Genomic DNA, 72089 nt, shown 5'->3' on the forward strand with positions numbered 1-72089 from the left:
AGCCAAGTACAGTGTGTTTGAAGGGGTTGTGTGTCATTCTGCCTATAAAAAAAGCAAATCTTTATTTTCACCATGGCTGCTTCTCTATTCGTAGCCATGGGTGATGGATGTTGTTGGCATCTTGCTATTATCCCCCTGGTTAGGTTCTAGGCGTTCAATTTGATATATCTTTCTTCTTTACTATGTTAATCACTGCTGATGGTATTACAGAATTATGTTACGACACGTTTTACTCATAGCTTACAAAGCAAAGTTTATGCACTATACAAGTAATGGTGCATGAGTCCTATACCATTGATTTTAGATGCGAAATTATGGTATGCCTGTATGTAGGGGTGTCATTGATTAGGAATTAATGAGACGATTAAGCACTCCTTCCACTTCTAATTGTCCCCTTTGAATGTGTGTCTATCACGTGGGATCGTCAAATAGATTATCATTAACGTATTAGCTTACGTTCACTACTCTTGTTTGGAGGAGACCTACAGTTACATGGTTAAAGACGGACGACGTCTCTTTCGCAGGAGCCGTACGTTTTGGCACGTGAAATTTTAGAATAACCTTATAGGATGATAAGCAAGAATAGTTGAAGAGTTTGTTTGCAAAAACCGATAAGACCATATTTGCCAAATGGAGATATTTGCGATTAAAGGTAAAGAAAAATAAGGAGGATAATAAAGTTTTTACTTCTTCTGACCATTACTTCAAAAATGTACCTTTACTATGTAGTGACCAATATATCATTTAAAAGGTATTATTTTGTACTCTATGCCAGAGACCGTACTTCAAAGTCGTCAAAAATGGACTTATCGGTTTTTTTTTGGAACAAACTCTTCAGTTTTTCTTTTGCCCTTTTTTCTTCAATTGAGGTAATGCCATTTGATATTCGTCCATGTATAAATCACATTCTCATGTAAACAGACACACTTGCTCTATATGCCTTTGTTTTGTATGGGAGGCTTCATTGCGTTTACTGCTGGTAAATCTCACAGGCTTGTATATAGCTGTAAGAGCTCTCTGAACTGACCAATTATGGTAACAAGATTAGAGGGAATCATATTGGTTATGTGAATAAGTGTCAAAGGTGATGTTTTAAAAGGCCAATGTTAATACCAAGATGATTATTAAAACACTCGTCATGTTTAATTTGTTCGTGTCGAGGATCACTGGGTGAATACACTGTAGCCCTATGTACTCAAAAGCCTGTAAATCGACTTAGTCGCACACGCACAGAATTTCCACTTAGTTTGTGTGACAGAAAAAAAAATGATCTGAATAATGTAGGTCCAAAAAAAGTTCAACTAAATATCTCAATATAACTTCAAGGTGCTATATCACATTCTTTTCTTTGTCGATCACAGATGACCGACATCTGATGACCCCAGCGTATCACCTAACTCGTCCTCACGGTGACGAGTTTCATATCTCGTATTTTATTTGGACTCAATTATTCCTTTTGGTTTTGTTTTTGTTTTTTGTTTTTTGTTTTGTTTTTTTCCAAGAGGCCTAACTGGCTTTTACATATCGTGTGCTTTTCTCTTCAGGTCAATGGCATACCACAGCAGCTTGAGTTCCATTCCTGTCGACCGGCGATTGACACTCGCCTGGAGTGACATCACCGTGACCTTTGATCCCAAGCGAGGTCCCATTGACAAATTACGAGGGCGCCCTTCACCTCCGCCAACGCGTATTCTGAAAGAAGGTATAGGGCGTATGATAATGTAGACCAACACTTGTCCCAAATAGGGTAATATTTGTTATTCCGAAGGTTTATTAATCCGAAAATGAATTAAGGTTTCTTAATCAGAAAAAGGGGGGGGGGGGAGAGAGGATGTGCGTACTAACAAATCTTCGGAATAACGAACCTTATTTCATTCTCGGATTTACGAAACTTCGGAAAAACGAACCCTTCTTTTTTTTTTTCATTGTCGGATTAATTAACCTACGGAATAACAAACCTTCATATCCTGATTATTAAACCTTCAAAAAAAAAAAAATCTCTGGAGTAACGAACCTTACTTCATATTCTGCTTACTAATCCTTCGGAATAAAAGATCTCTGCAGTAACAAACCTTCGGAGTAACGAACCGCAACCATCCCAAATGATTGTGTCTGACTCTGTAATGATTAACGATTTCAAGTTCTCTGTTTATTTCACATTTCACTTCGACTTTAATCAAAGGCGTAATTTCAGATTGTAAGAAAGAGTTGATTACAGGAAGTGTATTGTATGCATTGTATTTGTTGTATTTTTTATTTGAAATGGAAATAAATAATCAAAACGAAAAAAAAAACGAAAAAGATATGAAAGATGTTACAACTAATTCGTGGACGTAGGGTCTAACAGGTTTTAGGACTGCTAGATACTCTAGCTTATTGTTTAACGCAATCCTGACTGTAGCTAATGCTCTGATTTCAACTTGGCGTTTACATCCTTGGGACACGAAAATTGATAACGTATTCTTCTTTCTTGATGTAAATGCAAACAAACTGGGTTACAGACAGTACTGAAGTGTTGATAACGGCAGGCTCCTCTGGCATAGCTCATTGTGTAGAAGCTATAGTATACTAATTTTCGTTATCGTTGTGCTTAGAAGTAGCAATGAGTTCTTATCACAGATGTCTGAATGTGTGGGTGTGTTAAAGGGGAGGGGGTTGTTCTTATAGTGACTGTATGCGGGTCCGATACCAGCAGAACTAATTAGCCGAGGTTACGAGATTTAGCATAATACATGTATTATCTGCTTCTTCTTGTATATGGCACCACATGTCTGGTTTTTATATACTGTTCGCTGACAACAGTCAGTAGTGTGGGACAAATCAAGAGAGTTCGGTGTTCCTCGACCGTTTTCCTGTATGTAAAGTGTAGAAGGCCATTTCAACGGGTTTGAACCCTGTCATCATTTGTGCATCTCCTTTACAGGTCCACTTTTTTTTTTGCCCTATCCAAGGAATAGATTGTTTTGCCCCTTACAAAAGACGGTAAAATCTACAACATTCAAAATCATTACATTCAAACTGACTTTCACATTAATGCATGTAGTTTATTTTATCTACTTGAGCTTTAAACACCAAATCTAATTTACAAAATTTGCATAAATATCTGATATCAAGTGTGATAGTGGCGTAATCATTAGAAGCACAAAATGATAATTATAGGCCTATTGAAAATGATCGCTTGACAAATATATGATATTGCAATACATAGTAACTTCTGATACATCAAAATGATTTTATAATCAGCCTGAGATCAACATAGCATTACACAAGAAACATGGAATTCGTAACGGAAGGCAAAGAAGAAAGAGAGAGGAAACCTTACATCAGGCTAATTAATATCAAAGTTAATCAAATATTAAAGTTAATTGGCTAGTAAACTGCATCGAAAAGGCTCAGCTACACTCACTGGATTGGGATCCTGCGTTCATTTGATTGCAAGGGAGGCAGGCTACCGACTGAGTCACTTTGCCGCGCCCATTTCTCACATTTTAGTCATTAGATTGATACAGTGCACTATCCACCGGTCATAAAACGAACACGGTTATAACAAAGTTCTGATTACAACGAAGCAAAAATTCAGGCCGCATTATTATTCGCTCTTGTTTTTTGTTTATTTGTTCGATTATAACGAATTAGGACTTCGTTATAAATGGGAGTCCACTGTATCTTTCGAGATTTACAGCGAGAAAAGGTGAGCGTGCGAGACAGAAGTGCCGTCTCCTGACGTCACGTGGTTAGGCCTGTACTAGTCTAGCTTCTGGACTCTTTTTACTCGTAGGGGTGATTCAGTGTACGCGACAAGCCGTATGAGGGCGTGACACCCAAGGATTGCGATACGCCGAGAACTGCGATACCCGAGACGCGCGCAGTCTCTCTTATCGCAATCAGAAAATTTGCGCCCTCTCTTGGTCGCACCAAGGAAAAGGGGACGGAGCCCAGACTAGGCCTGTACCCGCGTGTCTCACAGCTCTAGTCACAGTTTAGGGCCTAACGGTTCTCCTTTGTAACAACTAGGTAAGTATTGGCGATGGGGAATATAAACTTTAGCCTCGATGCCTGACGAACTAGGATAATGGTTGGGTAGTTTTCTTTTTCTTATCGTTTGCCTCCTCCAAACTATATGAGTTTATGTTTTGGCCAGGGTTGGTTTGTTAACTTCAAAAGTTATGACCGGTTTTGGACGAGATTTTCAGGAAAAGTTGATAATGTCGGTAAGGGCGGTGAGTTGGCTCAGTCGGTAGCATGTCTGCCTCACGATCACGCGGCCCGGGTTCGAACCCGAGTCTGCACTGTAAAAACATGGGTGTTAGATTTAACACCACGGGTGTTAAATCTAACACCGATCAAACTTCAATAAAGGACCACACCCACAGGTGTTAAAAATGCACTGTGATGGTGTTGAAAAGTGTTCACCTGACACTTCGTGGTGTTAATTTGACAGTGTACCTGGTGTTATTTTGACACTGTACTGGTGTTAATTAAAAAATGACACCACATGGTGTTGATTTGATACTTGTTGGTGTTAATATCAATGGTTTAACACCCGTCCAGCTTCAATAAGGGACCACACCAGCTGGTGTTACTTTGGTGTAAAATTATTTCCACATTTTTTCAAAAATCTAGTATTTTAATGTAAAATTCTTGATCGTCTTGTTTAAATTAAGAATCAACAAGAAGTGCAGTTACTAAGAAACTCTTCAAAAAACAGTTTAAAATTTGGAAATGACACCCGGGGGTGTTAATTTAACACCATAAATGAGCACCAAAAATTTAACACCAGCTCGGTGTTCACTATTTAACACCGGACTTTTTGCAGTGTGGACTGAGCAATGTTGTGTGTAAGCATACCGTCCCCTCTAGCAAGAGGCAAAACACTCTGTCCCTCGGATAGGACATAAAATGGAGGTCCCGTGTAAGAGAGAGTAACAACTCATGCACGTAAAAGATCCCGCTTCATTCATTCATCGCAAAGAGCAGGGTGTTTAACCCGGTGAAGTGGTCCCACCTCACACCCAACTGGACCCCATGGAAGACTAGCTTAACGTAGCTGAATATGGGCTATCCAGCCATCTTCTCAGATGGAAAATGAATCAAACAAATCAAACAAATCACTAAAAACAAATCACACCAATTTTGTAGTGATCCGCACCACTGTCTGGATCCAGATTTTTTTTTGTTAACTTTTTGAAGGATTTTGTGAAAAGCTAAATTAATATTGATCTAAGTTTGCTTCCAAAAGCAAAGGGTATATTCTGATGGTCAAAAAATTTAAAATGCAGAATGATAACAATGAATGTTGTTGTTGTTATTTTAAAGATCGAAAGAAGAGAGAGAGAGAGAAATGGGGCCCTATACAAATAATTTGCCCCAGACAGCACTTATAACATAAAACAAACATTATAGATCTTAAAGAGATATAAACAAGAATGTTAAATGCATAACAAGTCTCCTCGAGGGAGCTCATATCGTCTCCACGAGGGAGCTCATATCGTCTCCACGAGGGAGCTCATATTGTCTCCACAAAGGAGCTCATAAAGTCTCCACGAGGGAGCTCATATGATATTGATGAATACCTCATATTCTTCAGACAAACTCAAATAACTACACAATACACGCGCGCGTGTACCGCACACTAACTCATCCACGTGCACACACTCAACCACATACACACACCTTCAACCACGCACAGACACATCCATATCATGGTTCAACCCAAAATAATGTACAGTATTTAAATAGAGCACACACACAATGATATGTTTTTTACAAAATAGATAAAATTACTATAACTGTATCATTGTTCCGAAAGAAAGAAGAAGAAGAAAAAAATATATATACAGTGTTTATATCAAGGAGCTCTAAGGCGTTGATACAGAAAAATATTTGCAGCAAACAACGGAGAAATATGATACAGATATAATCCTGGAATCAAAGACGTATGAGTATACCTGCGGGCTTCAAGCCCCAAAAAATAAAAAGTACAATTTAGTGCCAGAAAGTGGGAGTCATAATAATCTTCAAAATAAATTCAAACCACAGATTTAAAGTGCTAATTAGGTGCAGGCGACTCATACGAAAGGGAATTTAATAAACATTTTAAGTTGTTCTCACCACAAAAATGATGAAAAGTGTATTATTTATAAAATCACACTATAGGTATATGAACGAAAGGATCCCCTGTTCTTGCTAGGGAAACGCACGCAAGGAACGTAAGACAATATACATGTATATATTTTATATAATAGAGGCCCATTGAGGGAGATGCCGGGATCTGCAGCAGCGAGTGACTCCCCAAACCCGCTTGCTGCAGATTCCGGCACCTATAGGCGAGGTGGACGGATGGAGGCCTCGACGTGACGGCTGACCAAGGTGGGCTTGTTGTCGGAGGGGACCGGAGAGCGATGTCCGCTGCGAATGTCGTGAAGGTCTATTACGCTGAGGATAGGAGAGATTGAAAATCCTTCCCCTGTGTACTGGGAAGGGGAAAACGAGACTAAATAAATCATAAGTGAGATATATCACAATCAAGCATGAAAAAACAAAACAAAAACAAAACAAAACAAACAAACAGAAAAACCCACATATCATTGATAAGCAGATATATGCCAACATGACGTGTGTATAGGCAACTCGCAATTATTTATGAAGATGTATGATACATGTACATACATCTTCAAATGCATTCCACAGCAACGTGGGAGACACTATTAATAAACAAGTAATTGATAATAACAATAATGCATAATAACATATAATACGACGACTCACAAAATATCTTGAAATCTACGTTTGCAAAATGATAAAGTACATGTACATTCTGCAAGACTTTGCAAAGTCCATGCTACAGCAAAGTTTGTTGGTTTCCTTGACATAGGCAATAACTGCGTCCAGAGCTTTGTGATTTGCGAGTAAATCAGTGATGTTTAGTGATTGCTTATGGATAGCACGCATGAGATTTGTACGTTGATTTGTGTGTTGTTTGCAGTGTAATAGATAATGTTCCACGGTTTCCAGTGCATTGCATATTGAGCAAAGACCAGTGGGATGCTTACGGATAATATGATAAAAAGTTGCTAATCTGGCTCTGCCCATGCGGAGTCGGTGAGTTATTATTTCATCACGTCTGTTCAGACTTTCAAAGGTGAAGGTGTTTGAGGCACAGGGTTGGATGTTGAAAAGATGGCGTCCTTTCTTAGACGAGCGCCATAACGCGTTCCAAGCGTCAAGACATGTATGTTTAATTACATGTCGTATATCATCAACACTTAGAGGAACACTGATTGTAATGTTCTTACGTAAACTTTGTTTGGCAAGATAATCGGCTTTTTCGTTGCCCGCTAGACCACAATGAGCTGGTACCCATGCTAAAGTGATGTCACACCCAATCATTACAAGATTTGAGCATTTAAGAAGGACTTCATTGGGAAGGTCAAGGATATTCGAGGTGTGGTTATTCAAAAGTGTCAAGGCACTGAGAGAATCTGAGAAAATAACAGCTCTGAGAGGGGGAGAGGATTCCAGCCATGATAGGGCAAGAAGAATTGCTACCAGTTCTGTACGACAAATTGAGATGGGTGAAACCCTTTCACTTATTTCATGACGATAGTGAGGTACGTAAATTCCAATGCCAGAACAGTTAGTGGAGGGATCATGGGAACCGTCAGTGTAAATTGTCAGGTGGTTTGAATATGTGGTCTTTATGGTTTGAAAAGCAGTTTGATGTTGCGCTGAAGGGAGGGCGGTCTTGGGACATGAGCTGTGAAGAGAGAAGTCAATATTGGGATGTTCAATGGACCAAGGGGGACTGGGATAAACATGCATTGGTTGCAGCTTTAGGAAAGTGTCCGTAAGCGGCTTTACTCGGAGAGCGAAAGGAAGTTTGTTTTGTGGCCATTTATTCGAAGAGTATTGCCAGCAGTTGACAATGGCTTTTCGGACGGGGTGAAGTGGGGACAGTGTGTATATGTAGGCGCAGTAATTGAAGGCGGCCCTTTCACGGCGTATATGGAGTGGTGGTTCGTTACATTCTACTTGAAGTGCATGCAGGGCGGTGGATGGTACCGCGCCGGTGCATATTCGAAGGGCATGGCCCTGTACTGTATCTAGTTTGCTTGAAAGGAGCGGGTATAAAGAACCATAGATTTCACAGGCGTAGTCGAGATGAGGGCGGACTAGAGACCGGCAGAGTAAGAGAAGGATTTGTGTATCGGCGCCCCAGTTTGAACCGGTTAGCGAACGGAGGAGATTTAACCGTTTGTTGCATTTCATTACGATGTCTTGAACATGAGGGGACCATGACAAGGAGTAATCAAGGGTAACCCCTAGGTATTTATGAGAAGGGACGACTTCAAGCGGAGCGTTCTGGAGACGAATGCAGAAACCTGTGGGAGAAACTGGGCGAGAGTGAAATATAACCACTTTAGACTTATTAGTAGACAGAGAGAGTCCATACTGTGTCATCCAATCAGAGATGCTATTCACATCGGACTGGAGTTTGTATTGATGTGACGAAGACTGGTAGAAGAATGCCATAAAGCGATGTCGTCAGCATACATAGACACGTTTGATGCACAATAATGTATAATTTCATCAATAAACAAATTGAATAATAGAGGACTAATGACGCTACCTTGCGGGAGGCCAGCTTGGCATGTACGAATGTCTGAAAGTGTGGAGTTTATTTGCACCTGAAAAGTTCGTGAGTCCAGAAAACTTTGTACCCAGCTTAGAAGTCGGCCTCGAAGTCCCACTGAGTAAAGTCTGGAAAGCAGTACCTGATGATTAATAGAGTCGAAGGCTTGACAAATGTCAAGAAAGATAGCGACCGTATATCCTTTACTGAATAGGGATTTCCTTACTTCGGATTCTAAGCAAAGGAGATTATTGAGAATTCTACGATGTCGGAGGAAAGCAGACTGATGGGAAGAAATTAAATCGTATTTATCAATAATGTACGAGAGTCTACGGACAATCATACGTTCCATGAGTTTACATACAATAGGTGTGAGAGAAATTGGGCGGTAGGAGCTGATGGAATGTTTGTCCTTGCCAGGCTTTAGTATGGGCTTGATAATGGAGTGTTTCCATTGGGGCGGGATCACAGACGTTTCCCAACTCATGTTAATAATCTCTAACAGAGAGCAAAACATATTGTCATTTAAATGACTTAACAACTGTTTGTTGATTCCATCGCCCCCAGGGGCTGAGTTCTTGGAAGCTTTGATCGCCATTTCGAGCTCTTTGGGAGTGAAAGGAGCGTTGAGAGGAGAATCATTGTCATGTATATAGGATGGGGGTTGGGAAGTAGGGAGAGGGAGAGTGGGAGTTAAAGAAGGCTTTTGAGAGAAAGCAACTGCCATAGCATTGGCGATACAGTGGGCGTCATGAGTATAAGTATTGTTTATAAGTATGGGTGGGAAGGTACTCCTGGTGTTATTGTTAGACAATAGTTTTACTTTGCACCATACATCTGAGAGTGGGGAAAAACGGTTCAAAGAGTTGCAAAAAGTAGTGAAATGAGAACGTTTGGCTGATATAATGGTGCGCCTGGCTGCAGCATTGAATTGTAGATAAGCGATTAAGTCATCGTAAAGATATGACTTATCAAGCTTGCGTTTGGCACGATGACGGTCGCGGACAGCTCTCGAACAGGCCGCCGACCACCAGGGAAGAGGTGGGCGACATGTCGGGGTCTGGAGGGGAATAGAAGCATTAGCAGCTTGGGTAATACATTGTAGAAAAAGATCATACAAATCGTAAATATTTGCTGGACGGGAGCTGTGTGAATGATGTAACAATTCTAGTTCACGCTGAAATAATTCCCAATTGGCTCTTCGAAAAGCCCAACGGGGCGGAAGATTGTCATGATTTTGAGAGGAAGCGCTAGGTATGGAAAGTCGCTTTAATCGCAAAGTAAAATGAACACTGCAATATATAAGGTAATGATCACTCCCGAGGGAAAACGGGGATACCGACCAGTTACAGTGGGGGGCTAATGACGGAGGAACAAGAGTGAGGTCAATTGATGTGGAAGATCCTCTAGCAATGTCAAAGCGTGTTGCTGAGGAATCGTTAAGTATAACAATATCGTGATCATTGCAAAATTCAAATATGACTTTTCCGTTGAGGTCCATAGTGGTTCCTCCCCATGCAGGATGGTGGGCGTTAAAATCTCCTCCAATGACATAGTATGGCAGGCAGTCGACTGTAAGTGAAAGTAAATCTTGTGTGGACAATCTTTTTATGGGATTGTAAAAATTTATCACAGTGACAGAAACATTTCTATACAGAATATTGACTTTTAAGCCCTCTAGGTGAGGGAAATAATGAACATTGCTGAAATTTACGTCTTGATGAATAAAAATTGCACAGCCACCTCCACGTGATGAGACGCGATTGCGCCACAGAGCAGTATACTTAGGAATGGAGAAATTTGTGTCATCGTGACACCAGGTCTCTTGCACGAGGATAACATGTGGGGGAGAAGGGGAAGAGTAGATGTGTTGAGTCAGCTCCGCGCCATTAGAGGGGAGCCCTCTGGCGTTCCACTGCCAAATAATGAGGTTCAGATCCATTATTGGTTCTGGTGTAGGAGTTCGAATATCTTTTCCTGGGAAACGACCACATCGAAGCAAGTGTTTGCAGATTGAGCAACTAACATGATTCTCTTGTGGTCAGAATCAGCCGCATGAAGATTGTTGATAACTGTGCTCACAAAGGAGACTAGTTTTTTCTACTAGGAGAATGGATGTTGTAGGAGGGAGTTGCCGTTTGTTAGTTTGAGTGGAGGCCGTATTTGTATCTGTGGGGACTGGGAGGCTTCTGTGAACCTGGGCCCTGTCAGTAGCCTGTTGGGGTTGAGTAAATGCATGGGTCACATTCACAGTGGTAGGATGGGAGCGAGAAGTAGTGATGGAGGAGGCGGTAGGGGTGGACTTGGAGTTATGAATGGGAGCAGGTATGGTGGATTGAGGAGGAGAATCGGGCACATGAGGACCTGGGAGATGTTGCGGGTCAGATTGATCTGGGTTAGAATAATCATAGCCTGGGTGTTGGATTGGGTAACCTGTAGTTTTTTGGCAGCTTCAGCGTAGGAAACATGATTCAAAGTGGAGTAATTTTGCACTTTACGTGCAAGTTTGAACTTTGGGCAACCTGCGTATGCCGCGCTATGGGGGCCCCCGCATCGCAGACATTTTGGATTGGATTTGGACGGGCAAGAAGAGAGATCATGGTTTTCTCCACACCTTACACAACGCTGTTTAGATCTACATGTATCTTTTGTGTGACCAAACCTCTGGCAGTGAAAACAGCGAGAAACAGGGGGAACATATACACTTACTGGGAAAGTTTCGTAGCCAATGCACACTGATTCTGGAAGTGAGGGGCAGTCGAAAGAGAGAACAAGTACATTGGTTGGGGTGGGACCATCGTTTGATCGCTTTGAGATGCGCTTAACTTCGGTCACATCCTGGCCCGCCAGCGCCTCCTTGATGTCTTGTTCCGTTAACTCGGGCGAGACGCGTTTGATGACACCTTTTAGAACAGGAGAGAATGACTTGTCGTTAGTGACACGAATTGGGGTTTTGCAGAAATCATTCAGTTCCATAAGAGTACGAACCTGTTTAGGATTGAAACATTTGATAGTGAAGGATTTTTGTTTGCGTTGGACTTGAGACACTTTTCCTACTAGCTTGTTTATTTCACGTGCGATCTGGATGGGGTTGATGAGAGTAATGTTTTTGACTGTGCCAATGATAGTTACATGCGGGTTGAAGGGAGGACGGGTGGGTGTGTGAAACAGATCAGATTCGTCATCGGAGTAGGGTTGGGAATTCGGTCGTTGTCTTTTTCGTGATACTTCAGTAAAGCCAGTGTCGCGGCTAGGAATCGGAGTGGGGTCAGGTTCTATCTCTAAGAGGTTGTTGGGGTTTTCTTCGGAGTCATTAGCGGGGACAATGAGGGGAGGGACGTCCTGAATTCCAGACATGGCCGCCATTGTGACGGCCATGTAGGAAGAGGATCGAGTGGGCCGGATAAACAATAAAGTGGGGCAGGGAGAGGCGAAATGAATAAAAGGGAAAAGGAGGACTAAAGGCGCACCGGACCGAATACGAAGAAAAGGAAAAAACCAGGCAATGACAAGAGAGACCAAACGATAAGGAACTCTAAAGAAAGTCTGAGGCCTCTCAGTTATAAAGTAAATAGGTCGGATAGTATAGAACAAAGGGAATTACAAAAGAGAACGCGTGTATAGAGGAGGTGAGAAACAAAATGGCAGCTACATGTAGCTACACACTATAGCTTTGGCAACGTGCAGCGACCGAACACTGCAGTTTACACAAGTATACACAGAATCAGATGTATTTTGACACCTGGGTGTAAATACACAGTGGATATATAATAACACAGTAACAGACAGATAATACTTTCCTTTCACAAATAAACTACAGGTGAAGTCAATCAAAGATAATGGATAATACTAATAGTGGATACTATAACTCAAAACAGAGGAAAATAGGCCTACACATCTAAGACAAAAAGAAAAATAATAATTAGACAATATACTGTTCGCTACAATGAATGATAAATGATCTTACGAAGTATATAACATCAACACAACAAAGTAGTAAAGTAAGTGATAACATGTATAAATCACGGTAACTCAAACTGCATAGGGCGGAAGCTTAAGAGCAGCGGACGTGCACGCACTGCGACAGACTGTGCAAAGCAGTGCTTGACTGCCGTGAGTCGAACAACTTACGATGATATGCGTTGTCCTTTGCTTTCAGATCCGCAGTCAAATTTCAAAACAAGTTCAGCAGAAATGTGTCACATAAGGATCAAATAAATGAAAAACAGGCTCACTCATATGATCAAGAAGAACAAACAATATTAATCAAAGCTGAAAGGCAGAAAATAGATGCAAAATTCGGTTAATAGTACAAGTAGAACCGCGAGAGCACCACGGCACGTCCGCACCCTTCGACCTGCAAGAATAGAAATACATTCATTGTACAATGAATGTATGACTACAATATAACGTGAAAATAACTAAGGTGGGTGGAAATGAGTTGCTATAGGCGGAGGTCTGCGCTCTACGAGTGTGTTTCTAGTTTTAGATACTACTCTAAAAGGAGATTAGGTGATTCCACCAAAGAACAACTCGGGAAGTCGCAGTGAGTAGTTATAGCAGTCTAAATGGCGACGCCCTATGGGAAATCGCGTGTTGTAGGCTAATCGGGGGTGTTCGTTTTCCATGGCCCCTGTGTTAAAGTTGGACTTAGAATTTCTCCATAGACGCTGTAGTTAAGAAATTGGCCGAAATTTTCGGTGACGGTCCTATGTTATAACGTGTGATGTGATGTTGATATTTTGTCTAAGTCCGAGATATGGTGGAACTAAGAATTTTTTTTTTTTTGTGATGTGTTATATGGGTGAAAATGTCTTGGTGACGGTTGTATGTTATAACGTGTGATGTGGTTGTGAAAATGTCTTGGTGACGGTTGTATGTTATAACGTGTGATGTGGTTTGGATTCGGATGGTGAGGACCGTGTGAAGATTGTACATGAATGTGTTAGTACCGGTTTTGGTGTTGCGTTGTGTGCGTTGTGTGCGTGTGTGCGTGGCGTAATGTGTGGTTGATGTGGGCGTGTTTTTTGTTTTGTGTGCGATGGGGAGTGGATTGGAATGTGGTGTGATTGGTCGTAAAAAACGATTGATCTTAAGACTACGAGACTAATTAGTTACACGTACAGGACAAGGGTTGTGAAGAAAAGAGTCGTTGGATAAGGGGCTCTTTCATATTTCTTTGTTTTCTTCTTTATTTTCTTATTCTTTTTTTCTTCTTAATGGTGGACATGCGTGGAATATACATCAAACATCGAGGTAAAGAAGTTCGTTGGTATTTCTTCATTTTTTTTTTCTGAATGAATGAGGAGTATGATATATACAACGAATAGTTTGGAATGGCGTTCTTTTACATTTCTTTATTTTCCTCTTTATTTTCTACTTCATATGTTAATACGTGTGGTATAATTATGTTAGGTTTGAAAGCATTGTAAACACAGTGAGAATATATCATCGATAATAAATCTATCGAATTATTAAGTTTTAATGATTCTATGCTTGTAATGACTAGATATGACTATACAGCTTAGCTACAAGGCAGCGAGAACTCGACATTTTTTTTTATCACTTTCCTCGATATCGGTTATACAAGCGAGCTATGTCTATAAAACAAATAGCGACCGAGTTATATTGATTTCCGTTCTTTATCTTCTTTTATTGGTAACACAAGTGATATACGAGAAACATGGTAGAGACGCATGTACTTGGTTTAAGAATTAGTATTACAAATGTACTAAAATTTATCAGAGATATAGCAATAACATATATATCTAGGTCTATATTACAAAGGTACTAAAAATTAACCCGAGATATACCAATAACATATATATCTGTAGGTCTATATTACACTATACCTTAACCCGTTCCTTCCGCGATTTCCCGAGAACTGTTATCAAGCAGCTTCGTATACGTATTAACTTCTTTGCTTCCGACCGACGGTAGATTCGATATCATTGTGCTGGTGGGCTATACACCGTGACAAGTCGATGTCGTGATTTTATATCGCTTACTGATAGTTTTTACGAGTTTGTTCTACTGATTTGGTGAATTGTAATGGAAGGATACCTGTGAGATGTCTATGATAGTTCTGTCAAGAAAAATACCATCATTTCATTTCATTTATTTCCACATTAAAATCAACAATCATTACATTTCAAGTCATAGAATAAACAAATTTATTGTAGGGGACCAATTAAGGTCTTTCAGGCTGGTTGGGAATAGCCACCAAAGTAAATACAAGACTTTTTCAACTTATAATGATATATAGGTACACAATAAATAGGACAAAAACGGTACACAATCAAAACAGGCTGAAGAAGAAAAAGAAAAAAAAAGAAAAAGAATGAAATACTGGCAGAATATAAAAAAAAACTATGTTGCTATGAAGTACGAAAGTGCGTCTTAAATTCTTTCTGAAATGCGGCAATGACTTGCAGTTTTTCAGTTCCTTTGGTAAATCATTCTACAAAATGGGACCTTGATAAAAAAAAAAATGTTGACTCGGCTAATTCGGTTCGGTAGAGGGGAGGACGAAAATTGTGTTGGTTTCTTGTACATGTATTATTAGAATGAATACTGCTGTTGAGATGTGAACATTGTTGTATATCGGGGTAGGTAATGCACCGAATAAATAATGTTGCATAAAGATTCCTGTTTGAAAGCAGATTATATCTTGAATTGGTAATGTATTCATTTTTTGGAACAATGCAGAAGTTTGCGACAAGTAATGTGATTGGGTTATAATACGAATAGCTTTTTCTTGCAACAAATGCATACTTTTCACATTCTTTTTAGTTAACAATAACTCAAATAAGATGAAATGGAAATGGTCGTCTGAGTATTTCAGCTATCGTGGATTCTGATATGAAACGAGAATCCCGTCGTGTGAGATCCCTTCTTTTTAAAGTTACTGAAGTGAAGGAATCAAACAAAAAACACTGCTAATCCCGCAAGCTGTATATTCGGTATATACATAAGAACCTGACTGGGACTTAAATGTATATAAAACTCACGTTGTTACTCTTCGGACTGTTTGATGAGCAAAAAATAGTAAAACTGAATTGAATAGAACAAAAAAGCATTTCACCCACAAACTTGCACGGCACATACAGGGATTGTATATAATAACCACCACTATACGAATTGATGACATTCAATCCATTGGGACTCACCTATATACCAAGGAAACATACTCTGATACATGTAGAAATCATATAAGAATGAATTAACTTAACCGAAGCTAATTAATCAGACACTCTGCTTGTCATTACCCCTCACAAATGTAAAGCACTATGCCCCAGGGAACGGCACCTGACAGTACGATAGATTTACCGAAATCAGTGGAAATGATATGAGCACATTCGACCGTACATGGTGAATGAATTGAAACGATGTGGGCGAGGTTTCTCCCCCTTTCAAGTTGAAGAGAAGTTGTGGCTTACAGAAATCATTTTGGAGATAGCGATGTTGCATAAAGTCACCATAAAGTGTAGATACCAGTAATGCCCTATTTAAAAAAAAAAAAAAAAAAAAAAAAAAACCCGCAACAACAAAAAAAAAAAAAAAAAAAAAAAAAGAAGCAAGCAAAAGAAACGTACCTACCAAAGAAAAGGAGAATACAAATCAAGGAAACAAACATACAAATGGAAAAACAAAACAAAAGAAAACAAAGCAAAACAAAACAAAATTTTGGTTATATCATCTCACAGTTGCAACGGTGCCATTCCAGAGGAGAAGACTGGAAACTACGTCTTTTAAGACATCCCCCCCCCCAAAAAAAAAAGTGAAAAATCTTAAAGAATTCAGAACATACAGATTCTTATCATCGATGACCTCTCATCATTCGAAACACATTTTCTTAACGAACCATTTGCTACAGCAGATTGTCGTCCCACTTCACAGTCACTTCATTCCGAAAGATTGTATTACAATTGCCTTCATGTATATGATATAATATATTGAAAACTTAACATCGACAGCCCTTTGCTCATCCTTTTCAAACATTATCTTGTTTTTGTGTGTTTGTTTGGTAGTTGGTGTTGTCTTCCTTCTTTTTTTTTTTCTTGGAGGTTTGTCAAATCAAAAGTTACAAAATATAAGGATTCTCATTTTCTTCTCTTGTCAGTATCTGGAGTGTCCGGTCCGGGGCAGCTAATGGCATTAATGGGAGCAAGGTAAATTGGAAGATTTTTAAGATACCAATATAAAGGTGATGATATATACTTCATTTTTTATGGAATTTCCAATTGCCCCCTACTTACTACAAAGTTCAGGCAATTATATGTGATGGTAATAAACCATTAGAGTTCACTAGCGAAGTCAAATTCATTGGGTATTTGTAAGGACTAATTAACAGTACACATAATGCAAATAACTATTTCATTCACTTGTACAAAAAAAAAAATCCATTCATTTTCACCGGAATACATCTGTCTAGCAATTGAAGGGATGGTAAAGTATTTGTGGGGATGAGGATTGAGCTTTTAACTTTTTGCAAGAAACTGAGACACCACTTATGAAATGTGACAGAGCATAGAGGAATTCAAAGTTTATTTGATAAAAATCTGTTTTGAAATGGCTGAGAAGTATAACAAAGAGATAATAAAAGGCGGGTCCCACCTTATATAAATATTGCTTGTTTTGGATATGACAGCCATATCAAAATCAATTTTCATCAAATGAGCATTGAATTGCTCTTGAAATTACATGCTCTTTCATATTTAATAAGATGTTTCTCATTTTCTCACCCCCCCAAAAAAAAAAAAAGTTAGAAACCTGAAGCTAGGCGTCAACCAAAATTATACCATTCTTTTAAGTTTCATGCAAGCTTCGGGAAAGTTTTGTGGTTTTTAGGAAACGTCTCTTTTGTAATCTAATAAGATGGATTTCGAATATGTCAGAAAATTGATCGACGTTGTACAGTAGGTACTAGTACGACAGATTTTGTGTGTGTGTGTGTGTGTGTGTGGGGGGGGGGGGGGATGGCCCCCAGTTCCACGGCCTCTGTTAAGTGTGTGCATGTTCTAATTTACAGTATAGTGATTACCATTCCATTTTCTCCCGTAATCGACTAGCGGGGCAGGAAAGACCACGTTGCTGAACGTGTTGACCAACCGAGGAACCTCCGGGCTGGAAGTGAAAGGCACGGTGTTGTTAAACGGACACCCTGTTACCGAACTGGGCTCGACAGCCGAGGAATTGATTAGCTACGTTCAACAGAATGATATACTGCCACCAACGTTGACAGTCAGTGAATATCTGATGTTTTCTGTGAGTATGACAAGTGCAGAGTCTTGTCTTTTAGGGTATTAATAGCTTTATTGAGGTGAGTGCGACAGAAAGAACTTTATGCCTAATCCTGTTAGTCTGGAACGAGCAATAAAATTGGTTTCTTCCCAGTTAAGTTGTTGCTGTTATGATTTGCCAACAGAAGTAAAGATCGAAGTTTCTTCTAAATGTTGCGATAATTTTCGGTTATTGACAGTTAACTATAAAAGCCAATAACACTTATTTCACAATCCTTTTTATAACCCCGGTGAGATAACGGGATGGATAGAAATCCCCCCCCCCCCCCCCCCGATGTCGACTGGACGGCGGTTAGGCGGTCAGTCGGTCGGTCGGGCGGTCGATCTGTCGGTCGGTCAGTTGCGAGTCTTGTGGATCAAACTACTCCGTCATTTTTTGTGCAATTGACCTAAACTTTGGCATGACACTGTGTGACCGCTATCATGGGTAGATGTATTGTGCGAGACACCTTTTCTTCAGTATTGCGTGATGCGTGGCTGAGTTAATAACGACTAATTTTCATGAAAATGATATTAAAATGTCGTGGATCGAACTACAACTCTGAGTTTTAAAGCAATTCAATCAAAATTCGGTACATGTGTGTAGTTGTACAAGACACCTTTTCTTTTGAATGTCAAGGAATGTGTTATCATGGCAGCAGCAGTTTGTATACAAATTATACAAGCTTTTGTGAATGGAATTACTCTCAACTTTTGAAATTGGACTTTGAAATTGAGTTGGACTTGGAGACATATGATCGCCATAATACTTTAGTGTGAAGAAGCACTGTAAACATGTGAAAAAAGAGAAAATCGTCAATGGCAACTAATGTGTTGCCACGGTAACTGTTTTTAAATGAAAATCATACAAAAATATTGTGGATTAACTTCACAATTTAGGCCCTAATAACTCCATCAGTTTTTTAGCATTTGACTTGATATCTGACAAACGTGATCACTGATACATGTGCAATCTTTATCTTTTATCAATGTCGAACCGTGATTGTGTTGTCATGGTAACTTTTTGTTTGGAATGAAAATTATACACAAATATTGTGGATTGAGGTAACTCCAGCAGTTTTTTAGTATTTGTCTTAAAATTTGATACACGTGACCACTATAGAATGTAAACCTGTAAAACATATTTTTCGTCAATGCCGAATTATGTGTTGCCATGTTAACAACATTCTTTCAATAACACGGTACAAAGATATTGTTGAACGCGCAAATAATTTCCTCAGTTCTGAGCATTTTACTTGAAATCTTTTACCTGTGACTGCTAGAGTGATAGGTGTGTTAGCTTAATCTTTCATCAATGTCAGACAATGCACTGCCATTGTAACAGCACTGTTTGAATGAAATCATATGAATATATTGTGGATTGAGCTAACTCCCTTAGTTTTTGGCCGGAATATTAATTACAGTGATATTTCTATAGTTGTAAATACTGTAAACACTAAAATAATATTCAACAATCACCTTTCACTCACTTTGTTTTTTTTTTCTTGTAATTTTCCCATTTCCAGCGAAAATTCATACTGTTGCGAAAACGCAAGCGTTTGTTATAATTATCATAATGACTATGCATCATGCGTTCTCTTACGTGAATTGAATAACGCGATCACTATTATATCATTCCTTATCTCGCACGCTGTATCTTTATTTATTTCAAAGGCTACGATGACGACATATAAACGTCTGTCACCTCAAGACATAATCAATAAGGTCGACGAACTTCTAACCCAGGTAAAATTAACGTTGAAATTTACACAAAAATAGTTTAAATATAGTACAGTCCGACTGCCTAAATGAGCGGGACACAGTGCTGAGCGTTCGCCAACAGACCTCGATCGATTGTGAATGTGTTCTGCACGCGAATCTCACTCTTTTACTCCGTGAATTAAATCTCGGAATTCGATTTGAACTAACTTTCTGAATTCAGGCCAGTGATCCGTTTAATATGCTCTAATGGCAATTCTTTAAACTCTGATTATCTAAATATGCTACATCATATCTTACTGTCCTTCTTACTTGCAAGTGATTGTGATAATAATTTCTGAAATGAAAGAAGAAAATATATGCTGTCAAATTCCATTTTAAAGCTGCTTAAAAAGTGCTTAATATGAACAAAATAGCCCTTCCAAATATGTATCAAACTGCATGTCTGTAATAATTTGTGGAGATCTCATTTCTCATGTAAAATCTTGTTAGTTTCAATAACAAAATAGGGATATTTATTTTAAAACATTTTCAAATACATGTTGTTGGTATTCCTGTTCATGCTATTGCATTGTCTCCTGAGTGATGTAGTGTATTAACACCGGTGTTGGCGATTCAATTTTTTTTTTTCAATGGATGTTAGAGTTATTCATGACTAGCTTTGGAATCGGAATATTGTTGTTGCAGTGCAGTGTCGTATGCAAATATAAATCAATTCCGTTCATCTTCAGTTTTCCTTACTGGATTGCGCTGACTCCCTCATCGACGTAGGTCCCGCACGAATCTCAGGGAGTGAGCGAAAACGCGTCTCCGTAGCATGTAAGGTATGTCATCGATAACAAATCGATTGTCTATCGCTACAGGTAAATGTGAACCCTGTCATCTACTTTTTTCTTTTTTACCTTAGCTTACTACAAGTCCATTTATTTTACCTCTAACGTCTAATCTGTTCAAAGGTTCCCTGACATTCAAGCTATTGATTTCTACTAATGTGTGCATTGGTGTACAATCACAAATTCTGGAACAGCAACTGTTTGATCCATGCAACGTAACATAGTCATTTCAATGCAGTGCACTCCCGTTATAAAGAAGTCCTCGGGCCGGGCAGTTTTCTTTGTTATGTCGAAATTTCGTTATAACCGAACAGTAATGAATTATGATATAGATGGTAATATTGGCATCTGATTTTTTACTTCGTTGTAACGAGAATTTCTTTATAATCGTGTTTGTTATGACAGGAGTGCACTGTATTTTGTTTCTGAACCTTCTAAGCCACCCCTACCAAAAAAAAAAAGTATTAAATAAATAAATAAATAAATAAAAGATGCTTTCGTGATTTTTTTTTCAACAGTAATGTCTGGTGAAGATAAACATCACAATGCCTGATATCATGCTCAGATACCTTGACTTACCTTGACAATTGCACAAAGTATCACAAAGACAGCTAATTAGTAACACTTAAGAACTTTTCAGTTATGATCTCCACAGCTCTGCAGAAAATGTTCCAGGATTGAGTCTATGGTAAGAAAGGGTGAAGAATTGTATTGCGTGAAACATGTCTTGCCTTTGTTAGCTGGAGCTCCTTACTACCGCAAGGGTCATACATGATGACGTCACGAATGAAATAAACGTATCACACTTTAGGGCTGCAGCTAATGCCCCAGTCACATATAAACACGGATGCTCAATGATCTACATGGTGATCCGGGGAGATCCGGGGAGATCCGGGAAATTCCGGGGAGATCCGGGGAGATCCGGGATAGTTTCGACCTCGATGGAGTGTCGACGAGCGTTTTTATGACTGTACACACGGTATCAACACGGCAGCTACATGGATAAGGCCGGAAGAGCGCAGCGTCTACACGGACAAACACGACATCTACACGGATCAACACGGCGGGTACACGGCAGTCACACGGACCACCCCGGATTGCTCTACCAACACGGCAATTTCCGGATGACGTCGGATGTTTTTGACCTCCAAAAGTTGCCGTGTTGGCCTCACGGATGTCCCCGAATCTACACGGACATACACGGATGTCCAAGGATGTCCAAGACGTCAACACGGATCTCTCCCCGGATCACACCGGATCAGATCCGGGGTGGTACGGGGTGATCCGGGATGTCTATGTGACTGGGGCATGAGTGGGTTCAGAAAAACGGAAAGTTGTGTAATCAAACACATTTGAAGCATAATTATACATTTATAGTCGTCATCAAACGTATTCCTGACTTTTCTGAAGTAAAGACCCAGCCACATCAGCAGAAGCAATTACAAAGTGTGATTTCACAAGACTTTATTTGACCTGTAGATTCAAATTGAGGCATAGGGAAGATGGTACGACCTTGCACACTAACATGAAGTTCATTGTATTCTTGAGTCACTCAGTGGGGCATATTTTATTTATCATCATGTTTTTACATGATTCTTATCAGTTACAACTGAGGCCTGCTATATAGGGGATCAAAGTACAATGTTCTCGTGTTTTTCTCGATTTTTGATGATTTGTTTATTCCCGATTGATTACCAAATAATGAGTTTTAACGATTTGCTTGGTTCAATTGCGCGTAATTTTATCGTAAGTAGTAAGTTTATCGTGATGATAACATTTCATGACGCCCCTCATGAGCGTTTCTAGATCTACAAAATGTGACAGTGTGTGGAAGCTGCTTTAAATTTTTGAATGCCATGTTTAAGTTTCATCAAACCATGGGCGTAAATCCGGGGGGGGGGGGGATGGGGGGATATATCCCCCCTGAAATGGAGGAGGGGGGATGGCCTGTACAATCATCCCCCCTGAAATTTGAGGAAAAAATGGAGGAAGCAGAAATGTGCTTTTATAGCTGAACAGTATTCCATCTTGTAGGATAATGTATACATAATTTTCTCAAGCGCTCGCTCGCTTCGCTCGCTCGCGAAGAAAGTATTATCGACATTTTATGGTCCAGACGTTGACAACGTCAAATAGCACAGGCTTACATGTAAACATGCTATGACGCGAGCAACTCGGGACCATCTGCAAATTATGTACGAAAACAAACAAACAAACAATAACTAAAACCATACCGCCATAATTGAACCCCCCTCCATTTCCTGAATTATTCCTGAAACGATGACGACTCTGATACATCTATGGGCATACCCAGGGATGATCATGTACAGGGGTGTCGAATCTATCTCGGGGAGGGGGGAGGCAAAGAGGCATTTGCCACACCCCTGCGGAAGTGTTGGGGCAGAAAAGTCATTTGTCCCCCAAGCAATTCCCGAGATAAGGACAAATCTCGAACTTTCTTTGTGGAAAATTGTCCAAATACCGCCAGAACTATGCACCAGATTTCGTTGAATTGCAATCATAAGCATGCAAAAACTCCGCTACTGGATCCCTTTCGATAGATTTTGAACACTTTTGAGATTGACGTATTTCCTAGTATTTTATCAAAGAGCGTGCAGCAGATCTTTCACTTACTAAAGCTCCCTCATATGCAGAGGCGTCGATGGGGGGGGGGGGGGGAGGGGGGATGGTACCCCATAAAAGTATTGGGGACAAACATATCATTTTGCTCCTCGATACTCCCGAGATGTGGAAATGTTCTTACTTTTTTGATAGAAAACTGTCTAAATATTTCATCCAAAGATGGCTGAATTTCAATTCTACAAAATAATACAAAATCTCCCTCGTGTAAGAGGGGTTAGGCCTACCCCATGCCTCCTACACCCTCCCTGTTCAGTCCTTTCTACTTAATACACTTTAGATTATCATATTTTAAAATGTTTCATCTAAATTGTGCACCTGGGGGTGTTTCATACAGCTGTTCGTAAAGTTACGAACAACTTAAGAGAGACTGGTGATCAGTTCTTGTGCTGAATTATGGAAATTCTGAAAAGTATAGCACATCAGAACTGATCACCAGTCGCTCGTAAGTTGTTCGTAACTTTACGAACAGCTTTACGAACAGCTTTATGAAACAGGGCCCAGGTCTGTTACTTCAGTTTAGAAAAAAAATGCAAAAGTTCCGTGGGTGGAGATATCTACATGTATAGATACCAACGGAGGGTTCCCCCCCCCAAAAAAAAAAACCAAACAAACAAACAACAAAACAAAACAAAAAACAACTGATGTTGCTTCCAGTAAATGCCAGCAGTTGCGCCCGTTGCGCCCCTCTTAATTTCCAAAGCGAAAAAATAGCTACAAAAGGTGTTTTTGGACCGTAGAATGTCAAAATTTCCAAGCTCGCTCGCTCGCATTTAATCGCAATGCTATTCTCCCGATGTTGCTGAAAGTTTTTGCCCACAGTTGCACCCGGTGCGCCCCCTTGATTTCCAAAGCGAAAATGTATAGCTACAAACGGTAGATTTTGGACTTTGAATTGTCTAAATTTTCAAGCTCGCTCGCTTTGCTCGCTCGCATTTAATCGTTATGCCATTCTCCTGATGTTGCTGCCAGTAACTGCCAGCAGTTGCGCCCGGTGCGCCCCCCTTTAATTTCCAAGGCGAAAAAAATAAAGCTACAAACGATAGTTTTGCGACTGTAAAATGTCAAAATTTTCAAGATCGCTCACTTCGCTCGCTCGCATTTAATCGTTATGCTATTCTCCTGATGTTGATGCCAGTAATTATCAGCAGTTGCGCCCGGTGCGCCCCCCCCCCCTCTTAATATCCAAAGCGATGAAAAATATAGCTACAAACGGCAGTTTTGGGACTATAAAATGTCAAAATTTTCAAGCTCGCTCTCATTTAATCGCTATGCTATTCTCCTGATGTTGCTGCCAGTAATCGCCAGCAGTTGGGACCGGTGCGCCCCCCTTTTACTTTCCAAAGCCAATAAGTAAACGGCAGTTTTGTGGTTTTAGAATGTCCAAATTTTCAAGCTCGTTCGCTTCGCTTCGCTCGCATTTAATCGTTATGCTATTCTCCTGATGTTCCTGCCAGTAACTGGCAGCAGTTACGCTCGTTGCGCCCCCTTAATTTCCAAAGCAAAAGATATAGCTACAAACGGCAGTTTTGGAACTGTAAAATGTCAAAATTTCAAGCTCGCTCGCTCCGCTCGCTCGCATTCAATCGCTATGCTATTCTCCCGATGTTGATGCCAGTAATCGCCAGTAGTTGGGTCCGGTGCGCCCCCCCCCCCTTAATATCCAAAGCGATGAAAAATATAGCTACAAACGGCAGTTTTGGGACTGTAAAATGTCAAAATTTTCAAGCTCGCTCTCATTTAATCGCTATGCTATTCTCCTGATGTTGCTGCCAGTAATCGCCAGCAGTTGGGACCGGTGCGCCCCCCTTTACTTTCCAAAGCCAATAAGTATAGCTACAAACGGCAGTTTTGTGGTTTTAGAATGTCAAAATTTCAAGCTCGTTCGCTTCGCTCGCTCGCATTTAATCGTTATGATTTTCTCCTGATGTTGATGCCAGTAATTATCAGCAGTTGCGCCCGGTGCGCCCCCCCCCCTCTTAATATCCAAAGCGATGAAAAATATAGCTACAAACGGCAGTTTTGGGACTATAAAATGTCAAAATTTTCAAGCTCGCTCTCATTTAATCGCTATGCTATTCTCCTGATGTTGCTGCCAGTAATCGCCAGCAGTTGGGACCGGTGCGCCCCCCTTTTACTTTCCAAAGCCAATAAGTAAACGGCAGTTTTGTGGTTTTAGAATGTCCAAATTTTCAAGCTCGTTCGCTTCGCTTCGCTCGCATTTAATCGTTATGCTATTCTCCTGATGTTCCTGCCAGTAACTGGCAGCAGTTACGCTCGTTGCGCCCCCTTAATTTCCAAAGCAAAAGATATAGCTACAAACGGCAGTTTTGGAACTGTAAAATGTCAAAATTTCAAGCTCGCTCGCTCCGCTCGCTCGCATTCAATCGCTATGCTATTCTCCCGATGTTGATGCCAGTAATCGCCAGTAGTTGGGTCCGGTGCGCCCCCCCCCCCCCTTAATATCCAAAGCGATGAAAAATATAGCTACAAACGGCAGTTTTGGGACTGTAAAATGTCAAAATTTTCAAGCTCGCTCTCATTTAATCGCTATGCTATTCTCCTGATGTTGCTGCCAGTAATCGCCAGCAGTTGGGACCGGTGCGCCCCCCTTTACTTTCCAAAGCCAATAAGTATAGCTACAAACGGCAGTTTTGTGGTTTTAGAATGTCAAAATTTCAAGCTCGTTCGCTTCGCTCGCTCGCATTTAATCGTTATGCTATTCTCCTGATGTTGCTGCCAGTAACTGGCAGCAGTTACGCTCGTTGCGCCCCCTTAATTTCCAAAGCAAAAAATAGAGCTTCAAACGGCAGTTTTGGGACTGTAAAATGTCAAAATTTCAAGCTCGCTCGCTCCCCTCGCTCGCAGTTAATCGTTATGCCATTCTTCTGATGTTGCTGCCAGTAATTGCCAGCAGTTGCGCCCGATGCTTCCCTCCCCTCCTTAATATCCAAAGCGAAAAAATAAAGTTACCAACGGCAGTTTTTGGACTGTAAAATGTCAAAATTTTCAAGCTCGCTCGCTTCGCTCGCTCGCATTTAATCGTTATGCCAATCTCCTGATGTTGCTGCCGGTAATTGCCAGCAGTTGAACCCGGTGCGCAACACCTTTCGAAAGCGAAAAAATATAGCTACAAACGGCAGTTTTTGTACTGTGAAATGTCAAAATTTTCAACGCTCGCTCGCATTCAATTTTTATGCAAATCTCCTGATGTTGTTCCAAGTAATTTGTTGTTTCACGCCGTCATTCTAAAAAACTTACAAATGTTGCTCAATGACTGCGCTGTGGAATGTATGACATATCGTTATGTACTGTAGTCCCCATTAAGTTTGCAGACTGACAGCGCACGCACACACGCGCACACACACATACACACGCAAGCACGCATAAGCATACACACCCTCAAAATTACTTTTCCACGAGGTGCCCCCACCGAACTAAAACATATGTTTTAGTTCGGTGGGTGCCCCCTATAATGTCTTGACCCATGGTACGCCACTGTGTGTGTGTGTGTGTGTGTGTGCGTGTGTGTGTGCGTGTGTGTGTGTGTGTGCGTGTTGAGTGGGGGGGGGTGGGCACCAAGCTTCTCCACCCCACCCCTCTCAAGGCTGCGCCGGTCCAGTTATGGGCTTGTAATCGTGGTGATGGTGACTATCGCCTATCATCCCCCCACTCCTCTGTACGGATTTACGCCGTTGCATCAAACGTCACTAACGTGTTCTACAAATTGTACTGCATTTACAAGTGCTGAATTCCATATATCTGAGGTAAATTCCCATAAAGCCAACTATAAATTCAACCGTGTTTTTGGTATGACTTACAGAATGTGTGGCCGTTGTGCCTTTTTCGTCAATAATGAAAATTCCTTCAAACGATCCTGAAATCTGAAAGGTGACTTTGTGGGATAAGGAAACACATATCACAACATCTGCTCATATAAAGGGAAGCTTTTAGACACGGAGCTTGCTGATTTTTAATTGTTAAAGAGATGATATTATAGTTTTGGTTGAGACCTAACTTCAGGTTTTTAACATTTTTTGTGAGATAATGAGAAACCTCTTATGAAATATGAAAGAGCATGTAAATCTTATTAAGATGGATTCAATGTTACTCGATGAAAATTGGTTTTTGAAATGGCTGAGATATCCAAAAGAGAGTAATACACTGTACTGATAAAAGGTGGGACCCACCTTTGGTTATAGGATCGTTTTGTTTTACTTCGTTTTTGGATATCTCAGCCAATCCAAAACCAATTTCCTTTATCCAATAAACTTTGAATTCCTCTTAGAATGGTATGCTCTGTATAACTAGTTTCATAAGTGCCTTTTTTTTTGGTATCTTGCAAAAAGTTAAAGGCCCAATCCTCATCTCCACCAATACTATACCATCCCTATAAGAACGCGATGCATGATGGGCGTTCATTTGTTTTTTAACGCAATATTCTTCTTACTAGCTCTTTGGCGAGCGCCGTCTGCTGATTCTCGACGAACCGACAACTGGACTCGACTCCTTCGTCGCACAGCGACTTGTAGAGAGTCTACGCTCTCTGGCTGAGCTGGGTTATAACATCATTTGTACCATCCACCAGCCTTCTTCACAAGTCTTCAGTATGTTCGACGAGTAAGGATGTACATTAACTAACAAAAAATCAGTAATTGTGACTTTGATCCTTGAATTTGAAAAAAAGAAAAGAAAAATGGGCCGATATACTTGAGGATGAAATGTTTCAACTTCGAGTAAGGATGTACATTAACTAACAAAAAATCAGTAATTGTGACTTTGATCCGTGAATATGAAAAAAGAAAAGAAAAATGGGCCCATATACTTGAGGATGAAATGTTTCAACTTCGAGTAAGGATGTACATTAACTAACAAAAAAATCAGTATTGTGACTTTGATCCTTGAATTTGAAAAAAAGAAAAGAAAAATGGGCCGATATACTTGAGGATGAAATGTTTCAACTTCGAGTAAGGATGTACATTAACTAACAAAAATCAATATTGTGACTTTGATCCTTGAATTTGAAAAAAAAAAAGAAAAGAAAAATGGGCCGATATACTTGAGGATGAAATGTTTCAACTTCGAGTAAGGATGTACATTAACTAACAAAAATCAATATTGTGACTTTGATCCTTGAATTTGAAAAAAAAAGAAAAGAAAAATGGGCCGATATACTTGAGGATGAAATGTTTCAACTTCGAGTAAGGATGTACATTAACTAACAAAAAATCAGTAATTGTGACTTTGATCCGTGAATATGAAAAAAGAAAAGAAAAATGGGCCCATATACTTGAGGATGAAATGTTTCAACTTCGAGTAAGGATGTACATTAACTAACAAAAAAATCAGTATTGTGACTTTGATCCTTGAATTTGAAAAAAAGAAAAGAAAAATGGGCCGATATACTTGAGGATGAAATGTTTCAACTTCGAGTAAGGATGTACATTAACTAACAAAAAATCAGTAATTGTGACTTTGATCCGTGAATATGAAAAAAGAAAAGAAAAATGGGCCCATATACTTGAGGATGAAATGTTTCAACTTCGAGTAAGGATGTACATTAACTAACAAAAAAATCAGTATTGTGACTTTGATCCTTGAATTTGAAAAAAAGAAAAGAAAAATGGGCCGATATACTTGAGGATGAAATGTTTCAACTTCGAGTAAGGATGTACATTAACTAACAAAAATCAATATTGTGACTTTGATCCTTGAATTTGAAAAAAAAAGAAAAGAAAAATGGGCCGATATACTTGAGGATGAAATGTTTCAACTTCGGTCACAAAGAGTAATTTTCAGCTGAGATTATCTCATGTTTTTAGTACAAAATTAAGAAAGTTATTCTTGCACTAAAGCCAATCAACAGTGTTACATTGACGATATGTACTGTGTCATTAAGTCCATGCAAAGTCTCTTGGAAAGATTTTCTGTCTGTTCAAATAATGTTGTGCTACTTTATTCCAGGGCTTTGTTCCTGATGAGGAATAATCCTATTCAAATTTGGTAAATTCAATCATGTATATTTTGCCCATCGTGAAATCCGTTATACAGTCAAACCTGTCTATATAGCGACCATCCAAGATAGACGAAAAAAGTGGCCGAAAGGAATTGTTTTTAGTGGTCGTATAGGGCAGGTGACCGCTATAGACAGGTGGTCGCTAAGACAGATTTTACTGTAGTTCACTCTTTGCCACATCTTCCACTGTAACCGATCTCTCCTGGCCCAGACTATTTCTCATGGCGGACGGGAATTGCGTGTACTTTGGCCCCCGTCAGGATGCAGTGGCGTATTTCTCTGAACTAGGCTACACGTGCCCGGACACCTTTTCACCAGCGGACTACCTCATCGATCTCCTGGCGATCAAGCCCGGTTTTGAGAGCGCGTGCCACGAGCGAATCTCTGTAAGTTACTCTTGGTGCACCCTTTTGCGATATATCATATCATATTCGTTCAGGAAAGTGCATTACAAATGAAATAGGACCGTATCGTTAATTGGGAATCTACTATGAAACAAACACTTCATGTATAAAACCAAAATACTGCCCGCCAACTGTCTGACTGTAGCCAACTCTAAGCCTAGTTATTGTAAAAATGGTGTTTTCTCGTTTTGGTAATGATTCCTATAACAATGTGTATGTACTTCAAGTGATAATACGAGCTATGTCGATTGGTTTATACATATAGTAAGATACCTTCTTCTTTTTGTCCTAACTCCTCCTCCTTATCCATCTCTTCTGACACAGACTGTCGCACGGGCGTATGAGGGCAGCAGACAGGCATCCGTTGTGACCCAGAGGTTGCAGGCTGAATACACGAAGTCAAGCGATGAAGACGTGAGGCTTAAATCATTAATGTGGATACGAAAATGTTACTCCTGCAAATTATGTTACATTTCCATAACTACACATTAAATACCTTTACACTAGAAATTAAAGTAAATTACTGGCAACTCTGCTGCATAGTAATTTACTGTAGTTTTATTTTACAGTAAGTTACTGTAAGTGCTATCGGCAGTAAATTACTGTACATTCCAAGTGTTTCGGTCAATTACTGGCAACCATGCTGCCCATTAATATGCTATACAGGTGTAATTCATCTTTGATACAGTAAGTGAATAACACTTAACAGTAAAATATCATTTCACCGTAGGAACTATAGTCGTGATACCACCTTACAATAATCTTATGAGGTAATGATTACCTTTCGGATTGATACAAAATACGAATGTACCATAATTTTGCAATATGTGTATCTTTACATCAATCGGTCAGATGATAATCACCTTGAAGATTATTGTAGAATACAGTATTCGATTGATATCATAGTATTACGTTACAGCTGATATCGCAAGAAACAAAATGTGAAGAAGAAACCGCAATAAACAGACTTTATTCAAATCATTGTTGTGTTGATGCTCAATAGGACGTTCCTATCAAAAACTATGGTCACAAACTGACATGATGGTGAAGGTTAAATTGACAATAAATGTGAAAGAAACTACAATAATTATCTAGCCAAGTTGTGTGACTTATAGAGATACATGGTACATGTATAATGCATAAGAAATCGTTTGTGCAGGGAGTGGGTTGCAAACGGGTGGTTATTGACGAGTTCGGGTAATACAGCCGCGCCGGGAGTCCACGGCTTAAAGACCAAAGATAGTTTATGATTTGGATCATTGTATCTATGATGACAGCATAATGGTGATGATGTACTTGATAGGAATTTTAATTACTTAGTTGTGACGTGGTGTTTGGGGCCTTTATCTTATCACGAGCGAGAATTCCAATTTTGTCAATTCCATTGCAAATTAGCAGCCATGGCAACAACAACCTAATATTCTTACAAATCAGTTGCCATGGTAGCAGCAGCTGCTAAAACACAAAATGGCTATAGATGCGTAATTTCTGTGAAGGACGCGAATGGAATTGACAATGATTTAGACTATCCATACGTTTAAAAGCATGATATCACCGTATCTCCCTCCCTCTCTCTCTCTCTCTCTCTCTGCAGAGCTTTTTACTGGACGAAAACTACACTGGAAGGTAAACGGAAGAGATAAAAGTAGACTTTCCTAATAATGTCGTCAGAGAGTCACGTGACTGTGTTATGTTTGTAATAGTCATACTTATTAAACCCGTACCATGTACAATAGATTTGAGTCACCCAACATAATTTCATCGGCGTGGATAGATCATGCGCGCGAGATGCTACGCAATATTACGCAAGTGACACCAGTCCTGGCCAAACACCATCAAAGTTTAAATAGAAAGCACTCGGGTACAAATGCCTCCGTACAAGGTTCCGTCACGCCGTAGAGGCGCCATTTGCAACATAGCACTTTGCATTAAAGTAGCATGTGCGCGCATCATCAGGACTGGTAACATAGAGGTTAGCTGTATTACTGATCAAAGAGATTGTAGGGTCCTACAATCAAGTCTTCTTTACTGATACATTGTTGTAACTTTAAAAGAGGGAGCTTGTCTTCCTCTTGGGTTCCGAATGATACAGAAAGCAAAACAAGGGTTGTAAATGGTTACAACGTTAGCTTCTTTACCATAGAACAAGGACAACAGGAGAATAATGTCCTCAGTGTAATAACTGTTTGCATAAACAAGAGATGGAGCACTGTTCTAAATTCTGTTTGGTCATCAGGGTCCTCTTGTACATTACTTGAGTGAAAGAAACATTTATATTTCCTATTTCTAATGCTATAATCCAAATGAATCGATTGGTTAAAATCTTACTTTTGCTTTCAAATTATTTACGTAATACGTGGTATTCCTCCATTCCTTTTAGTCATTGTTATTTCTCCATGTTATTAATTCAATGGACAAAATGCCAGGGTAGCAAAAAGTCAATGTATAAAAAGTGACTGTTACTGGTAGGCCTTACCACCCGAGTATACCAGACCACTTCACACCAGGATTTCTCAATAGGCCTACTCTTTACGAAAGAATTGAGATGGACTCCCGACGACAGACATTGCAGTGAGGATAAAGTGCCACACCTTGCGTGGACTCGAATCTCATGGGAAACCCTGGGCACCGTTTCATGAAAGTTATCAGCCCTGACAAGTTGTCAGTTTCTGACAATCATCATGGTAACAGTCAGACACCAGAGCTTTCATCCAATCAAAACCAAGGATTTTACTAATGTTGTCAGAGACTGACGACTTGTCAGGGCTGACAACTTTCATGAAACGGTGCCCTGGTCTTATTTGTGATGTTTTGACCGCTCATGCAGCGCACGCCATCTCCTTATCAAATACCTGAAAATGTTATTACTATATCGTCCTTTATTGAATATGTATAACCTTTCTGCTTTAGAGAATGATTGAACGTATTAATAATTAATGGCAAATTATAGTTTTCACCGGAAGAGAGTGAGTTTGTGTCATTCTTTACAATCTATGATACAAAGAACAGAAAGTTAAAGTGCAGTACACTCCCGTTATAACGAATTTCCTGTTACAACGAAACAAAAATTCAGGCTGCAACATTATCAGTTCTATGTTTTTGTTTATTGTTTATTTGTTCGCGTATGACGAAATTTCGATGTAACGAAAGAAAACTGCCGGTCCCGAAGACTTCCTTGTAACGGGAGTGCACTGTATTCGTTGGAAGCAGTTTTCAGTACGATATTGATACTTTGATGTGAAACCTTATAATGTTGTATAGCGATTATTGTATGACCCACAGAAGTCAACCGATGCCGTGGATGAGTCAGTTCGTGTATCTATTTTGGAGATGTGCAGTTGGTATCTGGAGATACCCTACACTGATCCTCATTCGCTTCCTTCTAATCTCGGTAAGAAGTCATTTGGGTGGAAAGCAAACTTTTTGAATAAAGGTTGAGAAATTGTAAGTAAATGCTATTCTGTTGGGACATGATTCCTCGTATTAAGCTTGATACTTAACCTATTCTTATTTGAACTTCAAAAGTGAATTTTATTTAATCCTAATTATTCGATTACTTGACTGCAGCTAATATTCGCATTCTACCCCTTTCAGACTACCCGTTTCCCAAAGTTATACCACCGTGAAATAATTGACGAGGGATTGTATTCTTTAAGCTATGAAATGATGACGCACATGAGTTTGCCACATGAAGGTCCCCTGCTTTTTATATTTTTCTTTTTGTACTCTCTGTTTCCAATCAAGATAGACTAATGCAATCACCTGTAATATGCAATTACTCGTTAATTACGTTTCATTTTTAGTGAGAAAACTCAGTAACTTGGGAAACAGTCGTGCTCCAGCTGAAGTTCCCTGATCAAACCAAACGACAAAACAGTAGCAAAATAAGGCAAGCATAGCAATAAAAAACAAATTAAAGTAATGATAATAAAAAGCTCCATTAACCAAAGAAGAGCAATCATGCTGTTGCACATCAATCACGCCAGCTTGTAACTACATCGTAACTAAATACAAGCGGGTTCTAAATTGTTTGGATACACGTATCACAATAACAGAAATCTTTCACTGTCTGTGTGGTTCCGTCGCTGTGTTATTATTCTTCACTCGTTTTTCCTGAAAATACTATATAATGTCGTTGCATCAAGAATAATGTAGTGCGCACACCTCACAGTATCGGACGAGGAGAAAGACCATCCTAACATTGGTTGGTTTTTTGTCTTCTCAACATCGTGTTCATCATTCAGTGCGCATGCGCCCTGCTGATGGTGATCTATTTTCATCCTGCGCCTACTTACACCAGCTCCAGGGCGAACGGAATCCAGGGTCTTCTCTTCTTCCTCTCCTCTTTCTTCATTATATTCAACTCACTGCTCATCTTATCAGTAAGTCACTGAAACAAACTAATGGGATACCATATTTTAGTGTTATCCAAGTACCACCAGATAGTTGTGGGTGTATAGTACCACCAGATAGTTGAGTTTGATCTCCCAAGACTATCACCAAGTCAACATTATAATCCCGATATAACCGATGCATCAAAAGTGTAGTCCCGACTCTGTCCTTATAGTATGATACCATTCCCGATAATAGAAGTTGAAACGTGATTCCCAAGGTATACTGCATGATCATCTCTGACTTGGTCGTCACGTTGTTCGTAGAATCTGGAGTCTATATGAGTTCACTGCCAAATCCTCAACATCAGCAACACGTGAAGGATAAGTTATCATCATTGAAATGATTTTCCCGTAAGTCCGACTTATCAATCCGGAAACCGTGGTAATCTTTATGATTTACTTTAACATGTGGCTTGAAAATTAACTTCCTAGCAAAGATGAACAAAATTTACAATTTTCTTCAATAATTGAGAGCGCTAAAGTTATAGTGTTTTTATGATTTAGTCAATGTTACTACAATTGTATGCTGATTTTGAGGAGAGTGATAGTGAAGAAAGGTTATGATTGTGACAAAGAACTCTGGTCTTCGTTCTTGGCACCAGGTTCTTCCAGCTGAGCTGCCCCTCGTGATACGAGAACACCGTGACGGTTTGTATCGCTTGAGTGCGTTCTACGTCACCACTTTCCTCATTCAGGTGAGACTGAGGTCAAGACTAGCTATGAACCGAGCTTTTTCTTAACTTCGCAAAGAGTAGGCCTATACAAATTGCGTATTCAATTTTTATGCATTTATTGGTAACGAAGGTTGTTATCGCTTGCTCTAAAGCCCCTTTTTAAGAGAGCTGTTCATACTGAGACAACGTCCGGTTAGTGTCCTGGTAAATTTTTTTTCCCATCCCGCCTGTTGAAACGGTCCCTGCAAAATGTTACTCGGACGTTGATGCTCGGTAACTGTTGCCGAATTTTACCCTAGCCAGCTAGGGTAATTACCTCGACATTACCCGACGTTACCCCGACATTACCCCGACATTTCCCCGACATTACCTCCAACAACCCTTTTAATATCAGGTTAAGTCACTAGTATTTGAATGGAAAAACAAACACGTTAAAAAGGTGAGTGTGCGTGTGTGTGTGTGTGTGTGTGTGTGTGTGTAAATTTTGTTTTTCTACAATATACTTTCAGCTTTCTCCGGGGACATTAGATTTACTGGAAGCTAGTATTCAGTGGTGTAAAGTTGGGAGAAGTTTCGTAACAAAGTGTTCCCAGGACGAGTCCTTCGACACGATAAAGGTGACGTCAGACTAAACCGATTGCCATTGGTCAAGATCCTGTCGGACTGCATCTTTCTTTTTTTTGGGGGGGGGGGGGAGGGAGTTTCTAGGCAGGATTGTAACGATATTTATTGATTTGTTAATAGCCATTCCTTTCTGAAATAATCGCCAATAATGGAATACATGTGATGATCTACATCTATACATCTACATGTACATCTACATCTACGTTGGTACTCAACAAAGTCCAATTCTGGATATGATGCTAAGGATAATGTCATTAAGACTTACGATATGTTTTCGACAATGACAAATTTCATTCCATGTTTTTATCTCGGATTGAGCAGAGTATCATTGGTTCTCTGTTCATGGTGCTCTCAGTTTTAGCGGTGTACTTCGTCACGGGACTTAGACGTGATCCAGCCGCTTTCTTCATTGCTACGGGTATCCTTATCATCATATTCCTTGTTAACGTTGGATTCGGTGAGTACCAAGCGACGCAAGACGAAAAACATAAGCATAGGCCTTACTTATAGGACACACTCCCGCAGACACCCTCAGCTACTTAGTATATAGTGGTTGAAATTCACCATATTGTTGACCGGTTTCCTTGGTTTTTTTTTTTTTTTTTGGTCGTAATGCAAGTTGAATAAAAGGCAAGGCAGCCTTTGTTAGCCGCGAAAACAAGAATATTATTCTCTTTAGAATTGCATGTACAGAAAGGCTTTAAAACCTAATATTTCATAAACCACAAGATATATAAGTCTCGACAGGTAGCGGTTCAATGCAACTGAATGCTTCATAAAGTTTTCATAATGTATAATGTATTTTTTCTCTTCATCATATCCCAGCTGCACTGGTATCTTCCATATATGAGACAACAGGTAAGACGGTTTCTCAGGCTATTCCACTGGTCATCCTCTCAAACGTCCTTGGAGGCTACTTTTGTCTACTCAAGTGAGTAACGCTGCTCTGCTGGAAAGAACACAGTGTCCCACAGTGTGAGAAACACAGTGTGAAACAGTGTGAACACAGTGTGAAATCTCTTCACACTGTTAACTTCGCACGTTTTAACAGTGTTAATACAATGTGAGCCATCAATTAACAGTGTGAAACAAAGTACATTTGTATTACCATGTGAACACTCTGCGAAAACCACACCACAGTGTGAAATCATCTCTACACTGTTATGTGAACACACTGTGAACACACTGTGGGACACTGCGTTCTTTCCATTAGGGTAGATCTACATCCCAAGTTATTACGTCAGCATTTTATCAAGACTATCCTGATTTCCTTCTGATTGCATAATATTTGAGGAGAATTCAGACCCCTGCTTCCTACGACAGGTTTTTATTTCTTCACTGGTTCGTATCGAATCAAAGACATGTGTTTAGTGGGAATAGTGGGAATTGCAATGTAGGTAGGCCCTCATTGGTGACAGATTACACTAATCGAAATGTAGCAATTCTCTCGCCAAGACTTTTTCTTCATTTTTTTTTTATTCTCTTGAACACTATTTATTATATCTCTGTGATAGATGTAAATTCAACTCTCCTATATTAAAGGCAATAATTACCATTTGCAGATGAAACAAAAACCCAGCTTTAGTGCTTCAATATAATTCTAGAATTTGAGTTTGGGATACAAACATCCAATGTTCAAACGTTAGTCGGTATAATCATGTTAAGTATTGTTGAATATGCAAAATGTGAACGATAGTTATATAAAAAAATGTTTCTAATCTAAATCGTCTACACCCAGTTATGTGAGAAAAATTTTGATATCTCCCTATCTTTTAGGCTTTATTGGGAAAACGTTTATATGATAGGATGTTTTGTGATACAACCGACATACACGTATGCATCAAAATATTATGTGATAACTCGAACAGACCCACTGCTCCCAATGGTACGCAATACCTTTATTGTATGTTAAGATACATTGCACATAAATGTTTGTAATCCGTTTGGTTTTATGCTTTATATCCTTCAATCATTACCCCTCCAAGTTGTAGCTGTAAAGGTGATTTATTTTAACTCTCCACTTTACCTGAAACGGTTCTGTTTGTCGATCTCATGTATTGATATCGAGATTTTATCAATATATTGACCCAAACCACTCTGATGACCTTAAAACGTTTGAATCCATGATATCTTACATGTACCAAATGTTACAATATTAACTACAACAAGTAGGACATTCTTTCAATTGTCGCATTGAACAATGTTGCTGATATTGTTTGCTGTGCACAGTATTTTCACGGCAAATGTACAATGAAGGTATTAAAGTTGTTGCAATGGAGTTTTATTAAGAGTTCTTTTTTGTTTTTGTTTCTTACTACCCCTCTTAGCTCCATACCACAATATCTGAATCCAATTTTGTACATCAATTGGTTGCCGTGGGGATATGAAATGATGTCTATAAACCAGTGGCGTGGCGTGAACGACATAGGTGAGTAGAAAAAAGAAAAGAAAATAAGAGATATTCTTGGTTTGTTGCTTTGTCGTATACGAAAGTCAAAATGGAGTATGTGTCTCATATCTTAAAGTCGGCTCAACTATGTAGGTAATCGTTTGTCTTGAGTTACTCATTGAATGTCCTCTTTGTACATTAAACCGTTATGCCGAAGCGTTCCCAGTTGAAATAAGATGTAACCAGATGAGATAAAATGTAACCTTATATTCCTCTGAAATAGAAATCAGCTTTAAGCTCAGTGTAAGATTACATTAAACATGGATGTGAATTACTTTGTTCATGGTATACGCAGTGTCGAAAATTCTCATGGAAGAAGCAAAATGAAATAGTATACATAGGATAGCTTTGTCTCATGCTTTTCATAATAACACAACGTCCGGACAAAAACTAAAAATAAAAATCAATTGAAAGAATTATCCAGACTTACTTTTATCTTGCCTCACCAGTTTGCGTCGAGCAGCCGTGCTTACGGACTGGCGACGCGGTACTGTACCGATGGGGCTTGAACAAGGTTGGTGATGAAGCTCCGTGTCTTTCATATAACATCGTCTACAATCACTCTTCAGTAGGATAGCAAACCATAAGTCTATTAGAAATGCCGTTTTTTAAAGTTCAATATTTTTAGAAACAAATCCTGGTATATCTAACTGATCACTATTCGGAAGTTATTCAACCAGGAATAATCAGACTTCATTGACAAAAACATTGAATTTCCGTCATTTTTTTTTTTTTTTTTTTTTGCACACCATCAATATAAAATTGTGAGGTTATGACATGGTTAGCTCACTCATTTGCATATCATATGCACTGTACAAGAACTGTTTTGCAGAAATTAGCAAAACTTCAAAATGTCATAACTTCCTTATTTTTCTTCCAATTTCAGTCAAATTTTCACCGTTGAACTTGTTAGACTTTACTCTCTTTTATCAGACTAACTTATTTGGACTGGATTTTTCCCCTTAAAGCCACCACATCTCTCTGAGCCATGTGACACCTGCAAACAATGGTCAATGCAGGAATAAAACATAATGGTATAGGGCTCGCTGGAATACCATTGCTAACACTGAAGACGCTCCCTTGGGTAAATTTTCGGGGTGGTGTTCGTTATTCTGAAGGGTCGTTAATCCGAAAATTAGGTTCGTTATTTCAAGGGTTCATTTTTCCCTAAAACCACACGTCGAATTCCTATTTCTAGCTCGTTAATATAATTATACAGACATGAAATAGGGTTCATTATTCTGAACATTTGTGGCGTTAGTCCGAAAATGAAGTAAGGTTTGTTCTTCCAAACGTTCTTAAATCAGAAAATGAACAAAGGCATATTTACAAACAGTGACTAAACAAACTTTAGGGAATTACAAACCTTATTTTCATATCTGATTTACGAACCTTCGGAAAGATAAACCCTATTTCATTTTCGAAAAGGAATCTGTCGAATAACGAACTCGATTTTTATCAACTTTCGAATTGGCGAACATTTGGAATAATGGACCTTTTTGTCATTTTCGGAATTATGAACCTTCGGAATGACAAACTGAAACCAAATATATATGGCCCATCATTACTCCCAAGAAATATTGCTTTTCATATCCTTAGAAAGTGTCATTCTAAGTTGACCTTGATACCGTCCCAACCTAGTCTCTTTTCCCTGCTCCTTTGTAGGATGCCTTTACGAAGGATCTTATTCTCATCATCGTCCAGCTAGCTGGCTACCACATCGTCGCCTTCATCATCTTGTCCTTGAAGATGAGATACAAATGGTCTGGATAGCAGACAGACAGACAGACAGGTGCAGAGAAAGACGGCTAGAGCGACGGACAAATAACCGGCATTTTGCAATAATTGTATATTATACTAATACTCTTACATTGCAGGCGAGAGCGAAAGGTACACAAAAGACAAGGAAAAAAAAAAACCCCAGACACAAGTTAAATGGCGAAAGCACACTTTTTAACAACACACTCCTTAAAGGGATTGTACACTTTCAGGTGAGAGAGGGCTTCAGGTTTCCACTGTTTTCATGATGATTGTTTGTTGTTGTTTTTTTGGAGATAATGACAAACTTTTCAAAGAAATTAAAGAGCATGATAATTCTAAAAGGAATTCAAAGTTTTTATGATCGAAGTTCGGTTCTGAAATGGATGAGATATCTAAATCAGACAATTCTAATAAAAGATGGGACCCGTCCTTTATTGCTATCGCTTGATTTTACTTTGTTTTTGAATATCTCAACCATTTCAAAACCGATTTTCATCAAATAAACTTTGAATTCCTCTAGGGATTGCATGCTCTGTAACATTTCATAGAGCTAGGGGTTTTTAATTATGTCGCAAAATGTTAAAAGCTTAATCCTCACTTCAACCAATACTTATACCATCCCTTTAAATATGGGTAGACGATTGGCAATGTTCATAACAATATCACCCTTTGGACGTCACCACCATGTGACACTGTCTCATTGAGTTGAAATCAGTATTAAAAAGGTGGTTCTAATGTACAGGCAATGCTTTGCATGTTATTCTGTCTGTGCTTGTGACCATTTGCATTTCCATTATAGGCCTCTCCCTATTGCATACACTTGTGTATACAATGTACATACTACAATGTATAGGCATTTTGATGACTTATAAACATAGCACAACATTCCATTCCGATCGCCTTCACGCCCTTTACATTTATATTCTTATAACGGTTCTACTCAAGATGAATCGGGAGAATCATGAGGATCACGGAAGATTGTAATGACAAACAGTTTGACTCTTTCTTTTCAAATCTGCCGAGTAATAGAAACTTGATTGAGAACTTGATATTTAGAACGTTGTGTTAATCAATATGAGAGTAATGACACCGCTTCACGAGATTGGGAATAAATCACATTGGTTTAAGTTGCGGTAATAATCTGGCGTATGGCTCCCTGGGATTGAAGAGATTATCAGTCTTAATTTGTTGATACAGTACTGTACGAGTTTATTATTTTCAAGACAGTGGTGGAATAAAACAAACGTCAATACGCTGAACCGTTTAGCTCAGTTCAATTTGAATTTATTTCTGCACTTTTCCATGAAACTCATACATGAATAAACACCTGGGCCCGTTTTATCAAAAGATACAATCGAATATAAATTTCCATTATGTACACAGGCTGCCATTAACCATAGAAATCAACTATAATGAATTGTAACTCTTCATAAAACAGGGCACTGGTTTGGATTGAGTGAATGCATCAATATTGAAAGAATACACCAATGAAAATTTGAGGAAAATGTGCAAATTCATTAAAAACTAATGACTCTTTAAAGTTTCTGTGCAGCCATTGCTTGATCGGAAGATTACTACAGTTTGCAATGTCACGTATGCACAAACGATATAGAGAAAATTTCAAGAGAATTCCAAAAAATCCATTTTTAACGAAAAGTTCACGTTTTCTCGGCTTGTTACTGACATATATGCTAAATGTAGTTGTTCATGTTGCCTTCTTAAAGAGGAAAATAAAGTCTAGCGCTGCATCATTTATGGAAATATGTTTATTTTTTTCTTTATATCGCTAAAATTGCGTAGTCAGTTGCATTAACCCTGGTTTTTGCCGCAACTATATTCAGAACTTGTTGAGATTCAATAGTGTATATAAAAAGAAAAGTCAGACGTCTATACAGCTATTATATATGTGACCGTGCACCTCAAAACGAACATAAAGTCGCACACACTGATTTTGCGTGAGGACTGAAAATAAGTGAAATGGGTCAACCTAGCCGAACTTCACTTTTTCATATTTTCTGAAAGAGCGGGTCTTCTTTTACATTATGCTAAAATTTGGTATCATAAAACGGGCAGGAAAGTGTGTGTTTTTAGCAGTTTATCTCGAACATTTTTTTTTTTTTAGAATAGTGTGATTAGGTATGTCTTTGGAATCCCTTTTTCATTTCTGAAAAACCTTGTCCACACTCTTCACTTTCAACTCTGATAACTTTTGAAAGGATAGCGCTACTGCTTTGAAAGTTGGCATTAATTATGGACATAATGTGTTAATGAGGCATGCTTAATTTCAGTTTAATCTGATAATCTCTTCATTGTTGTTACTCTGGTGGTTTACTTCCTGTTTTTTTGTTGTTGTTTTTTTGTCCCATTCATGGCACAGCCAGCACGGTTTGGTAAAGATTAAGCGCTTGAATAGACACTGTACTTCAGAGCCTGTTTTCTCAGTTCACACTTTTCCAGAGTTTGTGCTTTCTTTCCAATATTTAGATAGGTTAGGAGAGCCTATTTGATTTGAGTTATACATCATTTTAAAGCTTAAAGTCTGCTCTTTCAGAATATGGTCGTAACTAAAAATTCATGCCTGGCGACTTTTTGTTTGTTTTGAGGTGCAGGGTCACATATATATATATATATGTATATATATATATATATATATATATATATATATATATATACAATATGTATATACATACATGTATTTGTTTGAGAAATTTTAATCTGTTAGGTCATTACTGAATAAAGAAGGATCAATGTTTTAGATGTGCCTAAATTTGATAACTCTGTCAAGTTTGACATATAATATGACTATCTATATACATACATATATGGGTGAGAATTTTGAACCATGTACAATTGCCAATTTTCGCACCTTATGACATTCTTTCCCACAGGACACGCCAGGATGATCTAAGAAACCAGAATTTTTCTTGTCATCTCAAAGATTGGTAAATTTCCTTTCAGGAAATATATGGTTTGGTTCACTTTTGCCGATAATTTTCATTTGACAAGGACTTAAAGCGTAAAAATACGGTAAAAACGCTATTTTCACAATAATTTTTGTTTTTTCAAACTAATGATGTGCCTTTTTATGGTACGTGGCATCTAATATCTGACCATGTTTTGGATCTGACATATCGTGGGTATGTACCAAAAAATTATAAGAACTTTATGCGCACGTATAGAATTACAGAGAACAATTGAAATATCAAAGCCCTAAACAGACGAACGTCCGTGATGCTTTTATTTCTATTGCTGCTGCAAATTCTACGTTGTTGTCCCAACTGGAATGTATACGAAAATTTGGTGTTCCACCTAATGAACATATTCTGCAAAAATTGTACGTCTGCTGGCTGTACATGGGACGTAACATTCTTTTATGCAAAATTATACTCAGTTTTTGTCACGGACGTGCTTCCGCTATTTTTTAATAAAGATCGTAGCCCATTAAACGTTATTGGCGATATTGTTCCGAGTCGTAATCAACTAAGATCTAGTCACACGATAATATGTTTGTTTTGAGTTTCTGTCCATCCTTTCTCAAATAGGAACCGAAATTGTATTTTTTGACGAACCTCCGAGATAAAAAGTACGTCCGTGATGATTAAAACGTTTTCGAGTGGGACACCATCTTGCTTTGATGGCGAAGGTACATTTTACCTTTGGCTCTCTAGCCGAGGAGCTGCATGTCATTTTTGGAGCGGACTGACGCTCGTCCACAGTTTTTGAACCATGCAATTCACCGAAAACCAAGCAAATAATTGATATTTTCTCTGAAAATTCACTTCCTGATCCCCCTCTAGGCAATACATATGTTGTAAGGACGTCAAATTTCGTATAATTTGCATTGACAATACCTTTTCAAATTTTTGAAAGACTTAGGAAGGCAAGGTACTCTCGGCAGATTAGTTATCCGTCCTGGAACATGACCCTAGTAGTAGAACGAACGTCCGTGACGTATGCAATCCCACCGATAGGGATGACTTGTCCCAAAAGCGTCCTGTATTCTTTACAACTTTTGGCTCCAATAACGACAAATGAAGTTGTACAAAGTAAACAATGAGTTTAGAGCAGTAGTTTCAGAATTTTAAAGGCGTGATGTGATCACGATGAACAAACAGTTGAAAATTTACTCACAATTTTACGCTTGTTTTCCCTCTAATTATACAAAAAATGGAATTTTGCGTAATCTGCAATTTCTGTGCATTTAAATTTCTTTCTAATGAGGTTCTGGAGACAATTTGTACTGTTACAGGTTCTGAAAGTTTCGCTCACGGACGTTCTGTCCGAGAAAGGAAATTTCTGATAATTACAAATATATCACTGCACATTATAAGTTACTGTTGCTTGAAAATATTACCAAATCCCCAAGTCGCTCATACCCAAAAGTGAATAACGTTCAGCACTCAATTTACCTGTAATAACAAACGGAAAACGTTTTGGTCACGGATGTTCGTTGGCAGAATAAGTCGATGGATTACATAGTAGGAGAAAGAAGAACAATGCCACTTTTTAGTGACAGATGCTCCAAGTGTTTATCTTTTGAGTATGGCACCTGCCGTCTCAAACAGATCACATCCAGTTTTGGTCTCCATAACGGACGTTCGCTGTAATTGTCATGATATTAAGTGCCTTAATTCGTTCTTATTTTTCTCTTCACGACGATTTTCTCTCATTCCCTAAGTAGCCTGAACATGCTGCGACCAAACAGAAAACAAAAACACAACAAAACAAAACAAAACAAATCCGAAAAGTGCTACGCAATCACATCCAGGATAATAACGGAAGAAGTCTGTAATGGGCATGTGTTGAAGAAGAAACGGAACAGTTTCAAAAGGACGTGGAAGCAGTTGAATGAAAATGAGAAGAAATGGAGAGTGATCAAACTCCAACACACAGAGAAAAGAATTGCCAGTGCACTCCCGTTATGCCAAATTCCTCTGGAATGTTTTTTTTTTTTTTTGGTTTATTTTTTTATTCATCGAAATGCCGTCACAAGCGAACAAAAATAATGCAGTATACAATTATTGTCTGATGAAAACACGCAAATCCTCCGCTTATCATGACATGGTGTTTTTTATATTCATCAATGAAAAGCAATGTTAATTTGTAATTCTTTCCAAGATTTGTTGTTGTTGTTTTTTTTTTTTACATTAAGAGACAGAGAGATCGTCAATTTGTTTGTGCTTTTGTGCTTACTTTGAAAACACATGCTAAAAAAAAGTAATGATTAAGAATAGGTTTAAGGTTGCACTATGATACGTTCGCTCTTCCAAAGATTCGTTACTCCGAATGTCCAAAGGTTTGTTATTCCGAAAATGGGAAAAATTGTTAGAAGTTAATTCAGGAGGTTTCTTATTAAAAATGTTCTTACTCCCAGAGTTTGTTAGTCCCAAAATTAAATATTATGGTTCATTATGTTTAGGTGCGTTCCTCTAAAAGTGGAATGGGCCTGATATTCGTTTAGGTGAAAACGGTTATCATGAGGTTTTGAAATTTGGAGGATTTGGATGTTAACTTGTTTCTCCACATTTGGATAAGCGAACCTGATTTTTCATGCTCCAATTAATAAACGTTTTGATTAATCTTCGGAGATTCCTATCATTTACCGAATAAAAATGCTTCATGATTATACGAAATCTATCAATTTTCGGATTGACAACCTGTATGAATAACGAGCCTCCGAAATGACGCGCTACAAAATGTTTGTTATAACAAACCATATTGTACGATATCGAGGTCACAAACATCCATCCAAGTTATATGGACTTATTGTGTCTTGTTAGGGCGAAACTTCGCAGTATCGAACCTAATATCATTTCTGACTAATATAACAACACAAATTCTCCTCGATAACAGTGTGTAACACAGGGAGCAAACGCAGAGGGATTTCTTCCTAACGTATTCGTTTGCCCTCCCCAGCTAAACTTCGTATTTCTATAACGGACCACATCTTTTTTGTTTTTCTGTTAATTCTTTGCCATATTTAGCCGTGATCATGTTCGTTGTAAGCAAATTTTGCATTGTACACTTTAGATAACAAATTTAAGACCGGAATCTTTACTTCGTGATAACAGAATTTTGATAAATTTATTCGTTCTCAAGGATGGACTACGTCACTGAGATTACACGTACGTTTGTATACGTTCTTTTACGAGAGATGGAAAAATTGTTTTCTTTGATTCCTCAATATGTGAAGATAAACAAGCTTTTATAATTGAGAATTGGTAATATCTATTCAGGATTATGCAGAGGAGTTTGTTCTCGACATGAAATTGCTGTTTGTTGTGAGTAGAATTCGTTTCCAACTCAAGAGAGCTGCATTGTTCAATATCTTGTTTGTTCCGAACGTCCGTGAGCTATATGCGAACCTCCGTGATGAAAACTATGCTATGTTTGTTGGGTTATAGAGACTGCCTAGATCAGATACATCTTAAAAAGGTATGTTATTATTTGGGAGTGAGGATTAAAGTATGGGGTAGTGAAATAAGAGGTCAAAATATTGAGTTTCTGTAAAATGCGCGTAAAGTGGAGAAAGTGTTTAGCGGAAGAGCAATATTTCAACAGAAATGACGAATTTGGTTAAATCATCAGTTGTCTACCATTACGTACAGGTTATGGGTACAAGCTTAATATTCTGCCAACACGTACACATGTCCCTTAAGATATTTCGTTACGATTTTGAAATGAATCAGATCTTTGCAAACTATGTTAAAATTGTATTCAAATATATGTGCAGTACTATTCCTTACGGACGTTCGCTGCTCTGGACATGGTAAACTTCCGCGGTGAATAAAAACTTGTTCCTCTGGGAAAATCCTAGTATAATTGGGTTCATATTAAAGCTTGAGTTATACTCTTTCAGGTAAGATAAATGATTTGGAGAATTTCCCACTTTTTAAATTTTGCCTTGTTTTGGCTCAATTGTACATCGTTCAAAATTCTGACCCATATACATATGATACTTTCTAAAATAGTTGAGAAGGTGGTTTATAATCGTTTACTTACATTCTTGAATCAATGTGATAATTTAGCTGATAATCAATTCGGATTCCGGAAAAAAAAAACATGCAACCACCCATGCTATATCATTACTGTAGAGAAAGTTGCGAAAGTCGTATGCAGTCGGTTTGTTTCTTGAATGCTCCAAGGCCTTTGACACAATAGACCACGAAATACTTTTGTACAAATTGAATCATTACGGCATTCGTGGAAAGGCCTTGGAGTGGTTCAGAAATTATCTTTATACCGGAAGAACTCGGTTTGTTACTGTGAATAACCATGACTCAGAAATAAATTCGATTTGCTGTGGCGTTCCTCAGGGCTCCCTCTTAGGTCCTCTTTTATTCATTCTTTACCATCAATGACTTTCCCATCTCATCCTCTCTGCTGTCTTTTCTTCTGTTTGCAGATGACACAAATCTTTTTTATTCTCACTCTGATCCTTATGTGTTGCTTGATTCCGTGAATAACGAACTGCAACTGGTATTTGAATGGATTCAGGCGAATAAATTATCGCTCAATATAAATAAGACTAATCATGCTAATTATATGGTTTTCAGTAATACAATAAAATTTCTTCCAGGTTCAGTATTAGTGAATGGATTGCAGTTAAATCAAATAGATTCAACAAAATTTTTAGGTGTTTATATTGATAGTAATCTTTTTTGGAAGGTTCATACTGATTATTTATGTAAGTAGTTGTGTAAAAACGTTGGAGTTATTCACAAATAAGTATTATTGAAGTACCTCTTCTCACAGCCAATATTGCATTCCCTCTATTCAACTCTAATATTACCTTACTTAAATTACGGAATATTGGCCTAGGGGAATTGCTCTAAGACTAAGATTGATTCGTTATTTTTGATTCAGAAAAAGGCCTTGCGGATTATAAATCGTGCACATTTTTTGGATCATACAAAAGGATTGTTTGTTTCCAGTAAATTACTAAAAGTTTCTGATTTGTATTTGTATCACGTTGGGATTTTTATGTATAAGTTGAGCATTGGCGATCTTCCTAGTTTATTTTCCTCAATGTTTGTTAAAAACAGTGAAATCCATTACCCTACAAGACACAGTGGATCATATCACTTTTCCTCCGTTCGTACAGTTTTAGCCCTTAAGACAATTACTTCTACCGGCCCTTCTTTCTGGAATGAGTTAGATTCTGTTCGGCTGCAATCAAGTTCTCTAAGTTCCTTTAAGCAAAATCTAAAAGCCATTTTTTTTTAATCCTATGATTAGTTACTTGCCGTGATCATTTTATTTAATTATCTGTCCTTATTCGCAATGATGCCTCGCTCGGGTGACTACATTTGACTACATTTGCTGAATCCTTGAGTTTTACCTTGAACATTATAAACTATTTTGTACATTCCGTAGATTTTATTATAATCTCGATATACTGAATTTCGCATGTGTTTCTTCATCTTTCGTAATTAGTATGTTGTACTAAACGCTCATATTATTTCTTTGGAACCTACATCTATTCTTCAAGCATTGCTTTTTTTAGTAGGTAACCTGAATATGAAATGTGGAATATGGAACATGAATAAAAAAGAAAATAAAAACTTTACAAACTTTCTCCAGCCTCGTGTCAAGTGACATTATACATGTATATTCTTTCCTTCATTTTCATTTTTATTGAATGCAATCCGGAACTAGACTTGGATTTTGTCATCAAGTTGACAAATTAGGTGATCCGATGTATTCGAAAATCAATGATTTGAGTCCTGATCCCATTAGGCATGACCATACAGGTTTCATCTGTGTTTAGGGACATTGGCCGTGTGATGTTTGGATTCTCATTTAGAAAATGGAGTCAGGTCTGCCATCTTTGGTACCAAATTCCGTATACACTAACGAAGATACAGAATGAAGTATGTTTGACCATTGACCCTACCTTGCACAGCCAAGATGGCATCTGAGCAAAAAGCTTTAATTTTAGCGAATTTTTTCGACATTATTTGGACGTTGTATGAAAAAACGGAGGACACATAACGATAGCGCAAAGTCTCAGCTACAAGATATTAAAATCTGAAAGAAATTCACCGAAGGGTAAGTGAGCTAGTGCTCGATAAAGATAATCGTGTCAATTTTCACATCTAGAAAAATTTCCTCCCATAGAGATAACACGTCATAACGAAGATAGAGAAAAAAGTACATTTGACCTTTGAACCCACTTTGCACAGACAAGATGGCATCTGAGCAAAAAGTGGCTATTTTGTGAAATGATTCTTGTAACATGGTCTTTGCGTGTGCAAAATATGGGAAAGATAGGACATGTATTCACCAAGATACAGGATAAAACATTTATGACCTTTGACCGTAATTACCATACCGAAGATGGTGTCCGATCAAGTAGTTGTTATTTTATGAAATAATGCACGTGACATGAACTAAACATGTGCAAAATATGGTGGTGATAGGCTATGTTTTTCTTGAGTTCTTGCAAAGAAAGTTGCCAAAAGAAAGGAATATGAAAATACATCGAAGATAAGCTTTAATTTCAACTAAGTTTTTTAACGGGATCCCGACATCGTACGAAAACACGAAGGGCACACATCCGATAGCGCAAAGTCTCAGCTACAACATATTAAAATCTGGGAGAAATTCACCGAAGGGTATTGTGAGCTAGTGGTCGATGAAGACAATCATGTCAATTTTCACATATAGAAAAATTTCCTCCCATAGAGATAACACGTCATAACGAAGATACAGAAAGAAGTACATACACTTGTATGACCTTTGACCCCACTTTGCACAGACAAGATGGCATCTGAGCAAAAAGTGGTTATTTTGTGAAATGATTCTTGTAACATGGTCTTTTTTCAAAATATGCTCCAAATGGTCTGAAACGTGTGCAAAAAAAAAATTGAGCTCGATTTGAGCATACAAATATTTCAACGCGCGCGTACGCGCACTTTTAAGAGAAAATATGAATTTTGAGAACATGAGTAGAATGCGCATAATTTGAAATATATGTGACGTAAATTTCATTGAAAAATTCCATTCCATTAATGAGATATGATTGAGAATGTGTTTTCATATAATGACGTCAGAGTGACGTCATGGTCGACCGATCACTATGATACATTAGATCTGTCATCTTTGGCGTCACGATACATATATGGTATACGTTTGAAATTGATACTCTGAGAACTTTCTGAGTTAGTAGATGCACAACTTTTGTCGAGAAATAAAGAAAGAAGAAGAAGAAGAAAGAATCCGTACAGATACAGAAGGTGACCCGAGAGGATACTCGGATCACGTAAATAGTAATTACAGGAATCATAACCCTTATATACATGATTACACTAAAGAACAGAGAAAGACTATCCTGACAAACAAAGCATACATTTTTCACGTGTTAAAATCGATTCTTCAATGGTATTGACTGTGATGCAAAAATCTAATCTATATCTCTTATGTATACTTAACTACATTTCAGACAACAGCAATGAGGAGTTTTTCCTGGAATTTGCAAATATAAGTGAACATGAGAAATGTAAACAAGTGTAAGTTTGTAAGATTTTGTTTGTTTGTTTTTTCAGAAAGAGAGAGAGAGACAGAGATGAAAGTTACTTGACACAGATTTTCCACATCGAATATATCGAAGTTACATATGAGAGTAGAGGTTTACATAACTACAAAAAATGCGAGTAAAAGATCAAGACAATTTTTTTTTTTCAATGCTTCTCTATATTAAAGCTTCCACACATCGAGCATCGGTAACCGCAACGGTCCATGTTCTTTGTTTTGTTTTTGTTTTGTTTTGTTTTTTGTTGTGGTGCGTCAAAGGAACCATGTCTGGTTGTGATACAATATCCCTTCCAGGGTAATGATTCTGTTATTAGAATAAATCCTTAACTGTGATTTTGCAGCTCTTGATTTTGACGAACAGCCGACAAAGGTAAATTTTTGGTGATCTGCACCAAAATTATTGATTTTTTTTTTTTTTTTTTTTTTACAGAACCAGACATAGCAACAACAACAACAACCAAAAAAAGGATCTTGGTAAGCTTTAAAAATCTTTTCTGTATTTCATACTTGCATTTACCCCTTCAGTCACATCCCTAATCAAATACAATTAAGTCTATTGGTACCCACGCAAAATTTCGCACATATTTTTGCGTACATGTTTATATAAAAAAAAATTAATCTATACTGATCTAGCAATAATTGCTAGATCAAGCTATTAAGCTATCTCTCTTTAAGCTATCTCTCTTTCTCTCACGTTTCACAAGTTTCATAATGCAAGTATACTGTACGTGGTTTATCTTTTCATTTCCTACACCAGCAGATTTTCGTCTTCACACGTTTGTTAAAGGGGATGGTGAGTAACTGATCAGTGGGAATCAGTGGGAATGCTTGAGGATGATTGTTCCAATTCTTGTAGGATTCATTTAAGAGTACATTATCTATTCTTGTGTGAAAAGTATTTGCTTCAGAATGGTCTCATATTCAAGTAATGTGCAGTTTAATGTTTCCAGGTTAGCATGCCTGTACAGTGACGGGGCATTAAATTGCACATTACTTGAATATGAGACAATTCTGAAGCAAATAAATTTCACACAACAATAGATATATAATGCACTCTTAAATGAATCCCACAAGGATGGAACAATCATCCCCCAGCATTCACACTGATTCCCACTGATCAGTTACTAGCCATCCCCTTTAATCTCAACACCATAGTTACTTTTTTCCGGATTGTCAAAATATTTTTTATGGTTTAAAGGGATCGTATAGTTTTGGTTGAGACCTAATTTCAGGTTTCTAGCATTCTGGAGCAAGATAATGAGAAATTTCCTATGAAATATGATAGATCATGTAATTCCAAGAGGAATTCAGCATTTATTTGGTGAAAATTGGTTTTGAAATGGCCGAGATACCCAAAATAGACTAATCATAATAAAAGGTTGGACCCAACTTTTATTACGATCACTTTATTTTACTTTGTTTTTGGATGTCTCAGCCATTAAAAAACCGATTTCCGTAAGATAAACTTGGAATTTGTCTTAAAATGGTATGCTCTGTACTATTTCACAAGTGGCTTCTTGGTATCTCGCAAAAAGTTACAAACCCAATCCTCGCTTCCACCAATACTGTACCATCCCTTTAAGCTTTTCCTGAAGACATACCAGCTGATGATTGATACCTTCTGTAATGGTAAATCACTCTCATTCTTTTATGTCGTCATCAAGCTTTTCCTCATCTTTGCTCATCGACCACATTCCCTACTATTGCTTGTCGGGTTGACTGTTAATGTCTGTACGAGGTGCATATTCCGATTCAATTTCAACATCCTGCGAGCAACCCATATTGGAATCCCTGGCCATATTCTTCGGTGCGCTGTCGATGACGTCCATTTTTGTGGCCTCTGTATCCTTGACGATCTCCTCCGCATCGTCTTCTCCGCGTTTCCGCAGGTGTTTCACGAGTCTGTAGACGACAAGGACGACGAAGGATTCCGAATAGATGAACACGGCGTAGAGGGATGGGTAGAAGAGCATGTCGAGGAAGAGGGGTGATTCGGCGAACGTTAGGACCGTCAACGTCAGGGCCAGCGACACGTTCTGGGAGCCGGTCTCGAAGGCTATGGTACGACACTTGACGTGAGACTGGCGGAAGACGAGTGCGAACCCGTAGCCGATGGCGTAGCCAAGCATAGGGAGGATGCCGGCGCAGAGCCAGAGCTGCCAGCCGACGTTAAAAATATTTGGGTTGAGGAGGATGGAGATGACGAACGTAATGACTACACAAAGGAGTGCTGCAACCACTCCAATCTGAAAAAAAAAAAAAGCCAAAACAAAACCGAATTTTGAAAACTATGGCAAATCAGGGACACAAATTGTTATGATGTTGTACACTGCATCTCTATGTTAAAACTTAATTGATGGTGCATGGCAGAACTACACAGTATGTGGATTGCAGAATTTCTCCTTCACACGAGGTCATTCCGTTATAATGCATAGAGGATACAGTTTTGCACAAGGTTTTCATACAGCTGAACATACCGGGTTTGTTATTCTACTCACACAGGCATCATTGAACAAACAATAGGTGAAAACGAGATATTAAAAGGCAATTTATAATGATCTTCATCTTGAAGTTTGTTTAACATGTTCATGATGTTTGAAAAATACAATAAAAGAAAGGAAGAAGTGTAATCGAATTTTGAAGGAGTTTATCAACAAGAATTCATAAAAGAGAAAAAAAAAATGGTGGAGAGACGGAGCAGCTGTAAGGGGAAGAATCGGACGAAATAACTGCAATGACAGAAAATACCACATTCCTACCACATTTCAGGTACTGGAATTAGTTCTTTTCCCCATTGTCAAATTTCCACCTCAAACACCAGAAAGACTACAGGCAGTACTACGAACCAGAGCCAAGTAAGAATCAGAAACACAAATTGTAACAGAATTCCTCCAAAATCTTACATGAACGTGTAGCAGCATCTTTTGGATATCTTAAACTGAAAAAAGCCAAGACACATATGGATGCTTTCTTCTTCTTCTCCTCTTTTTTTTTTTCTTTCAACGATGCTGTTTATGCTTTTACGATTAAGGGCACGTTAAAAAGGGTTTTCAAAACAGGTAATTTTTATTGAAATTATGTTAAAGGCGATTATTTGCTCCCAAAGAGTTTCTTGAGGAAAAAATGGTTGACGTATGTTCAGCTTGATCTCCGTCAGTAACAAAGTATTTTTTTAAGTAAACTTATTCAAATAACAACAGCAGCGAAACTCAGAACAATGGAAAGTCATCGCCTTTCTCGCACGTTTGGCACAGAATGATAACTGTGTATGTTTACACCGCACGCTCAGGAATGCGAATTGATGAGTAAGTATACAATAGTATGATGCACAGGACAGAGTGGATCGGTGAGAATTGGATGCGCGAGTTTAACTTTGGAACTTTTAAAACTCTCGAGCACAGCGAGTGGGTTTTAGGCTGTTCCAAAGTCAAAAAACAGCATCCAATTCTCACTGAACCACAAAATAGGCCAGTGTATCATTTGTGTCATAAAATGGGACTGTCAGTAAATTCATAACATACAACCATTTTCCCCGCCATGAGTCCGATACTAGTACACCTACAACACCATACAAGACTTGAGCCACGCGTTCGGATTTTACCACACGCATGGCTCATCGTGGATCAGTTAAAAAAAAAAAAACAGAAAAAAAAAACAGTGTATGACAATTGACCAATCAGACTGCAGAGATTCTAAAGCCCATTTTATAATTAATTTTCTTTCAGTGAATTCACCTCCGAACCCATGCAAGGCTTCCTCAAGAGACTTACCCGCGTGACCCACTTGGCCAGCTCTTTCTTCCACCAGCGGAGCAGCACTCCGAAGGCGGCTGGTATGAGAATACTGACGAGAGTGGTGACAATGTTGACGTAGGGAATGACGGCCGTTTCGCTGGTCCACACCCTGGTATAGATGAATAGGTTGAGGGGCATCATCCCAATGGCGACTGCGGTAGAGATTGTCGTCATGGAAACGCTGCACACAAACATTGAAAAAAAAGACTGAATATTAGAAACGATTAGAAACATCAGTATTAAGCGCTATATAAATGTAATTTATCATTGATTCTGTTAAGTGATAGGTCATAATTCAATCACGTGACTAAATGCAGCGCGGATCGAAATCGTTGTCTAGAATGCCTGGAGTGACGTCACATCAGGTGATAAATCCTGACTGTGACCATGGACCTACACGACTTGCCTACCGGGCTAGAATGAAATAATCTGTTTTTATGGAAACCATAAAAACATAACAAATTTGCCGTGTTTATCATTGTCACATAGTTCTTGCCAGTCCAATAACGTTATAGTTACCCAAAGCGCTCAGCACTTTGGGAAATGTTATCTCTTGCCAAAAATATAATTCCCGCGCGAAGTCAAGTCTTACATTACACTTATAAGATGCAATATCTATGCACAATACATACGTATACTTTATACAGTTCTACTGCGGCATTATACGGTTATCGTGATTTTCTTTGCCACTTCCGCATGCATTCGTTTTCAAAAGCCAGTTAAGGTACTATACTCTGTTTCCAGCCCGGAACAAAGTCCACGATAAAGCCACAGGTTCAAAACACGTATACATGAATCGATCATGTACAGTACGATGTTGTCGGGACGTCATGTTGAATTCCCCGCCATTATGCTGTTTTTGAATGATTCCATTCTGTCGCAAAAAATGAGTATTCTTTCCTTAGTGAGGTGACGGCGTGCAGGTCACAGGGCAACAGGGGAAAAAAGTCTAGAGAAAATATTTTTGGGGAAAAAGAGTGTCAAGAGGTGGCCGCAATGCATCGTAGAACCAGGGAGGTGTGAGGAGTTACCTCCCTGCGTAGAACGCACGCAGTAAACGACATGGATGAGAAGCGATTGCACTGCGAGGGTGCGTGTTCGGTTGTAATGTTCAAAAACTTAAAATTTCACCTTCATTTTCAGTCATTAACTCCAGTACTACCCAGATAATAGTTGATAACGGTTTGTATCTGAGTCAGGTTTTCTGTTTTATTCTTGTAGGACAAGATATTCTTGTTGGTTTGTGGAAATACAGTGAGATAAATGCATGGCAACTCCATCTTTATTCGTGCTATAACATGACAATTTTACATATCCATCGCATTTAACGAGAACACAAGAACATTTCTGAATTAAATGCTCAGATATAACAGAGACAGAAATTCATTGCAGACAATTCTTAGAAAATGAAATAAGAACTAATTACATCCTGATATCCTTAATTATATGAGTTTAGTGGAATTTCATGAATAGAAATTAAAATGTTAAACTGTTATTTGAATGATCATGTATCTATATTTGCACGACTTCGCAAGGCAGTCTGCAAGGGGTCTCGCACAATGATTTAGACTTGGGCCGTTCTGAGATTCATGTATTCAATCGGAAACTAACGTTTAGACGAATAAGACATGTGGGGCCTACGTTAAGGTATTCATGAATTATGTTTTATGTGGATAAGGTATACGAAATGAATGTTCCCCAGCTATCTACATGTAGATTCTTTCAAATATTTATTTACTTTTGGCTTTTCACTAGCTTGCAAACGCAACTGACTACGAATTACAGCAAGATAATGACGATGATAGAAGTATTTCATCATAATCAGAAACAATATCACTGACTTTAATTATCATTGTCGGCGATATTGCTGGGTTGTTATTCAAAGAAGGCCCAGACTATTATTGGGATGGGGGGGGGGGGGGGTACCTCAAACATACGTCCCCGTCCGCCAGGAAGGTAAATAGGTTCGAGAGGGTACCACCAGGGCAGCATGCCAGTATCAAAACCGATATGGCGGCGGCCGTTTCGAGTTTGAAGGCAAGGCCGAGGCAAAACCCAATGAGCGGCATCAAGACGAACTGGGACCCCATCCCGATGAAGAATGCCACGGGACGGCGAAACTGCACACATTGTATGTATGTATGTGTGTGTGTGTGTGTGTGTGTGTGTGTGTGTGTGTGTGTGTGTGTGTGTGAGACAGACAGAAAAGGAAATAGACAAAGAGAGAAAGAAATTATTCATCAACAGAAATTACCAAAAGACAAATTACAAACTACCATTTCAATACTCTCACGTGTAGGCACGTGATAAGCATACAATTAACATACCTGTATAGAGAGAACGCTGACAATTACTGCCATATGCTCAGATCTATAATTCATGATACTCAGAATCTGCTGAGTATGAGTTCAATTTTTGTAATTTTATTCTAAATAAGGCAATTTCGATTTTGGTCGCTTACTGAAATCAACCTTTCATTCTGCCATTCAAGCATTAAACAAAGAAAGCACCAATCCTTGTGATCTATATAATAATTATGTAGTCACAGTGGTCTGTTGAACATCCAAGCATTTCTACCGCAGTACCTACTTTAAGGAGACCTCCTGATGAGATTTGAGCCTTCTTATGCGACAAACTGAAAGAATGTGCCTTTCAATCATTAATCTTTAAAAAAGAGAAAAACCTAGAGACGTACATTGATGACTAATTGTTAAAGTTCGATGCCACAAGAATGGACTACGGTAGATCGAGACAGATTGTCACAACTGTATAATGCATTGCACGTTTTTCCACAATGCTATACGATAGCGACGTCAAAGGATTATTGTACAATGTCTTCTCTCGCGGCTACCGAGCAATGCTCTGAACATCTCACTGTACTCACGTGTGCATTCATATATATATATATATATATATATATATATATATATATATATATATATATTTTAAATTAAGCAATGATTTGCGATATAATTTATCATCATGACTCGTTTCAACCACCAATGCACCCAGCAGCCACAAACATTGATATCAACACATTGAGACTTTGACGGTGTTTATCAAAATGCAAAATGGAAAAAAAAAAATCAAATCACTACTTCTAAGAACGAACCGTTTCTTTAAAGTCTTGAAGGTCAATTGCCACGCCCATTGAAATCATTAGGAAGACCAGGATAAGAATATTCAGGACTTGCGTCATCAGCGTCAGATTCACTCCACCGTAAAGGGAGTCCCCTGTCGTACTATTCGCAGTCGTGTACTCCATCGTTGTCATGGTTGTGGACGTCATTTTCAATCTCGAGGTGTGCCCTGGATAGATAGGCGGGTTACAGCAATCCTCATTATGTTGGCTTACTCGATGAGAAACGTATGGGACTACAATAATGAATGAGCTGACATTCAGTTAAAGGGATGGCAGAGCATCGGTTGAGGTGATAATTCAGCTTGTAACTTTTTGCGAGATATTTAGAAATGAATGTTGAGAAGTCTACAATTCTAAAAGGAATTCAAGGTTTATTATTTGATGAAAATTGGTTTTGAAATGGCAGAGATATCCAAAAACAAAGTAAAACGAAGGAATGCTAATAAAAGTTGGTTCCATCTTTAAAGGGGATGGCTAGTAACTGATCAGTGGGCATCAGTTGGAATGCTGGGGGATGATTGTTCCAATCCTTGTGGGGTTCATTTACGAGTGCATTATTATATCATTATATCTATTGTTGTGTGAAAATTATTTGGTTCAGAATGATCTCACATTCAAGTTATGTGCAGTTTAATGTTTCCAGGCTAGCATGCCTGTACAGTGACGGAGCATTAAACTGCACATTACTTGAATATGAGACCGTTCTGAAGCAAATGATTTTCACACAACAATAGATACATAATGTACTCTTAAATGAATCCCACAAGGATTGGAACGATCATCCCCCGGCATTCCCACTGATTCCCACTGATCAGTTACTAGCCATCCCCTTTAATTACAATTGCTTTGTTTTGGATATTATCGCTATTTCATTACCAATTTTCATCAAATAAACTCTGAATTCCTGTTATAATTATATCCTCTTTAATAATTCATGAGTTGCTTCTCATTATCTCAAAATATCGTCATCAAAAAACGTCGGAAACCTCAAACCCCATCTCAACCGAAATTGCACCACCCCTTTACACGCTATTTGAGAGTGCTGGGTATGTTTACGGGTTTCCTATAATAGTTTTGGTCGTGGGTCTACGTCAGTATTATTATTTTTTTCGGTGTCTGAGTGTCTAATTTCGTGTATGTGTGTGTGCGTGTGCGTGTGTGTGTGTGTGTGTGTGTGTGCGTGTGTGTGTGTGTGTTTGTGTGTGTGTGCGCGTGCGTGTGTGTGTGTGTGTCTAAGAACGCCTCAAAGAGCTCATCCGCTTTTCCTAATTGTCACCAATTTGATTTTTGTCCCAGAATAAATTTGTTTCAATTGATAAGACTCTCTAAATTCAGCGACGCATTCAAATTTAGGCCTTGTAATCACGTTCTCCATGCAAGCAAGAGTCCATAATATATTTGTCTTCACTCGCAGCTCAAAGCCCAAAATCGTCCTAACCTTTCTGTTGCCAATATTTTCACATCTTTTCCTCTTTTGAATACGAATTATTGGGGCAATGTCCAGCGGAAGGAAATGAATGGGCTCGTCAAGCGAACGTTTACACTGCAACACCATGTCTAATTCTACAATATCCCTTATGTGTACACACCCTCCTCTACAGGAGTGACAAAAAATAGATTAGTTCATGGTCAACTTATTAATGGGGAAAATTTGTTTAGATATACCTCTGTCTGAACCCAAGTAAGTTCCGGTTGTCTATAGACATGAAAGTTGCGTGCCAGAATTGTTGGTCTCTGTCGGTTTACCACGAGTACTTTTAATTTTACCCACTTCATTTTACCCACCTATTACAGCCGCTATTTTGTCCTTGCTAGTGAGCAGTGTTACAAATTTCAATTCTATAGAAATGCAAAATGTTCTCTCACTCCACGTCGATAGACATAGCAAACAGCGACAAGAAGCACACGCACGCGAAAAGATTACAGATTTAACCATCAGTATTGTCCAAGGATACTCATTTTTCTCACTTTTTTAATTGAAAAAAAAAAATACACAAAAAGTATGCACCAGATCGTTGACTTTCAATAAAAATGCAGAAGTTCCCTCGTGTGGCAAGGGACTTCCTCGCTTATAAAGTGCCCCCCCCCCCCACCCCCTCCCTCCGTCCCGGAAAAAATCTTGCACACGGTAATGCACTTATACATAAAACTTCGGGTGCTATTTTCCCTCACGACGGTATCATTTTTTTTTTTTTTTTTTGTTCGTCTTCGGCATTTCCGTCTCTCACTCTTTACATGAAATCGCCTATGGAACTTCATGTGTTGCAAAAGTTCGAAAACCCCCTCATCAGAAGTATTTACTCTGTGCAAGCAACGGAGAAACTATAGTGATCAGAGGTTTTAACTTTGCACTGTCTATGTAAACCTATAGTAAGCAGAGGATTCTATCTTTGCGCGAACAACTCAAAACTACTTCAGAAAAAAGAAAAAACTCTGATCAGCAGTCTTATTATACCTGCACCGGCAAAGAAAAACCCCTGATCAGTAGTTTCATATCTGCACGCACAGAGCACGAAACCTCCAATCAACATTTTTATCTCTGTAACCATGGCGCCAAACCTCTGATCATCAGTTTTTATCTGTGCATGAACAGCTCGAAACCTCTGATCAGTACTTTCTGAATGCATGCATGTGAACTAGCTTCTCTGTTTATCTGTCATAATGATGAGAAGGAAGGCTTTCAAGATGAATATTGGCTTAAGTAACACTTTCCAGGGTTTACGGCATGTCTCAGATTGGTGAAAATTAGATGGAACTTGATTATATCTGCAGAAAGTCAGAGAGAAAGTATAAGATAGCCAATTTGTTCGAGAAACATGAACTTTAATCTTCTGAGATGAATTGCCGAATTTGAAGAATTAGTATGATAAATTCAGCAAATAAAGGTCCTGTTTACCTTTGGGAGCAATGATATAAAATTTTTTCAAGATATCTCTTTTGATGCATATATGTGTAGGTCAGTTGTATCACAAAAACATCCTACCACATAAAATGTTTGCAGTAAAGACTAAAATATAAGGATATATCACTATTTTTCTCATTATACAATAACTGTAGACGGTTTAGCCAGGAAACATATCTATTATAAATATTGTTCACATTTTATATAATAAACAAGACTTAACATCTCCTATACTGATTCAAATTTTTACACTGGTTGTTTCTATCCCTAACTCACATCTTAGAACTATTTTCAAGCACTAATACTGGGTTTTTGTTTTATCTGCCAATGAAAAATTATGCCTTTAAGAGGCTCTTGGAATTTCTGCAACCAAACTCATAATGAACAACGAAAGAAAGAGAAAGTAGCTCAAAAGAAAGAAAAACAAATCGGAGGCACAGACCTACCGAATGAAATATTATACAGATATTGACTTACCAGAGGTGGAATATAACATTTGAGATCCTCGCGGGAAGTTATATTTTTGTCGAGGATTATTATATTTTTCCGAAGCGCGTAGCGCTGAGGAAAAATATAGTATTCCGAGACAAAAATATAACTTCCCAAGGGAAATTAAATGTTATATTCCTACCGAAGGAAAAAGTCAATATCTGTTATATTATATGACCTACTGTACAAGAAATAAACTGCTGTATAGGCCCTAAAGCAAAACGACTAGGTCTAGAAACACTACTCCTTTGCATGAACGCGCGTACCGCATGACAACAGTGCGCTATAAGTGCCACTCTACCTTTTGATACGTAGATCTAACTCCGATGGCTTTCACGTAGGCCTACCGGGAATTCGTTCTTCCGTGGAGTACGACCGTTGCCTGTTTATCACAAAGTAATTTCTAGAACAGTCGTTAATCAATCGTACGTAGGGCCTAGTTTCGTAGCGGTAGAGCCAGATTTTGTAATGAGAGATGTAAAAATTGTAGAAGACTAGACCAAATGCCGCTTTTGGTCTGGGTAAAGCAAGCTTGTTGACATTTTGTTTGTGGTGATGTATGAGAATGTGAACTTTCTGATAATGTAGGGCCTAATCTCTTCTGCCTGCGGTCACTGGTACAAGAGCTGTTTAGACTACGGACCTGGCCCTGGTCCAGGTCCTGCGCTAGTATAGTAGCCCTACTACATATCGACCACCCTTATTGAAACCGACCGCGTATAATTCGCGCACTGAACACTTAGTACGCACTTCTCTGCGCGCAAAGCACATAAAAATGGATTGGCTTTGAATGTAGATTAGGATGGTGTGGGAAAACGCGATAATTCACTGTTCATTAATGGTTTTAATCAAGGACAAAATTTCGAATGAATATTTTCACCGAATCGTAATGACAGCACAATGTAATGTCTATGGAAGTTTCTAAAAGGCTTCTAAAAAGCTTCGTACAACACGGTGTTCAATACAACTCGGTTTACGTGCATTGTCAATGCAAAATCAGCGGTCGATCCTAAAAACGCGATTTACCGCGGGGAGCTGAAACGAGGCCAAGCAAGTTCGTCGGCGATATTTTTGCACTGAAACTTCGAATCGAAAAGGGAACAACGGCATTTGATAGAGCTGGATTTTCTCAATCACGTAGGTCAAGTTTTTTACGTGAATTTCAGTGTTAAATATTCTTATCAAGCAAATAAACATTAGGCGGTCGATTAGTAGTAGGTCCAACCCTACAAGTAGCATAAAAACTTACTCAGTTCAGGCTCTGGTAATGTAATGGGAAATCCTTTGGCTTTCCTGTCACGACTGAATGTCTAACATTGATTGGAGTAGGAGCTATCAGGACAACAATTCTTTCTCTCTCACAAGCGAAGGGCAGCTGCTCATCAAAGCTGCCATGCCAGTTTGACGAAAACAAATCAGTTGCAATTTCGTAATTCGCGCTTGCATGTGTTCTAGCGTGTGTCAGTGTGATGCTCATTTAATACCGCTAGCTCTAGCGCATTCTGTAAACGTAAGTGGTATGGTGCGTGTGGTCGGTCGACCGGTCACGATTACATTCATAAATATGTGTGTGTGTGTGCAAAGCGTTGAGCTGTGTATGTTGCGCGCATCATAACAATTGATTTTTGATTACGTCACCCCTCCAGATATAACGCCATTTGTTTAACGTAGTCGCTGTTATATTCCATGATTGTACGTAATTTACGTCATGTTATGAAATATAACGCTTCTCATCCTTGTGAACATGGTCACGTGACAGCATTTTGACCAATCACACATTGGTATCTAAATAGGTCATATAATATCAACAATGATTACCCTGGTGAAATTACAATAAAAAGATACATCACCAAACCATAGTACATGGTTTCATGGATTTCATTGTGGATGCCTGTGACGTAGGCCCTATATCACCGAGAAGCGGCGTGCATAGATCCTCTAGCCCGGACCATATGGTATAGCGGAGACAGAAAGCTTCAGTATGACACCAAACGCTGCGACTGTTATATTCTAAATTACAGAAATATAAGCCTAAGCGATTAAACACGAGTGTGCTCACCTTTTATATGAGCTTTAAAATGGCAATGTTTCATACATGACAAGTAGTGTTCTAATATTGCATAAATATAACCGATCAAAGTTGAGTTTCCTTATATATTTTGTGAAACCATTAACATGATACTAGCCATGACGACTGTTATTCTGATATTACGGAAATGTACTTGATAAAAGTAGAGCTTCTTTGAAGGTCCTTACATTGTGTAAGAATTGTTTAAGCTTTAAGATGATCCCAAACATGACGACTGTTACTCTAATATTACAGAGAATAAGATCGATCAAAGTCGAGTTTCCGAACTTATGCTGGGTTATTGGTATAGCAGAAAGGCGTATCAGCAGATACATTGTATCTATGGGCTATACTTTAGGAATTTGCGTACTAAATCTCTTTGGTTATAACATTTCTTCATGCGCGCCCGTCTGTATACTCTACTGTATAATAAACTAGGCAATGAAATACGGTATCTTATTTGCATAATTTTTTTTTTTTTTTTTGTACAGTTGCGTGCAGTTACCAGCTGTTCGAAGTACCTCCTCAACCCCTCTTCCGTTTCTCTTGTTCAGCGTGTAGGCATTCTCTCTCTCTCTCTCTCTCTCTCTCTCTCTTTCTTTCCTTTCTTCCTTTAATTTTGTTTTTGCCCTATTCCTTTCAATCGCATCCCCCTCAGTTTAGTCATGTCATGTTGCTATGTCTCTGTTGTTTGTTCCATTTTGTCTTAACTATTTTTGTGTGTTATGCACTTGTAATTGCAGTAAGCATTTTTGAAGAAATTCTTGAGTGGTCCACAATCTACAAGTATTGCTTTATAGTTGACCTCTCAGTTCTCTCCCCCCCCCCCCCCTCTAAACATAACTTTGTATTTTCCGGTATATACATAATTTATCTTTATTAGTTTGTAGACTATTGTGTGTTTTTTTCGTACTTTGTAATGTATATAATTATGCTTCTGATTGAATTCCTGATTTACTTTGTGTTGTGTTTTGTTGGAAGAAAAATGAGAAAGAAATAAATGAATGGAAATAAAAAACGCATGTGTTTACCGCACGCAGGTACTGATTGGTGTATGGCTTTAATGAACCGCTAGATAAGACACAGACACAGACGTAATTGCACAAAGTCAGTTACCAGTATCAGCATGATAAGTAGGCATATTCAACGATGGCATGGACGCCAATGTGAGATAGCTTCGTTGATTTTCCCATGATATAGATAGCACATAGAATGTGGTACTGTTGGATTTAAAAAAGAAGAAGATATTAAAGCCTTAAGGTGATATCAAACATGACGACTTTTACTCTCATATTAATACAGAAATACAAAAATTATCGAACAAAGTCGAGTCTCCTCAGTTTTAGTGCTGGGTACTGTTTAGCAAACACTGTGTGTGTGTGTGTGTGTGTGTGTGTGTGTGTGTGTGTGTGTGTGTGTGTGTGTGTGTGTGTGTGTGTTTGTGTGTGTGTGTGTGTGTGTGTGTGTGTGTGATCTATTATGTTCCCGTTTCAAAATGATCTATTATGTTCCCGTTTCACGGACATGTGCGAGAATATGTGTTTAAAAAAAAAGCGGATTTCCTTTTCCTTGATTTTAGAGAGTTATAATGTAAAACTTGATATTGTTTTGCACAATGGTGGTGATAATGCATTTTGTTATTTATGTAGTGTAGGATTGACGTCATTGTGTACAATGTTTGTGTAAAAAGCAGTTTGTTTTTGTATGATGTTTTGTTTCTGTGAACATTTCTGTTTCTATGATATGGAATGGTACGAAATTCGAATAAAGAATTATCAAAAAAAAGTGTGTGTGTGTGTGTGTGTGTGTGTGTGTTTGTGTGTGTGTGTGTGTGTGTGTGTGTGTCTGTGTCTGTGTGAGAGTGTGTGGAGTTGTATCTGCAGGGGCTGTAGAACCGTGGGGTGCAGCTTCCCCCGCCCCCATCCCCAAGTTTTTGTCTTGAAACGACTTTGAATGTTCGATATCCCCAGCAAATAAAAACTAAGACAAAAATAACCCCTCAGATCTGCGATATCCAGATGTCATTTGAAAGTTCTGTATAACGTGGCGAATGATTATGAAATTGAATTCAATTAATTATCAAATTGAAAGAACATCATCACGTGTATACTGAAAGTCAAAATATCGCTCATTTTGCAACATTTGGGTTTTGATCCTTCCCCATATTGTTTATAGGTATACGCCGCCTGCACACGCCCCAGTCAACAAATTATATCAATTCAATTCGATTTGATTCAATTCAATTCAATTCAATTCAAATGATTTTATTTCCATATAAAGTAAAACAAAGCAATATACATAGCGCTTACATGAGTACATAATATAATATCAGGTATGATGCTGTTGGATAGAAAATTGTTCAAGCTGTAAGACGATACTAAAACAAGATGTTTATTATTTCAATTTTACAGAAATATATCAGAGCAAAATGGAGTTTCCTTACTTTTTGTGCTGTTTGTAACTGTACTGATAGTCTTCAATCACTAGATTTGCTAAGGCAGCGGAATTTATTTTTCTAGCAAGAGGCAAAATACTCTGTCCCGCCCTCGGATAGGACATAGAATGGAGGTCCCGTGTGTGGGAGAGTCACAACGCATGCACGTAAAAGATCACGCTTCATTCATTCATCGCAAAGAGCGGGGAGTTTAACCCGGTGAAGTGGTCCCGCCTCGCATCCGACTGGACCCCATGGAAGACCAGTTTAGCATAACTGAATATGGGCTATCCAGCCATCTTCTCAAATGAAAAATGAACAAACAAACAAGCAAACAAACAAACACACAACATTACTCATCAGTGAGACTCTGGTCGAAGGCAGACGCGCTACCGACTGAGCTAACGCATCGCCCTTTGTGTGTGTGTTTGATTTCAAAATGGGATTTCAGAACAATAAGAAACCAGACAAGAATGCTATGACGTGGATGTTTGTTTAAAAAGAATAAGGTATTTGATCCCCGGATCTGATCAATTTTCCATGATTTTCAAGTTATTTTATACACATTGTTGTCAGTAGCGTTATCACTGGTATTTGTCATTAATGCTAACCGACCGTTCCCTAAACCGGGGGGTTGAAAATTGTCAGCAAATACATCTTTGTAATCATTTTAAAGTACATGCTTTTTTAACGATATAGTTTTTCTTAATGGTGCTACTCTCTTAACTTTCCTCTTGACTTTAAGAATTTACTGTCCTAGTTTAACGCCCGAGACAATAAAACCATCCTGCTGGTCAGCTATAAACCATCCATCTCATATAACATGCTTTCACGAAGCACCGCCTCCCTCCCCCTACCCCACCAAAAAGAAAAAGAAAAGAAGAAGAAGAAGAAGAAGAAGAAGAAGAAGAAGAAGAAGAAGAAGAAGAAGAAGAAGAAAAAGAAGAAAAAGAAGAAGAAGAAGAAGGAGAAAAAAAAACACTTCGTGTGCACAATGGTAATGCATACTATACTTTACAACCCAGGAGGCCTGGGAGGCAAGCAAGTGTACATACTGGATTGAAATAGAGCAAAAAAAGTCGGAGGACATGGGTCAACTTTTTACCATCCACCATTTCTTTTCATTCAAACAGTAGATCTACCGAACTTGGGAGTAATAAGTCATAAGTTGAAGCTTATAAAGAAATTAGCCCCCCCCCCCCCCAAAAAAAAAAAAAAAAAAAAAACAACAGCAAAAAAAAAAAAAACAACAACAAAAAAAATAACAAAACAAAACAAAAACAAAAACTAAACAAAAATTAAAACAAAAACAAAAACAAAAACCAACCAACCAAACAAACAAACAAACAAAAAATGAAATGTACTGAAAGGTTAAACAAAAGATTTTGGAATGCATCTTCCCCTCGACTCAGCATAACTTGCATGTTCCCTCGCCATGTCTTTTATTAGTCACATTAATATCACAGAAATATGCAAGTTATGCTGAGTCGAGAGGAAGGTGCATTCCAAAATCTTTTGTTAAACATTTCAGTACTTTAGCAATGATTGACAGATGAGGTCATCTGAGGAATATTGGTTTAGAAGGATTTTTGTGGGCGTTCGCAAGTAATCTGAAGAAAAATAGAAGAAAAAAATCGTAAGAAATATATGGAATGTTTCTAGATATTCGTTTCACCGCAAAAGTGATGTTGAGGGTATCATAAATCAACACAAATCAACATGCATTTGGATTTCAGGGCCCCTTTAACTATCTACACAGAATATTGTGGTCGAACTGCACAGAGACTACCTCCAAAAGTGGTCCCAAAGCTGGACACCGCTTCGCCCTTGCACTACTATTTTGTAGGCTTTGATCGTGAACAGAATGGTTGTCGAGCCGCGTCCCCGGCCCGAGCTTTGGTTCAAACGGGGCCCCGAGATGAGTATTTCTATGTGCTCACTGCCATCCATAGTATTTTCAAATAAAGCATGTCAATAAACTACACACGCACGTATTACCGTATAAACACTATAAACAATCATTTAGGTGCGTTAACTTCTAAATTTTCTCGAACTTTGAAATGTTAAAATCTCTCTCTCTCTCTCTCTCTCTCTCTCTCTCTCTTTGGATGGATGCATTTTGTTCTGATGGAGGTGAGTTGGAGAGTTTTGGTAACACCTCTATAAAATCGTATGACGCTGTGAAGGCTAAATGTGCGTAACATTTAATTTTCCCGTATCGCCAACAAAATACTGTTATAAGGCATGCCTCAAAGTGAAGCCAATGGTAAAAATTTAATGTTCGCTCTCTGATTAGCGTGTGGTTATGTGTCTTTGTGTGTGTATGTGTGTGTCTCATGAATGGACAAAACTCTTTTCTGTCCTCACGGATCAAAGTAGCAGCAGTTTGTGATTTCAAATAATGTTTTTTTTTTTTCTCTCTCTCGAATTCAGAAATATGATCTGCATACGTTCAAAGGTTACTCAAACTCGATTACACTTGTGTTGATATCTTGCTATCTTAATCGATCAAAGTGTAAAATCTCAACTGCTTTTGAATTGATACGGACAGGTATTAATCTCATGGTATGTTTTCCGTAATGTTTTATGTGTCACTTCAGAACCCATAAGCTAGAAACTTTACGCTAACAGTAAATAAACGCTTAGGAATGTTAAAAAATAATACAGGATTTTTTTTTCCACACAAAAAGCCTAAATTACTCTGTGTATGGTCTGAGTAAAATCCTTATGGTTGGTTTGCTCATGAAGAATCAACAATAGAATGGTATAGCAGCTGTCAGGTTTGGTCGATCATTTATCACGGCCTCGACAGCAAAACCGCGAACTATCCGTTTGAGCAGGGAGGTGGGGTCTCTCTCACACCTCTCTGGTTTGAGCATGGACCTGCATGGTTTGAGTCACGTGGCCACGTGTGTCCTCGTACAAACAATTTGCTCCTATTAAATTTCAGATTTTGTTCATAAGGCGCGAGAACATGCCTCAATGGTGTGTGAGTGGCAACTAGTGAAGTTTTTCTGCCATTTGCAAAATAACTGTCCTCTATCTCTAGATAGAATTATTCGGGAACTGAAAAGAATGTCTTGCGAGACTAAAAAGCAACAAACTCAAAGTTTATTCATCGAAAATCGTTTTCAAACGGCTGAGATATCCCAAAACAAAGTGGTCGTAATAAAAGTTGGGACTCACCTTTTACTAGGACCACTTTATTTCATTTTGTTTGTGGATATCTCAGCCATTTCAAAAGCAATTTTCATCAAATATACTCTGAATTCCTTATATAATTGTATGCTCTTTCACATTCGTAGGCGGTTTCTAATTATCTCGCAAAAAAAAGCATCCCCATGCATGTGAACCAAAATGATACCATCCCTTTAACAGCATACAAAGAGGGTAATGTGTTTAAAGATGGATGAGAGACGGGAAAAATAAAATGGAAGCGAGGACACAGCTATGCCACAAAAAACAAACAAACAACAACAACAACAACAATCAAACAAACAAAATAAACAATCCACACATGCACACTATTATACCCAAATAAACTGAAATTAAGTCATCAAAATACAATGCTATTCCTACAGATGACTTAACCTACATTAAGTATAACCACTTCAAAACACACACACACACACGCACACACACACACACACACTCACAAACACACACATACAACGAATTTGCAAAAATCAGTTCACTTAAATCGGTCTGATGTAAAAAAGCTTGTGAGATTATGGGATTTCGCCAGTTTCCAGAAACAACAAAATTAGACCAATTTTAGTATTCAGCTAAGTCATGTGTATGGACAGACTATAGGTTTCGAGTTTATATGTACTCTGCTAATCTTAGTCAACGTGCAGAATGAACGTGTATAGGCCTACATGATCAGATGATGCAAAATTATTCTTTAAAGCGTAAAAGAAAATTTAGAGGCGACCATTGGCTGGAGAAACGTAAAAACAAAAAGAAAAATAAGGATGTGCTAACATGATCATGTAGAATAAAACATCACTAAATATATGAATGAGTAATGTTAGGCAGACATTTGTGGTTAACCGTATTTTGATGATAAATCACTGGAGAAAATAAAAAAGATCTTACGGCGTTTATTTTTGATTGAATTACAGCGCAACTTAATTCCCTTGCAAAGTCGTGTAGCTTTATTCTAATACATTGTATCGATTAATCAACAACAGAACTTTCGTGGACATCAGTGTTAACACTGAAAAGCTTACCCCGGATAAAGACGGTCATTAATATCAAATGAGATATTAGTTCTGAAAATATGAAACCGGAAGTACCGCTAGAAAGGTATGTTCAAAGCTCGTTTGATCAGAATATAATTTTTTTTTCTTTTTTTTTGCGTTCACGTCATTCAGATTGATAGTGAACCAGAAGAATTTTCCTATGAAAAATGTTGAGAGGAAACATACCTAAAAGTCGCGACGTGATTTGACCTAGATTGATGAATATAAGTAAAAGCAAGCACACCACTGAAAGTAAATTTTGGAGAAGTCAATCTAGCTTGTTCCACTTGGGAAACCAAATCTGAAACAGCAGAGACAGCAAACGATTTGCATAAAGGCATTACTCCTCGAATTATTCATGTAAATGGTATGATAGAATAGCCACCGAACATGTAAACAGTGCATAAACTTCTCTAGCAAGCATCGATATATGAAAAGCTAAACACCTTACTAACATGTAAAGACAAGGTCAATGAGTGTGTTTAACACTTTCGGAAATAACAGTACTAATAATACGGATATTAACGTACCGGTGCCTGAACCAGTCGATCAAGAAGAACACTGCAGAGCGTCTGTGTGACTTCGCTTCCTGCGCTCATTATATTGGCCTCATTCCCTGTCACAGTATGATATCAAACAAACACACACAAACACACACAGTGACAATGTGGCAGGGGATGTGTTCACGCCGCCCATGTGTATTCATTGGACCAGACATAGAAAGATATATAAATATGTATATATGTGTATACACACACACACACACACACACACACACAAACACACACACACACACACACACAGATATATATATATATATATATATATATATATATATATATATATATAGAGAGAGAGAGAGAGAGAGAGAGAGAGAGAGAGGAGAGAGAGAGAGAGAGAGAGAGATAGGGAGAGAGAGAACAAACTTACCGTTTGTATCAAATTTGTCTGTAACAGTCGCAGAAATGATGAAGCGACCTTTAGACTTTCAACATGTACATAAGAATATTAGCTCTCACTCCTGTAAGTAAAATGGACTCATCCTTTTTTTTTCATACAGTGTAGAAACTACTAAAGATGAATTAGGAGGAAAGTTCAACGAACAATGAAGCCTGTGAGTTTAACGCAAACTTTGACATTGTGGAGACGATCTCAACAGCTTGCACCTGATTATGATAGGGGTCAGATGTTCTGGAGCCCGTTGTATGAAACTATGGTAACTTTACAATAATCTATTGTAATTCTGTAATCAATATCACAATCACCATGCGATTTCTTGGCTTTGATTAGCTATGTAATAGTGTTGGTATGGTAATTTCAGATTGATTTCAGATTTACTATTAAGACAAATATTGTAAAGTTACCATAGTTTTATGCGACAGGGTTTGAGAGTTTAGCGACGGGCGGGCACACTAAGTGACTGATGGTACTAAGTAGATTGAGCAGGAAAAAAAAAAATACCACATCTAATGACCAAACTGAAACAAGTTGATATAACAAAAGACTACCTAGGAAGACCTTGCGTCCTTTGTGTATCTCAACAGATCGTTACGGTAAATGAGGCGGGGTTGTATGTTCTAAGGGCTCTGATGTTACGGAGGAAATGGCGCCATCTTGTGGTAAAACATGACAATGCCTCAAGACTTCAGAGTGAGTAACGCCGCGGTTCTCAATGAATAAGAATATCAAGGTAAGACCTCCCTGATAAGACTTACTTAGTACGTGTAGGACTGGTATTGAGCTGAAATTTGTAACGAGGTCACTGCATTAATAGCTCCCACATTTTAGAAAGGTTGTGTACAAAGTGGCAAGTGCACTTTACTTGACTAATAAGGTTGTTTTAGCAGTTATCAACCAGGTTAAGTCCTCTGCAAATGACTGCAATGGGCAATAAGGATAATTATAACAATAGTAATTATGGTCTTATTTACTCGAGGTAACTTCTTCGGTTCACTGTTACCTTTGGTAAGTCGATGTTGTGTTTCATTATCTCTCTGAAACTCTCTCTCTCCCCATTATTATGTGGCATTTTTTTTTCCCTCTCACTCTATGACCTTTCCTAGCATATACATGATTACGCAAAAAACGCACACACACACACACACCACCACCACCTCTCTGCTCACACGCCTACACCCCACACACAGACGCACACACACACACACACACAAATATCATGCATACGCAAGCACGCACAAACACACAAACACACTCACACGCATATGTTCTAATCAATCTTTATTTCAAGGTTACTGATCCGTTAATTTAATTTTTATTTGTTGATGAGAAAGAGCTGCATTATTAAGATTTAGTACAGATTATTATAAGTTATGATTTAATATATTTTCCCCTCTTCTTTCTCGTGTATACTTTTCATATGTTATTTGCTAGTATCAACTGTAATATGCGATGTTGTTGTTTTTCTCTTAATCTATGTACTTCATGTGTTGATGTTTTCAACTTATGTATTTTATAATTTCATATTGTATTTGTAATTTTCATGTTCTTGACCCCAATAATCTTTTTATGGGGGACCAGCGATGCCATGTTGGCATTACTGAATATGGGCCATCCAGCCGTTGTTGTTGTTGTTGTTGTTTTAAATACGGAAATAAAATCAATCAATCAAACCCCCATCTCACTTTTATCTCCGCTTTTACTCGGAAGCAAATCAACTGAGGCACGCATAACGCTTAAAGATCTCTCTTACCAAAGAATGGAATTTATTGTCGCCAGAAACCGATCTCTTCTGGCATTCACCGAACAAGGCACATTTCGGTAGGAAGATGAAAGAATGCACTGAATAACGGGACAAATTACATAATAGGCACACTGTAAATTTTTGTTCGAATGGTATCAGACTGAATTACACCTCTTACATAACGTGCCTCCGCCAGGAAGTCATGTTTAAATATATAATATATAAATAAGAGTCACCTTAGTACTATCTGTTCATAATGGCATTGGCATTTTGCTGGAATACAATACAAACCCTTTCAACACGCCAGTAATATGGAACATAGACAAAGTCTGAATACAACGGCACTATTAGC

General features: G+C 38.5%; 2 protein-coding genes across 2 annotated transcripts; one reads left to right on the top strand and one right to left on the bottom strand.

Annotated features, from left to right (window-relative positions):
• The first annotated feature begins 1548 nt into the window (after window positions 1-1548).
• Window positions 1549-39439, top strand: LOC140242901 (protein white-like). The gene is made up of 17 exons (XM_072322648.1): window positions 1549-1702; window positions 16755-16803; window positions 17704-17899; window positions 19588-19659; window positions 20364-20456; window positions 27559-27725; window positions 29333-29507; window positions 29850-29939; window positions 31120-31151; window positions 32808-32916; window positions 33770-33907; window positions 34522-34614; window positions 35539-35674; window positions 36043-36148; window positions 37545-37645; window positions 38116-38180; window positions 39332-39439. The coding sequence occupies exons 1-17, from the start codon at window positions 1549-1551 to the stop codon at window positions 39437-39439; spliced, it is 1884 nt and encodes a 627-aa protein (XP_072178749.1).
• A 12224-nt stretch (window positions 39440-51663) lies between these two features.
• LOC140242903 (ileal sodium/bile acid cotransporter-like) lies at window positions 51664-57046 on the bottom strand. Its single transcript, XM_072322650.1, has 4 exons — window positions 56870-57046; window positions 55684-55877; window positions 53734-53938; window positions 51664-52209 (listed from the first exon to the last, which is right to left on the bottom strand). Exons 1-4 carry the CDS (start codon window positions 57044-57046, stop codon window positions 51664-51666), a joined length of 1122 nt encoding a protein of 373 aa, XP_072178751.1.
• Window positions 57047-72089: the final 15043 nt, after the last annotated feature.

The sequence above is a fragment of the Diadema setosum genome, chromosome 19 (assembly GCF_964275005.1).
Source record: "Diadema setosum chromosome 19, eeDiaSeto1, whole genome shotgun sequence".
Taxonomy (NCBI): domain Eukaryota; kingdom Metazoa; phylum Echinodermata; class Echinoidea; order Diadematoida; family Diadematidae; genus Diadema; species Diadema setosum.

Coding starts and splice junctions, on each gene's coding strand:
- LOC140242901 (XM_072322648.1), top strand. CDS start 1,549: ATGGCATACCACAGCAGCTTGAGTTCCATTCCTGTCGACCGGCGATTG. Junction 29,940..31,119: donor CGAAGTCAAGCGATGAAGAC/GTGAGGCTTAAA, acceptor CTCTCTCTGCAG/AGCTTTTTACTGGACGAAAA. Junction 38,181..39,331: donor ACCGATGGGGCTTGAACAAG/GTTGGTGATGAA, acceptor GCTCCTTTGTAG/GATGCCTTTACGAAGGATCT.
- LOC140242903 (XM_072322650.1), bottom strand. CDS start 57,046: ATGACGTCCACAACCATGACAACGATGGAGTACACGACTGCGAATAGT. Junction 53,939..55,683: donor GACGGGGACGTATGTTTGAG/GTACCCCCCCCC, acceptor GTTTGTGTGCAG/CGTTTCCATGACGACAATCT. Junction 52,210..53,733: donor TGGCCAAGTGGGTCACGCGG/GTAAGTCTCTTG, acceptor TTTTTTTTTCAG/ATTGGAGTGGTTGCAGCACT.